The 71,694-nt window shown below is 40.0% G+C and overlaps 4 protein-coding genes across 6 annotated transcripts in view; 3 read left to right on the top strand and 1 right to left on the bottom strand.

The window, feature by feature from the left end:
* Positions 1 to 5,314: 5,314 nt before the first annotated feature.
* tyw5 (tRNA-yW synthesizing protein 5) lies at positions 5,315 to 8,876 on the bottom strand. Its single transcript, XM_049593474.1, has 8 exons — positions 8,703 to 8,876; positions 7,697 to 7,851; positions 7,485 to 7,554; positions 7,348 to 7,392; positions 7,084 to 7,221; positions 6,550 to 6,637; positions 6,334 to 6,450; positions 5,315 to 5,683 (listed from the first exon to the last, which is right to left on the bottom strand). Exons 1-8 carry the CDS (start codon positions 8,787 to 8,789, stop codon positions 5,361 to 5,363), a joined length of 1,023 nt encoding a protein of 340 aa, XP_049449431.1. The 5' UTR covers positions 8,790 to 8,876; the 3' UTR covers positions 5,315 to 5,360.
* A 183-nt stretch (positions 8,877 to 9,059) lies between these two features.
* maip1 (matrix AAA peptidase interacting protein 1) lies at positions 9,060 to 13,667 on the top strand. The gene is made up of 5 exons (XM_049593465.1): positions 9,060 to 9,418; positions 10,544 to 10,615; positions 12,154 to 12,280; positions 12,657 to 12,807; positions 12,918 to 13,667. Exons 1-5 carry the CDS (start codon positions 9,110 to 9,112, stop codon positions 12,994 to 12,996), a joined length of 738 nt encoding a protein of 245 aa, XP_049449422.1. The 5' UTR covers positions 9,060 to 9,109; the 3' UTR covers positions 12,997 to 13,667.
* A 2,509-nt stretch (positions 13,668 to 16,176) lies between these two features.
* Positions 16,177 to 36,557, top strand: pgap1 (post-GPI attachment to proteins inositol deacylase 1). The gene is made up of 26 exons (XM_049593431.1): positions 16,177 to 16,438; positions 18,975 to 19,128; positions 23,663 to 23,838; positions 24,652 to 24,823; positions 25,325 to 25,485; positions 25,776 to 25,828; positions 25,934 to 26,000; positions 27,098 to 27,203; positions 27,477 to 27,535; positions 27,650 to 27,733; positions 28,029 to 28,078; positions 28,251 to 28,302; positions 28,379 to 28,456; positions 29,429 to 29,504; positions 29,589 to 29,662; positions 29,751 to 29,802; positions 29,876 to 29,942; positions 30,041 to 30,146; positions 30,699 to 30,737; positions 30,882 to 31,066; positions 31,217 to 31,435; positions 32,084 to 32,219; positions 33,419 to 33,469; positions 33,649 to 33,860; positions 34,658 to 34,762; positions 34,874 to 36,557. The coding sequence occupies exons 1-26, from the start codon at positions 16,307 to 16,309 to the stop codon at positions 35,010 to 35,012; spliced, it is 2,805 nt and encodes a 934-aa protein (XP_049449388.1). The 5' UTR covers positions 16,177 to 16,306; the 3' UTR covers positions 35,013 to 36,557.
* Positions 36,558 to 48,306: 11,749 nt separating this feature from the next.
* The window catches only part of hecw2a (HECT, C2 and WW domain containing E3 ubiquitin protein ligase 2a), a 61,546-nt gene continuing 38,158 nt past the window's right edge, over positions 48,307 to 71,694 (top strand). For all 3 annotated transcript variants that reach the window (XM_049593423.1, XM_049593424.1, XM_049593425.1), the window contains exons 1-5: positions 48,307 to 48,846; positions 62,332 to 63,083; positions 67,259 to 67,366; positions 69,378 to 69,472; positions 69,956 to 70,022. In XM_049593423.1, coding sequence (XP_049449380.1) covers positions 62,705 to 63,083; positions 67,259 to 67,366; positions 69,378 to 69,472; positions 69,956 to 70,022 — 649 coding nt within the window. In that variant the 5' untranslated portion in view covers positions 48,307 to 48,846; positions 62,332 to 62,704. The remainder of the gene's footprint in view (positions 48,847 to 62,331; positions 63,084 to 67,258; positions 67,367 to 69,377; positions 69,473 to 69,955; positions 70,023 to 71,694) is intronic.

Raw genomic sequence — 71,694 nt, forward strand, 5'->3', positions numbered from 1 at the left:
ACTTTTTAGTGCAAGAAGGCAACATTTACATGGAGCTTTTTATTTCTACTTTCAGGAGATGCTGTTGGACAGCAGGCACATTTCACTGCACTTGGTTCCAGTGTAATTTGTGCTGATAACGTATCTGGTGTCACTGTGACAGGGAACATGGATCTATCAGTAACTGTGAAACCATCACGAGTATGTGTAAGGAATATTTTACCAACTTCTGTTACATATTTCTCTTGTTTATATAGATTCTGTCTGGACGTTACAGTAACACTGCTTTCTTCCTCTCAGGCATGGTAGATGGGACATCGCTTTCCTCTCAGGTACAGTACATACACACAGTAAAATGCACATTTTTAGGTTAAGCACATATAGCGAGCAGCAACCCACCGTCTGACACCGGCACACCGTGAGGACAGAAACAGAGAGTTATTTTTGCAAACACAATATCTGAAGAACACCTTGAGGGAAGCTCTTCAACTTTGGCACAAATGTCCATTTTGACTTAACAATAAACTCATTAGATTTTGAAGCTAAAGGTCAAGGTCACTGTGACCTTGTGTCTGTCTCATTCTTGTGAACAAATACCTTAATAGCACCTTCAGTGATTTTTCATAAATTTTTCACAAACACCCAGTTTGACTCAAGAATGAACTGAGAAGAATTTGGGGGCTGAAGGTCAAAGGTCACTGTGACCTCACAAACTCAAGCATCATATGCTAATTATGACAACATTTTCCACAAATGTCTAATAGGATAAAATGATGGATTGATGACATTTTATATCCAAAAGGTCAAAGATCAACTTCGCTGTGACATCATAACATTCTGCAAAAACAACTCAGGAACAGAAGGGGAGACATTTGGTCAGATACTGAATTGATGACACTAATCTTGAGTGTCTACCTTGAAACTGTGCTGATTGTATAGATCGTCTGTGCTGTTGGGTTGAAGATGTGTGTGAGGCATCCATTTTTTCACAGACATGGATTTAACTGTAAGTGCAACTTTACTGGTTAGTGGAGGCCTACAGCCATGAGGTGGTAATTCTAGTTATGTTTAGTTTTCACCTGCAGCCACATTCTTTTCTCCTCTCTCAAGATGTTGCTCTTTAAAGGTGCCACCCCCACATGAAAAAGTTTATTTAGTTGAAATCATTCAACAAATATACTTGTTGTATAAACTATATACAGTATGTCACATAAGTGAGTACACCCCTCCCATTTTTGCAAATATTTCATTTTACCTTTTCATGGGACAACACTATAGAAATGACACTTTGATATAACTTAAAGTAGTCAGCGTACAGCTTGTATAGTAGCATAGATTTACCTTCCTCTGAAAATTACTCAAAACACAGCCATCAACATGTAAACAGCTGGCAACATAAGTGAGCACACCCCACAGTGAACATGTCCAAATTGTGCCTCAAGTGTCAATATTTTGTGTGCCAGTCATTATTATCTAGCACTGCCTTAACCCTTTTGGGCATGGAATTCACCAGAGCTCACAGGTTGCTTCAGGAATCCTCTCCCACTCCTCCATGATGACATCATGGAGCAGATGGATGTGAAGACACCTTGCGCTCCTCCACCTTCAGCTTGAGGATGCCCCACAGGTGCAGAGGTGACTTTACAGCTGGATACATACTTGGCCAGTCCATCACCTTCACCTTCAGCTTCCTCAGCAAGGCGGTTGTCATCTACTAGGTGTGTTTTGGGTCATTATCATGTTGGAAAACTTGATAATGCACACAAAATATTGACACTTGAGGCACAATTTGGACATGTTCACTGTGGGGTGTACTCACTTATGTTGCCAGCTGTTTACATGTTGATGGCTGTGTTTTGAGTAATTTTCAGAGGAAGGTAAATCTATACTACTATACAAGTTGTACACTGACTACTTTAAGTTATATCAAAGTGTCATTTCTATAGTGTTGTCCCATGAAAAGATATAATGAAATATTTGCAAAAATGGGAGGGGTGTACTCACTTATGTGAGATACCGTAAATATACCATAGATATTAAACAAGTAAACATGTACACATTTGCAGCCTTAGATATTTTAATAACCTACCGGTTTTCTGTTCTTACTGTTTGAATGTATTCGGCCCGAAATCCAATTACTGTAGGTTGTGTGAAAATATTTTTACTGACATTTTAACTTAACTCTAACTTACACAATCAGTTGATTAGCAACTTGTTGCTAGCCCTTCTCTCAGTTTCTGTTCATGGGAGCTGTGTTTCTATAAGATGCTTGAAATCTTGATGTTTCTAAAAGTAAGCACCACTCTCTCTGTACTACTGCTGTTTAACATGGTGTATCGCTCTGATCCATGTTCAGCCTCCCAGGCTGCTTAAGAATAGTGTGGACATAGAATTATCTTGACTTCTTGAATCTGTGTCTAATTAGTCTGGTTGTGTGAACTTGAATTGACCTTTATGGAACTGCTCGAGCCCCAGCTGATTTGTTAGGTTTATTCAAGTCAGGTTTTGGACTTATATCCCCACTTCTCTTGGCATGTTTTATGGAACAGGCCTCTGCACAATATGCCTCTAACAAACATGGTCACAAGTAGTTACTGTATATGTTACAGTCTTTGGCAGGCAGCTCTTTACATTACATACACAAATGTTAATTTGACCGTTGAAGACTTGGCCGTATGGGTCACTCCTTGACTGTTTTGTTTTCTTCTGGGTTCAGTTCATTTTTATATGTGTTTATGTTAATCGTTCTTATTGGAAACAATTTTTGATTCCATGTATTTTGGTTCATATTCATTCATACAAATGCAATATCCCTTTTTCTTTGTCAACAGGACTGTTAAAGAAGTCGGACGCAGGACATTCCAATACAAAGTTCCATTCCACTAAAATAATGTGTCTTTTTTCTAAGATCTATTAACTCTTATAATAAATAAAGATGTCCTGAAGCAGCACAGAGACCTATTAGCTCATTGTGCTGCTTCAGGACATCTTTATTTTCTTATCGATTAGTTAAATTGTAGACACAGTTTGTGTGTACTTAAAATCTTAACAAACTGCTTCAACTGGTCTTAATGCTGCTGTAATTGGTCATTGTATCCGGTTCTTAATGTTAACAGGTTGGTCTTACAGTAGTGCAGCCAGATCCCAGATAAGCTTTAATTTATGTCTTTCAGCTGTTTCGGCTGCAGTGAGTCAGTGGGGATCTGCTGGGTTAAAAAGTGTTTTTTTTAATTTCATAATTTGGCGCCACTTGCAGCCCCTCCACTTTGTTCCTCAGCTCACATGACTTCTTATCTCTTTGTGATTTTGTTTTAACTGTCGAGAAGAAAGCCTCTCTTTAGCCAGTTAAAGCTCTTGAGCTCCAACAGGCACTATAGAGTCCCTTTGGCAACTACAAATGTATTTAAGAAGTCCTTCATCTCCAGTGCCAGCAGTATCCTTAACTCAACAAAGTGACTGATGAGTTTTAATCACCTGATTTAATGTGTTAAGTGTTTTTTAATGACTTTGTATGTTTGCTTTACTGACTATTTGTCTGCTTTTTACAGTGTTGTCTTTTGCGTCTAGTGAGCCAAAGACAAATGTCCACTCCTGGTGGACAGTGCAAATATATTCTAAAGTCTAAAATACTAACTTCCATTCAATAAATGGCAGTGCTTGCATGACTACATTGGCAGTGTGTTATGTCCTTTATTCCTACACACCTGCAGGGTTGTAACAACATCCAAAATCCTATCAGAGACATCGGCCAAATCTGGTTCAAGGATGAGTTGCTGAAGAGCCTTAAGTTAAAACGTCTTTGGAGAAGTCTATGGTGTTTCTTATTTTTACAGTCTGTGAGTGTTTTACTACTTTTCAGCAGAGCTGCTATTGATCCAGCTCACATCTGCTAAGTAAGCTGAGCTGGACAACACGTGTTCTTCCATCCACCAAATTTCTGTACTCACCATGCTGTTCGGGGAAGTTTATCTTACATACAAGGTGATAAAGGGAACTACAAGCTGGACAGGTTACTAGTGACAGGGCAGAGAAACATTCACACTCAGGCAGACACTAAGAAAACAGTTGATCTCCACATGCACACCTACAAAATGCGCAGAAACATAAAAGCGGTGTCCAAGACTTTGTCCCATAGTTGCAAAAAGTAAAATTGGTACTCAGCAATGAGTGGAAGCAATAAGCTTCTCATTGGAATGTCACTGAAAATTAAGCTGACTGTAAAGATTCACTCAAAATACATGAGTGATATGGTTTATCTGTGTGCTTTGTTTTTTAACTGCCCTATTTTACAGCTCAAAATACTGTTACGGGTACCTACCAAGCCACTAGATGTCACAATTGTACAAGTTTTGTTTTTTGTTCGCCTTGTTAAAGGGTTCCAAGGTCATGAAAAACCTGACAGAGTCATAGAATTTCACAATTAATTTTCTTACAATAATTAACATTTGGAATAAAGTATGGTATGCAGTTCTGTTTGTGTTGTATGTTGTGTGTGGTCTTGGAAATTGTATTTTGAAAAAGTCAGGGAAAAGTTCTGAAATTCTGTACATGGAAATATGTGGGAACCCTGATGTTAATAAAATTTGTCATGTATTTAATATACAGTGTTCCTATGCTCATGGAAACCTTGGGAATGACATGGAATTTGTAAAGATCATTGCAAATTTTGTAAAAGTCATAGAATTTTGCTGTGTGTAAAAAAATTGATACAATAGTCTTTCATGGGTAACCTTCCACATTATGTAACATAACAGCAACATGGTAACTCGAAAAGTTTTTAAATACTGTCCATGAAAATATGCAGAACCCTGAATAACCCTGAATTTGTGATTCTGACAGGCATATAACATATGTATATAACATATAACATAGACATAGACATATATCGTATTTAAACTTATTCAACGTCAAAGAAATTTACCTTAAAGTGGAAATAGAGCTAAAATTGTATTTAAAGTGGATGTAGACATGCCATGTGATTGAACATATGATAATGAAGTAAATGTTGATTGTGCAATGTAATGGCTGTAAAGACACCATCTGCATTTAGATTGGTTCCCTATAAGCAAATGAAAAAGTTGCAAGGCACTGAGGGTAGCAAAAGTGATCCTGTTGTCTTTGCAACAGCGGCACCAACAATAATACCACTTGGAAACGCATGACAGGTGAAAAGTTGAAAAGTTGTCTGCTTCCACTGTAAGGTTCCTCTGGAAATATGTCCTATATTTTTGTTTTCTTCTTGTAAATTCAAAGTTCAACTTAACTTCCACATGCTGTGTTATAATCACATTCAATTTCCAAGATGAAAGCCAATGATCAAAACAAAGCATGAACATAAGTGCAACATGGGTGTTTTATTGGTTACACATTTCTCCTGACACTCATCCAGGTTTGGTGAACTGACTGCTGGGTAATGTGCTGCCCTGTGTGCTGTCCTGTGTAGCTGTGCCCAACAGATTGTCACAGTATGTCCGCTTTTGAATGCGCTGTATCATACGGCGTCCATAAAAGTCCCGATAATCTGCTGGGAGCTCATCCAGAGTGTGCAGTGCTCTCTCCAGTGCCTGAAGGGCGCGAGTCGCAGCCACAGGGTCCTTATTACCGTACGGGTCCTTTCTGTCATAGCTATCCACAGGTAGATGGCGCCAGAACACATTTACACCCACACCAAACTGCAGAGCCAGGGTATTGTGGAACCACAGAGCTGGGGAGAACAGGAGACTTGATGATGTAAAATATGTCATATATGAGGAACTGTTTTCAATATCACAAGTTTTTGTCACATTTGATGAAACTGTCACTATATTGAGACATTATTACATGAGATATACACCTCCCCATGGTGCTTCTGGTGGCATTTGCTAGAATCAACTGCTGCTGAACACAAACAACCAATCAGAGGTGAGGAGATTTCTCACCTCAGATGTTTTCAGAAACATATTTTAGCGTACTGTTTAGCAGTGAAAGTTTGAGCCTGGCTGCCATGTTGGAAACACTCGAGCCAAAAGGAAGCACTGCCCACCAGCTGGGGCAAATGTTCTCATGTTACAGCTAAACAGTACACTAAAATATGTTTCCGGAAACATTTGAGGTGACAAATAAGCAGTGATTGACATGACTGATAGCTGCATTAAAGACTGTTTGGCTCTGACTGGTTGTTTTTGTGATTCTTGCAAATGTCATTAGGCCCGATCACACTGAGACACATCGCTAGAAGCACATCACAAGCAAGACCATAGAGGCGTGAGCTCCTGTCTTGCACTGCTGATGATTTTTATATAACAAAAAGTTATTTTCATTACAAATTTTTGTTACTGGTTTAGCTTTAGCTTTAACGTGGACGGTTTGACCTACCAGGGATAAAAAGTACATCTCCAGGCTCCAACACACACTCGTATCGCTTTGCCTTCACAAACTCAGGAAACCGTTTCAGGTCTGGGGAGTCGATGTCCAGAACCTCTGATTTATCACCTAATGGGTTACATTATACCAACTTTTCAAAAATAATTAGGTAGATGCAGTTATATTTTGAGCATTGAAACAAAGTGGCATCTTTCCACAGCTGCTTGCCTGACAGGTAAAGGTGCAATGCATCCTGGGGGCTGTAGAGAACCACTCTCTTCATCCCTGTCACCTGAGCCAGCAGGTTATCCATCACCTGAAGGAATGAAAGAGGGAGAAAAATTTTGTAAGAGAGAAAAGTTTAAGCATTAATTCAGTAACACTTAACCTAAGGTCCACAGACCAAATCTAGCACATAATAGGGTGCTGGATGGCCCACAGACCATTCTCTATTTCAAAGTGAATATGAACTACTAACACTGGGAAGTTTTTGTTGTACTTTAAATGTAAATAAGGTGCCAGGGTGCATTAAAAAGGAAAATAACAACAATAAACCTTGTTGATCAATAAAAAGTGCCCCTGGACCTTGGGCAAAACAAGTTAAAAATTATACTCATGCACTGCCCACACCTGTGCTCACTGGCCCTGATGCTGCACGTCCCACATTATGAGACCAGTGTCTGACTCAATGATACAGACAGGCAAAAAAATAAAAATAAAAATGGAAATTATTGGTAGAGAAACTACATGCAGGATACTCACATCGTAGTGTGTCCACAGCTGCAGACCACAGGAGCTGATGCGGAACACACTGGAGAAAAACTGCTCAGGTTCAAAGAACTGCGGGATGTGAAAATCCTCTGCCAAGTCTGGGAACTGTTTGCTCAGATCAGCAGGTTCCTGTGAGAGAGACATTTATATTCCTGGTCAAGAGCTTTTGCAGAGTCAGACTGAAGACATTTTGCACATAAATAACAAAAACTGATTCATCTTCACAGATTCCACAACACTGAGTCCTCTTAATACCTTTCGTACGTCTTCTCCTAGTGATCGAAGATAGTAGCTCTCATCCTATAATAACACCAAAAACTTTGTGTCATTTAAGGATATATCATACTGTGAAAAAAACACTTTATACCATATCTGTATTTTATGACCCTTGCCTCACACAGGAAGAAATCAGAGTGCTTTTTCTCAGATGCTCTTTTCACAAACTCCTTGAATGGCAGAGTCCTGTGAATAAAGAGGCATAGCTGGGAACTCTGCAGAGAAGGACGACTGATTAGTGTGTTTGTGTGTGTGTGTGTGTGTGTGTGTGTGTGTGTGTGTGTGTATGAGAGAGAGAGAGAGAGAGAGAGAGAGAGAGAGAGCTCACTTGTAAACAAAGTTTTTGCGAAGGAAGTCCATCTGTGGCACAGTAGATACATGAATCTTCACTTCCTTGTCTCTCCCTTTCTGTCCAAGATATTCAACTGTCCACTTTTCTAGGCATGGTCCAAGACACATCCCTCTGAGCACGGCTGGTCTGCGCTGGAAAAGAATCGGTATAATTTAGCTGCCAATGCACATCTGCACAGCCTGTCTGATGGCAAATTAATGGACCCAGGATCTAATATTATTCACATTATTACACCTAACTTATAGTAGCACTCCACCAGTCACACACATGAAGATCAGTTTACTCGTCCTTGGTGCTAAGGCTGTCATAACAGTTGTATAATGTTTTTTGTGGCTCTGGAGGAGCTCTTTTAAGTTAAAGAAAATAACCCAGATAATGTCATCAGACACTGTGTTACAAACTGAGGTCACAGAGTTTAACAGAGGTCCCTGTTTACCAGGTTGGAGTGCTCTCATACATAGACAGTACTAAAATATATATTGGGAATTGTAGGAGTTTTTGGAACTCAGTATACCTGAAGTCAGGATACTTTGACCTTGAATGTCACTTCACACGCATGCAACAACAAAAACTGACAAACTAGAAGCTAGTGGACTCTTCATATCAACAACTTTGACTTCACTTGGTAATGTCGTTTATAGTGATCTAAAACAGAGAAAATCAGTGCTTTGGCATAGGAAATGTCTACACTCACTAACTGATTCTCACCATTGTAGGCGAATAATCTTCTATCATCATCTGTTATTAATTAATGCTGCAGGGCCTCTCTGTAAACACCACCAGTAACGTAAGAGCTGACCTGAGACATTGCCTTTTATATATGTCTAAGAAGTACCCAATGAATTGTCTTTCAAGTGTCAAATGACAGTTTTTCTTGTAACACTGAGACTGACAGCAGTAGAAAAAGTCAAAGAAGCAGCAGCAGTCTAGAAACACGGTTGGATACTGTCATCATGACACTAGTCTCCAGGGTTTATCTCACCTCTGGATAAATCTGTCGCAGAAACACGTCCTTATCAACTTCTGTGAATATCGGCACGGGTAACGTTACTTTTTCCTGGAGCTCCATTTCACATGATTTGCTTCAGATATCCACCAGCTAGTGACAGTAAACAGCTCTTGAACCGTCTTGAACGTATGCGGCGTCACATTATTAGTGTTCCCCATTGAAACAAAAAAGACTAAGTGAAAGTGGACTGTAACCCCCCCCCCCCCCCAAAAAAATTGCTTCTTAGTTACAAAACGATGTGCTTGTTTGATAAATGCCAAAAATAGCGTCTTATTATCAGTATTTTGTGACATTAATATCTGTATATTTAAAATTGGCGATATGTTTCTAGCCGGAAGATATAAGTCCACGAACAAGAACGCTTCCGAGGAAAAACAAAGATGTCGCTTCCCATGTTAAGAGGTTGTTATAAGTTTCCATCAACATATAGCTTTACTCGTCTATTTTTAAATGAAAGTCTCGTTCTGAATCGGTCGGGTAAAACGCGGCTTCCGTCTTCATCGCCTGCCGCTTCGGCAGCAGCAGTCCGCCCGTACAGCTCCCACCGGGGCGGACAGAACCAGAAGGTGGTGGTTGTCGACATCCCAAATCCTTTTATCTGGTTTCGCACCCGAATATACTACTTCCTGATCAGGGCCTACTTTGATAAAGAGTTCAGCATTGAAGAGTTCACGGAGGGAGCCAAGCAGGTCTGTAAATCCCTGATAACACCGGGTGACAAAGTGGCAGTTATTCTTCGACAGCTACAACTTCTCTGACAGATGTCAATTTACAAATATAAAATACATTTAATTTATAGGTCCCATATTATGTTCATTTTCAGGTTCATGAATGCATTTTGGGTTTCTACAAGAACATGGTTTAGTGTTCTAAAACACCTTATTTTTCTCATACTGTCTGCCTGAATATAACTACGTTCATCCTCTTTCTAAATGCTCCCTCTCAGCGCCTGTCTCTTTAAGTCCCCCTCCTGAAAGGCCCAGTCTTGTCTGATTGGTCAGTGTTTCAGGGTCTTTCACAGCTATGTTTTTGATAGGTCTTATTACACAGAGATGGTGCTGTAGAGCTGCTACGACGTGTCTTCTTTATGCTGCCTTTACATTTTAACATATACAACATATGCTTTGGCAGCACTTAATTAACAATAACAATGACATAGCATGGAAATAACAATCATTTACAATCTCTGATACATTGTGGCTGATCTTGTCCTCTGCTTGGAGGGTAAGGAGCTCCCAGGACCTAATTGTTTTCCCAATTTGCGGACATTTTTAGCCACTATTCTTCTTCTTTGGGTAAGCTGCTAACTGCCAGCCATGATTCCGTCCTGCTGACTGTCCCGTTTATACAGACATCATTTAGGCGCTGTTCTATTTCTGCCTTAGAGGCAGCTCTGTCCCCCCCCATTCCGCCATTGTACCATTTATACAGAATGGCAAGGCAGCATAACGGCATGGTATTTCCACAAGCCGGGAAATGACTGTAACAGCACTGTGGCAGCCCTTTCTATCTTTATAGACCATTTTGCTGGAATTGCATTGCTATGCAGCAGCTCGGGTTGTGACATCACAAATTCACAGGTGTCCTGACGGCTCATTTAAAGGCGCAGTTTTTAAATACGGACTGTGTGCGACTTTGTGGATTGAGCATTTTGATTCTTTCACAGTATTTATATCGCACCTATACCTGCTTTATATTAAAAAAAGACATGAAAATCTGACTTTATCAAATATGGGACCTTTAACCTTAACCCCAGTTAATACAGTGTTAGTTCTGTTCTATTGTTACTGAGACTGCTGTGTTAACTTTTGCAGGCCTTCTCCCATGTTTCCAGACTGTTGTCACAGTGCCAGTTTGAAGCTTTAGAAGGGCTTGTGGCTAAAGACGTGAGTATGGGAACCCAGCAAGTCCAAACTTGTATTATCCATTCTGTACCTGTCCATACTACTACTACTATTTATTTGTTTGTTTTGCTGTTAGTATTCAATGAATCCACTTCCATCATGAGACATCTGTTTAAATGTCATAAATACGATACAAAGTGGTTGTCCAAGAATTTAACATTAATTTGATTGTTTTCTTAAATCTCTTTGGTCTCTTTTAGCAGCTCTGAGTCCTGCCTCCATTTCTGCATTAGATTGTCAGTCAATAGTATGCATCATCTATGGATCCTATACACCGGATCGTTATCAGCATCCATACATTGTTAAGCAGATGTGGTACTGACCAAGACATCAATTTATTTTTTCAATGTCATTGCACAAATTTGTATCCATTGTCAGTTATGTTTGTTAACTGCAATCCCTGGCCCCAATAAGTGCCGTACAAACACAGGCATGGCACCAAAGCAATGATATAAAGCAACCAGCTTTATATCATAACAATGTGGGTAGAATGTATAAATGAACTGTGGTAAACTTCCCTCCATCTTACCAGTGCCCAGATCCCACTGGCAGAACTGAGCTTGCTGTCGGGCTGATGCTCGAATGACAGATTGTATTTCCTCACTTTCATTGCCTGCCACCACAGAAACAAAGAGTATAGAAGTGGACTGGGAGAAAGAGACGCCCCTCTCTCTCTTTCTCTAAACCTGAGATCAAACTGTAAAACTAGGCAGTGCTGATCACATATAAACCTTTTATAAATCTTCAACCCCTAACCCCCTTCTAACCCTAACCCCCTAACATAACATATTTCAATGTGCTGTTTAACTGTAATTCGCAATCATTTGTTACCAGTGGGCCACCATAGGCTATTGTTTCCTGTGTCAAAACAGACAAGCTGTCATTACGTCATGCACCTGCGGGTTTGTTTGTTGGTCCAGTGTGGCGCAGTGCACTCTGGTACTTGTAGGTTTTCTACCTCATTAGCAAAAGCAAATGCTCTATCCCTTTATCTCTGTTTTCTCTGGTCACGTAGCACCAATTTCATAAGTATTTGCATCTTTCATCTGCAAAGACAGACAAGTTTTATGAAAGACTAATACCAATATACAGGATATTGGATTATAGTAGACAAGGCCAGTGGTTCAAAAAAAAAAGTATATTTCTTTCTTTTTTTAGACTATACTTTACTCTACATTTTCTGTTGTGGAAAAAGAGCAAATTGTCATGAAGGAATTGCTTTAATATACATGGTCACAAGCCAAATAGTTTGGGAACCAGTCGTATAGGAGAATACAAAGGTGTGAATAACTAGTCATAACAATTATCTTAATGGACTTCCACGTTGTCCCACAAGCCTGTTTGTGAAGCAAACTAATAATAAAAGATGAACTGATAATACAAATCATAATTTAATAATTTGTAGAATGTAATCAATTAATAATATTACTGCCAAACATATCCCAATCTATTCAAGACTTGTTTTCTTGTATCAAAGGATATGCTATCCAACAGGCTATCTCATTTTCATGTTGTTGCAGTTGATTGGAAAGCTTGAGGAAAAGTGTAATCTGCTGCCATCGAGCCACAAGAAAGCTCTCTCTGCACATCCTGATGAGATCATGTACACAACACCTGGAGACGTGGGAATCTACTATGATGACAATGGTCAGTATGTTGTTTTAAATCAACAACAATCCCACCAACAACTAATTTCTACCCAGCCAAAGCCTGATATGTCTTCTTCCTCTGTGCCATAGAGATCAGTTGTTGTCCAAAAACTATTAAAAACATATCAGTGTGTCACACTGTTGCACTGGGTGATATGTTCCTTCATTACTATGAACACACACACACTGTCATTTATTTTGATTTAGTCCTACATACACCAGCCTGCTGTTGTAAATACTCACCTTTACCAGGGAAAATTGAAGAAATCTGAGGCAGAGCAACTGAGGGAGAATCCTCTTCCAGGACAGCCAAACATGCAATAGAAGTGCGATTATTTGTGCTGTGTTAATCAGTGTCTGTACCATTTTCCCAGGGAGAAAATTTGTCAGTATTCTGATGCGTTTCTGGTATCTGACAAGTGCACGTCTTCCCAACGACACCATGGAGGGAACCCGTGTCTTCCAGGTGGCCATTGGTGGGGAGGGGGAAGCTGAAACTAAGAGACTGCTAAGTGCAAACTATGAGTGAGTATATCTTTTCTGTCAGGAGTGCAGTGACTTGTGCATATAATGTACTGAAAATCCTGTGTGATGTAGAGTATTTGTTCTGACCTTTCTTTTTGGTTTTCTGACAGATTCCAAAGGGAGTTTACTAAGGGAGTGGCTCCAGACTGGACCATTACGAGGATAGAGCACTCCAGAATTTTGGACTAAGGTGCTTTTGAGGCAGCGGTGCCAGTGGAAACTAGTCAAAGACACAAAATTCACCTCAGTATTTGTTTTCTAAAATTAAATTTAAAGAAAACAAAAACAGCAAAACTCCTCACTGGGAAGTCAGATGAAACCACTAGGACAAACTTGGATTCCACTGTTCAATGTAGAAAAGATACATGAGCCAACCTATCTATTATCCTAGATACTGCCCAGAACTGTCTGCAGCATAACAGTGTTTCTTATGGTTCTCTTCATTATCTCTTATCCCCCACCCCCACAACAAAAGAAACTGTGATCAAAACTTGGCTAGATTTATGAACTAGTGATTTGAAAGATTTTGTACATTAATTAATCTTGCCAGAGGAATCCCCTCTTATTTTCAAATCAATTGTGGCTTTATTTCAACTTTTGTGTAACATCATATGAATTGGTCTTGCTGCAGCTGTTTTGGAAACTATTGTTTCTCTATGTAGGACTGTGTGGTACAAAGACAATGAAATGTGCCAGATTTGCTTTCACACAGGAGATAATTGTCTTTTAATTTTAACACAACCTGTTGCACCTGACTCTGAAGCACATGCTATATATGTACCATATGTGTGTACATGTAGGAGCTTGATGCAGCTGCAGCAGACCCTGATTGTTTTATTAAAGATCTGAGAGATGAAGAATGTGTCATTGATTTCCTATAGTTTCTTCACTTAACAGGGTTTGTGTTCACTTATTGTTTTCCTGTATATACTTTGACACAATGATTGCACAAACCATGGGACTTGTCTGCACAATTATGTATATTTTGGTGTTAAAAGGGTTAAAATTATAATGTACATCAGTTAGCCAAAACATTAGAATAAAAGGCGGGTTAAGTGAATAACATTGATTGTCTTGTTATAATGCAATGTTGTGCTGGGAAACCTTGGGTCCTGGGGTCCGTTTCACAAAGCAGGTTCAACAAACTCTGAGTCTAATCCTGAACTCTGAGTTGATCTACTCTGAGATAGGAAACTCTGAGTTTCCGGTTCCAGAACAGCTGATTTGAATCAGTTTAATCAACTCGGAGTAGTTTCACCTGGAGTTAAGCGCGTGCACCACAACTATAAAAAGCCAGCATCAATGGAGCCCCGATTCGACGAGTCACCATGGCAACGGGGAAGAGGAGCGCTGCGTTTTTCACCCCACTAGAATTAAAAATCTTAATGCGCTCATACGGCGAGTTTGCACACGTTTTCAAAAAGAAGTGCAACACCGCTGCAGCTGCAAAAGAGAGGGAGACGGTGTGGGAGAACATTGCTGCTCGGGTCAATGCGTAAGTTTACATGTAGTCCTTTGCAACCACACTAATATTACAGGGGAAAACTGCTTGAATGGTAGCCTATTAATTTATTTCATTTAGGTGCAATCCCGCAGGGGAGAGGCGCACTTGGCAGCAGTTTAGGATGAAATATAAAAACATTGTTCAAACAGGTAAGACCTCGGCATAATCTCATGGGGGTGCCTCATTTTGATCATGTTTTACATTGTAAAGTAAATATTAAGTGGCTGTTTGACTGTGCAGTTGTTTTATCCCCAACATAATACTGTTTTCACACACATAAATGTGTTCTCATCTATATCATGTTCTGTTAAATAATTAAGCCTATTTAAACTAACACAGACTTCTACTCAGCCAACAGAAAGAAGGCAGATGCCCGTAAAACGAGCACACTTTTCTGACCGCCCTGCATACAGTTGCCTTACTCAAGTGCTCAGCATCTCCGACATTGTACAAAAAACTTCCATTTGCAAAGAAACGCAGCGCAACACACAATATCTGCTGGGATGTGAGAGCATGACTACGATTGGTAATGTTGGAAATGCTGGAACATCTATGCGCGGTCTGATAACCATCTCTCGACGAATATTTAATTCTCTGCGCAGTAATGCTGCTCCTTCATCCACGGGATCGTTATCAGAAGGACCTGCCATGTTAGTGAAAAAAGTCGCCACATACTGTGCCTGATGGACTTCTAATATACTGACTCTGATTTTCTTAATGATTTTTTAAATGACAGACGGCAGAACTACGCTACGGCAAAACTCACCTGCTGACTGAACGAATGAGGAAATCAGATGGAGTGTGTGGCTCTGAAAGAGGGCGGAGACAGAGAGAAACTCGAGGTTCATTGACAAAAACCTGGTCCCGACCAGGTTAGGTTCATAGAGTCTGTTACTACGGTAACTGACCGAGAGCTTAAGTTACCTCTCTCTCTGAAACAGGCTAGAGTTACCCCTCTTTCTATGGTTTGAGTTACCTCCCTTTTTGAAACGGAAAACTCAGAGTTTCCCTCATTTCAGGGTTAACAGACTCTGAGTTTTCACTAAACCTGCTTTGTGAAACGGACCCCTGGTATTCATATGGATGCCACTGGACACACTCCATTCACCCAAACACTGTTGCACTCCCAGTACTCCCCCTCATGGCAATGGCATGGCAGTGTTGCATGGTGCATTAATGCACCATGCAACACTGCAAAACCTGCTCAGGTTGTGTGATGTCCTCGATGTCCTGTGATGTCTTGCACTGGACTGCAGATTGTTTGAGTCCTGTGGGTTGTGAAGAGGGGTATCAGCAAGTCCCACAGATGCTTGATCAGATTGGAATCTGGGGAATTTTAAGGCCACTTTGATGCCTTGAGTTCTTTGTCATGTTCAACATGCCATTCCTGAGCAGTTTTTGCAGTGTTGCATGGTACATTGTCCTGTAGGGACCTGTAGGTTGCCATGAGGTTGGAGGACTTGGTCTAAAATGGTGTTTGGATGGGTGGAGCATGTCACATGACATCCACATGAATGTCAGGACCAAAGGTTTCAAGATTAGCAATGTTTTTCACCTCACCCACCAGTGGTTTTATGTTTGTTGGCTGATCAGTGTATTTCTAATAACATGCAAACGGCTACTTATAAATATTATATTAAGGCCATTTAGAAATGCAGTTCTAGAAGAAAAGTAAAAAAATAATAAAAGCATGAAAAAACAAATCAAACTTGATTGAAGCAGCTAAATTTAGCAATTCCTGACATATGGTTGTGTCACTCGCTGTCTGCTCTCCTATTGGTCTTCATTGGTCTTTCCTCAAGTTCCCTCCTCCCATTGGCCGAAAAACCTGACAATCACTGCTGTTTGTACAGTATATGGTTCCTGTTGTGACGTTCAGCCGGTGAGTGTGGCAACCTGTGTGGTAGCTTACATGGTTGGGTGTTTACAGACTGACAATGAAAACATGGAGATGAGACACCTGTAATATATGAAACCCGGAGTCGTAATAGAACCATGAAACTCGTCACTGTGGCCTTTTACGCTTTGGCTCTGGGACTTCTGGCGGTTGGCCTGCGAGAGTTGCTGACTGGCTTCGAGGAGAACAGATGCAGTATGACCTATATGTTTGAATACCCAGAGTACCGGGTGAGTAGCTAGGCTAATTATTTCACTCAACACCTCATACAATACGTTACGTTACCCCCGTTAGCCTAACATTATAGCGTAGCGCATTTGTCGCGTTGTTTCTCGCAGAGGCTACAGTATCTTTCTAAACGGTTTTGGTCATTCAACATCGCTAACAGAAATGCGTTTCCACCTGAATAGAAAACATGTATTACTCGTGTCGAGCGTCTGTGAAGCTATTTCCTGAATCCAGTTAACGTTACGGAGCCAGTTACACCAGGTGCAGGGTTGTGTTGCCTGATAACAGGGCTCATGTATTTTAATGTGACATAACCAGTTTGGGAATGTTCCTGGACATTACCTTTTTATTTTTTCATGTAATGCTACTTGTATATTGGTCTTTTTTATTTTGCCCATTTCATAGTTTATATTATTTTACTCTATTGCAAATATTTGTAATATCTTTTAATACTTTATACTTTAACAAACAAGAGACTCTAAATGGCTACATAGTGATGCACATGAATAGCAAAAAGACACAAAGTAACAAACACAGCATGATCTCAGAGACATACACAAAATAACCACGTACTAAATTACCACAAGGAGACACAAGAACACAAAAAGATGCATTATTACTATAAAGAGACGTTGAATAAGAAATACATTTAAAAATGTAGGAGAGGTGGTGGGGCCCTTCGCATACCTGTGCCCAGTGGCCCATTGTCTCATAGTCTGTCCATGGATGTGTGGCGTGAGAGCATGTGAAATGCGTCAGTTGCATGAATCTCAGTCAGTTGAGCTTTGGCAGCCCTGCTGTTTAACAGGGACATTTCCGCTAACAACTCTGGCCAGGGACAGGCCACCAAAAACAGGGACTGTCCCTGGCAAAGGGGGGTGTCTGGTCACCCTAATGAATTTCCTCAATGGTTCCCATAAACACACCTGTCTGGTTGGAAGGGTGTGTGTTTGTTAAGGAGTCGGATTAGATGATCCCAAGTTAGCCATGTTAAAACCATAAATCAACTGCTGATCCTTGAATCCTCTCAGCAGATCAGCTTTGCGAGATGTGGGGATGTGTGTTCCACATAAACTACAAGTCAGGTAAAGACTGATGAAGATGCTGTTAGTTAATGTTAGTAATGCAATGTAGGTCACCTTCCCCTGCTTTATGCTCACTAATGTGTTCATCTGTCCAGAAGTGGAGCGCAGCTGGGGGCAATGCACTGTATGGGCAAAGACCCTAATTCAGACAGGAGTGTGTGCTTTTTGTTACGTTATAAGGGAGGAAGACAAAAAATAGCTCCTTATGTTTTAAATAAAAGCTTTGTTTTTATTTTTGCAAATGAAAAAGAAAATCATTATTCAGTAGATACTTCTTGCAAGTAGGTTTAAAGGGATAGTACAAATTTTTTTTTTTTTTTTTAAGCTGGGTTGTAGGAGGGACCTATCCCTAGTCAGTGTACCACAAACAGTAGATGACAGCGATCTACTGCTGTGGATGGGGGTCAGCAACACAGCATATTTTAGCCACCCCCAAAAAAAATCAGTATATATATCTTTAGGTAGCTAAATTAGATTTTGTTGCTGACCCCTGTTCGCAGCAGTAAATTGCTTTGCCTCTGTGTAGGACTTAAGTCTGCTCCTCCAAACTAGCGGCATGCTGACTAACATCTAATGTGCAATACACTGACTAAGTACCACGTACAACTTCACTTCAGAAACTCTGAACTATCCCTTTAAGTTTGATAAGCTCTGACATCATGATCATGATCAAATCATGATCTGAAATCAGTTATTTTGGTCATTGTAATGTTGTGATTCAGCTATGTCTGTACTAACTACTAATCATAATTTTCGAATAATTGTATTGCCCTGTGTATTTTCTTCATTAATTGTTTGGTATAGAAAAAAAAAGTCCATCATCATACCATCAAGCACCCCAAGTAGATGTATTCAAACTGCTTGTTTTGTTCAGTATTTATTTACTGTAATAAGAAACTGATAAAAGCAGTAAATCCCCACATTTTAAGAGACTGGAAGCAGCACATTTTTGGCAATTTTGCTTTTAAAAATACTTTAAATGACTTATCAATTATAAAAAAAAATATGTATATTATGTATTGTATATTCATTTACTTTCAGTTGACTGCTTGATTAATAGACTCAATGTTTGAGCTCTAATCAGTACTACACATTCCCAGATGTAGCCTTACACTTGAACAGTACATGTGTCATTATCTAAAATGAAGGTCATGTCTTGAGCACATTAAGGGTTAACTAGGCCTATATCAAATACATCTCATTACTTCTCACATAAAACCTGAGTTAACTGCAGGTATTTAGAATAAATACCAGGTGAGGTGGATAGTAGGGTAGGTTCACCGTAGAGTAGATTTACTCAGTGCTGGAGCTGCTTCACTGTGCTTCTTAGTGAGACAGGTGTGTGGTGTGTTTACAAGTGAGACCTAAAGGTTAATGAACTCTCTAAGATTGATGTGACTGTGGGACTTCACCCCCTAATCCGTGTCTGTGTGGGTGCATGTTGGGTTCACAGCGTGTGGCTCTGCCTCGTCGTGTCGCCAGATTGTACCCAGCGTACGGGCTCTACCTATATGGAGAGGGTCTGTACGCCCAGGAGACCAGAGCACTCAAACTCACCGGTGCCCCTGTGCTCTTCCTGCCTGGAAATGCAGGCAGTTACAAACAAGGTAAGTGCACAAAATGAATGGAGGGTTGAACAAAGGGAGAAAACAAGGCAAGTGCAAGTTGTGTGTTACAGCTCTGGACAGCAAAGACAGATGTTGAAGAGGAAAGAGGTGACATTGTGGACAGTGGACATGCTGAGGTTGTTTAAGGACACGAGCGTGGCTTCATGCTTTTTGTTGATTAGTGTCTTCCTGACTGGCAAGTAGGCTCGATTGTCCTTCACAGTTTGACACACTAGCTTTCAGGTTGTTTTTTTGTAAGACAATGGATGTTAGAGCTTTATTATATAGCCTAAGAGAAATCAAGTTTCCACATTTCGTTTTGTGTATGTGGGGCTGAAATTCACATGTAAACATTAGAAAATTGTATTAATCTTGAAAAACTGTCTTTTGAAAACATTTTTCAGTAGTGTTTGGTTTTTGTTGTTGTAGTAAGGAGGATGTGTTCTCCCAGAGTTACACACGATGTTGCATTGGATGGCATGTTCCTTTATTACCATGAACACACCCACTGTAGTTTATTTTGAGTAAATCCCACATGCACCGTCTTGCTGCTTTAAATACTCGCTTAAGCCACAAATTTGTGTTAATCCACGACTAAGAATAGCCCTTAAGAAGCACACAGTTGACTCCAGTGTATGTAATGTTTGCTAAAACATACAGTGCCTAGTATGGCTGGGCAATATATTGATATTGTTTCAATGTTATGATATTAGACTAGATATTGTCCTAGATTTTTCAATTTCGTAATATCATAAGTGCTGTCTTTTCCTGTCTGAATCCTGATTGGATTTTCTGAGCTTACCAGACTCTTCTAGCTGCACTGCTATTTGCCTTTACCCATTTAGTCATCATAGCTACATTGCTGGTGATTATTCATCAAAAATCTCATAAATATTTTGTGAAAGCACCAATATTCAACCCTACAATATCGTCCCAGTATCAATATTGAAGTATTTGGTCAAAAATACTGTAATGTTTGATTTTCTCTGTATTGCTTGGCCCTAGCCAGCTGTTTCAGAAAATGACATAGCAACTATAATGAAAGGAAACTGTATTGGTGACGCCATTTTAAAGATGCATGTCCTCAATAGGGACATATGTGCTTGGGTCTGAGCTCCACAGGTTAGGAAAACTAATGGACTAATGCAGTGCGGTTTTGGTCTTTTCATGAGTTTTGTTCACAATAAGAAATGTAGATACTTGCACACTGTATTGTATATTATATTTTCATTTATATTGGAGTTGGAGATGAATTTGTTGTGGGAACTCAAGCATGGTACCTCTGGTGACATAAGACTCTGTCTTGCACCCAGTGTAAAGCAGCGCACTGCACAGTGCAACTGTAATTTATAGTTTTTTCATGGCTAGCACCCACATAGTATAAGCAGCAAATGTACTTGCACCCATCTGTGCGCCCATGAGTGTGTAAATCTTGAAATGAGGTGTGGTCAGGTGCATTGTTGGCATATTGCTATTTTCAGGCAGTAGAAAGTGATTTTGCCATTGACTGGCAACAAAAAACAAAAACCTGGTCTAAATTCAGAAAGATGCAGTGTTTTCCTGCTATTTAAATGCTGCATTATTCAAATAGTAAGACATGCCTAGCCAGATTAACAACACGTGTACACTCTTGTAGCATCCCTGTGTAACACATACAGGGATGCGCACCACTGATGGGTTGTGGATGGGTGAAATAATTCATCAATAATGAGGAAAATATAAGATTAGGGCTGCAGAGCTGCTGTCCCACTCACCATTAACAGAGACGCTGTGCACATCTTTGCTCAAGGAGCAGTGTAACCTTACTTGTTATTTTAGAAGCTAAAAGTTAAGTTCTGTTTCCTCTGTCAAGTTCAACAGTTTTGCTGCTTAAATGTTCCATGATGTCTGCTGTGATGACATTACTGCTGTTACTGCATTACTCTCAGCAGGAAGCTACTCGCCTCTCCAATTTGCCCAATCTGCCATCTACAACCCTGATTAAAAAACAAGCGTGTAAAAAACAGAATGCAATGATCTGCAAATCCTTAAGACATATATTCAATTGAATACAATACAAAGACACGATAATTAATGTTCAATCTACTAAACTTTGTTTTTTTATAAATATACACGCATTTTGAGTTTGATGCCTGCAACACATTCCAAAAAAGTTGGGACAAGGGCATGTTTACTTCTGTGTGACATCACCTTTTCTTTTAACAACACTAAGGAAGCGTTTGTGAACTGAGGACACTAATTTTTGAAATGCTGAAAGAGAAGTTTCATTCTTAAGATTCACAAGTGGATCCACCAAAATCTTAACCCTTTTCCACCAACATGGAACAGGTTCTGTTGTGGTTACCGCACCCATTTTTGATCCATTCTGGGCATTTTGACCAAAAAAATAAATTGGTTTGGAACTGAAGCTGTCGGTGAAGATTCTCAGTCATACAGGTCATGGTAATCATAAGTGCTAATATCGTAGGCAACTGGACTTGCTTGCGTTTCTTGAAGACGTTTCTTCTTGGATGAGAGGAGAAGTGTCTTCGAGAAACGCAAGTCCAGTTGCCTACGATATTAGCACTTACACACTGAAGCTGTGTGGCAAACAAAGCCAAAGGCTTCTCCAAGTATTAAATAAATTACAGTGAGCATGTTCATTACACTGTGTCATTCCACTCTATTGCACATACTTATTATGGATTGAAATATTATGATTATATATCAGTGTGGTTTTATTGAGTTATTACCAATGTCCAGTCTAAATTTTAATGTGAATAACTGCATTTGAAATGTGTAATGGAAAAAATGTTAAATACTTATTTACCCCACAGGATGTTGAAAAGGATTTGCCATCCATTGCATTCTGTTTTTATTTATGTTTTATACTGCATCCCAATGTTTTTGAATTGGATTTGCAAGTGCACTTGGCTTTTAAAGAGAGTGGGAACTACATTTACATGCCCACTAATATTTCACAATTATTGAGAATATGACAATTTTCAAACAGCACATTCCATGTGAGCATTCCTAATGTAGTATTTTCTGATTAGGCATGTGAGATATGCTAGTGTTGTTCAGGTTTTAGGAGCATTCTTTGGACATGTATACAGCACATTCAAAATATGCTTCCCAACTGGGGTTTTTACAGCAGTTTGCAACACACAACATCTTGCCTGTTTATAGTCGGCTCTATAGATTGCCATGGATACATTGCACACATACCAACTTGCCAGCAGTTTGCAGGCTGTGGTAGATATGCATGCACAGAAGAAAAGCCCACATTTCTGGTCCGAAGGAGAAACACACCAACTTTTAAACATCATGAAAGACTTGGATATAAAGAGGCTTTTGGATATGAAAGAGGGATACTGTGTTTGCATGGAAGAATAAGTGTGCCACTAGTGGAAAACTTTGAAAAAAAAAAATAATTTCGATACAAAGAAGCTAAATGGCAGGAGTAGCTCCAGCCATTCCACTTTTCCACATGCTGACGTGTTAAACAAGGGCAAGTTAATGGAAGTATACTTAGCTGCATGTAAACAAGAATATCAGTGGAATATTCATTTTCACTAGCCATGTAAATGGCTTGGTAAGAATATTATCCTTTTCAGAATAAGGGCAAAAACTGGAATACTTTGTGCATGTAAATGTAGTCTCTGAATAGCTAAATTCATGTTACACCCAAAACACCTATACTTAACTGATTCAATACAACCCTTTGCCCCTTCCACCCTACTTTGCGCACACATTATGCGCTGTTTAACTAACAGTGTGGAGTTAGACACACCCTAAAAGCGCTTGCACCATGCACTTTTAACCGCACGCTATAGGTCATCTAAACAGGGCCGGTAATCTGTACTTCAACTGATAACTTAGTTATGCTCTCAATGATACAAATCCTTTCTGAAATTATGCTGGTCCCCTGTTCTTGCTATCAGTTGTGTGTAGGAGGAGAACACCCACGCTTTTATTCATGTGAAAACAAACACATTTTGCTGTTACTGTAGTGTGTGTGATGATGGTGCATGCTCTCTGTTCGTAACATTTCTTGTCTTGCATTGAGACTTATCAAGCCAATGTATGAACAACAGCTTCCTAACGTCACAAGTTACAACAGCTTGATGGTATACCAGCATATGTAGGTGTAAATGAGATCAGGGTGTTACTGGTATGTTTCAGGGGCCTGCCTTACAGAAAAATGGTACAGTCTTTGTAAATTTAATGAGCTTTCTTAACAGTAACTAGAGAGTTGTATTTTTAGGTCACGAATAGCCTCCCCAGGGATCCAAAGAAGCTGAAGATGTGATGACTCTGATCAATAATTCAAAATATAAAAAAAATATTTGCACATAAGAGCTGTGCATAAATAATTATTGCAGCCTGTCAGTTGGCAGAGCATCTGAGCATATGGTTGTGATGAGCTAGGACTAGCATTGACCCCACATCTGTATGATTTTACTAAATTTTTCACACTTAATGCTGTCTGTATAAACACTGAGCCCAATCGCACTACTTGTCTCTGTCAAATGTCTTTTTGTCTTCTCTGAAGCTCGCTCTCTGGGCTCTGTAGCCTTGAGGAAGGCTGAGAACATGGATGGGGGGCTCCACTTCAATGTGTTCACTGTGGACTTCAATGAGGAGCTGGTGGCCCTTTATGGTGGCAGTTTGCTCAGACAAACTCACTTCCTGCATGAGAGCATTAAGGCCATCCTGAGGCTCTACAAGGTCAGTCCTCAAATATCAGCCACTCGTCAGACAGAGTTACTGACGGATATTGCCCGTGGAGTAATATTTCAGTGTTGGGGATACATATCACATTTCATCACCCTCCACATTTAAATTTTGATGCATATATATAATCCCTCTGGACTGCACATCTCACAGTTGTAAGGAAGTTGGCAAGGCAACAGTAGAATAAACTAAAATACCTGAATTGCCAAAATTACAAGAAGCCAGTGCAATCAAAATGCACGATTAACAGTAGATATACTAGTGTCCATTAAATGTTTATGTCTATCAACCTGCAGGGGATAATTACCTGAACCATTTGCGATAGTAAACACAGCTACAGGGGAGCAGGGTTATATTAGGATGAATGACAGTTAGCAGCTTTCCCCAGTGGTCAAAGCAGTCTGGCAAGCAGCTCCTGGATGTGATGTTTAAAAAAAAAAAATCAACTGGCAATGCTCCGATGAAGTCAGATAAATTGTGCTCAAACTGCAGATCTAGCAGTCTAGTAATGCAAAATTGCAAAGTCATTTAATTAGGGATCAAAAGGAGCAGTCTTCAAAAACGATGACTAATCCCAAACACAAAGTGCAACATCAAAGACAAACAGAGGTCATAAGTTGGAACTGACAGCGTGAGGCACAAGAATGTTTGTTTTTTGCCTACCCCTACATATGGCACTATTGGATGCAATTACTAAGCCTTTCATTTTTCTAATGCTATGCTACTTTCTTGTAATTATTTGACCCTTAACCACATACACGGATTAGGTTTTTAACCAACTGCTTTCTCCTTTTCTCTGTCTGCCAGCACCTGAAGACGCCCCCGCAGAGCATGGTGCTTGTTGGTCATTCCATGGGAGGAGTGGTGGCCCGGGCGCTGTTCACTTTGCCCCGCTTTAACACCAATCTGGTCAGCCTCATCATCACCCAGGCCTCACCCCACCTAGCTCCAGTGCTTGCCTTGGACCCGTACCTGCTGGGTAAGGAGAACTCTCATGCTGGTACTTTGATACCTTGACCTCTAAGATGTGTCTGTAAGTGCTGATTTCAAGCCAACAGGACAACAGCTGATTCAAATACCTTCAACCAAACTCTAAGCAATCAGCTATTGTTCACCTCGTGTGAACATCCTTGCATATTTTTGACACTTGAACTGACCTGGAACTTTCTGCCTACAATAAAAAAACAGTAATGCCATCACAAATTTTCTGACAGTAACCCCTTAGGAAACCTAAATTCAAGACTCAAATGCAGGCTGTCTTATTCCTAAATGTGACTTGCTTGTATGTGAAAATACAGAAAGAACTTTTTAAGATCACAAGATAAGAAACTTTTGTCATGTACGAAGTTACGATGGCACTTCTTAATATTTAAAACAATATAAAAGTAAGTGCAAAATAAGAGCAGCACTGTACATCATAGCAATAAAGTAAAATATGAATTCAGATTATTTAACTTGTCCTTGTCTCTGCTCTTTCTAGATTTCTACTCTGCAGTGAGACAGAAGTGGGTGAACCACGCGAAAAAGCTCAGGAATGTCACAGTTCTGTCTGTTGGGGGTGGTTACCGCGACTACCAGGTCCGCTCCGGCCTGACATCCCTACCTTGTCCGCCTGGAGACCCCAATAAGTTGTCACTGGTGGTAAGTGTTGTTTGTGAATTGGTTAAGTTGCAATTGACCTTGTCATTGTAGCTCCCGCAGCAAGTTTTCCAGAAACCCTGGAATTTTTTCTAGAACTGAGGAGCTTTACCGATTTTTGCACTGAATGTACAAGATCAGAAATTAGTTCCTACTCCAGAGGTAGCCGTTTTTGCCTTGTTGGCAAACCATGCTAAAAGTTACTGGAAGTTTTGCAAAGGGGCTCTGTAGGTTGTGTTTGATCCTGCGCCGCTCTTGACACTTTGTTTCAATGTCATCTTGTTTTTGTCAAGGCAACCGCAGTACCCAGGACATGGGTGTCCACTGACCATCTGTCCATCGTTTGGTAAAAGACGTGGCATTATGTTTGGTAGACTATGCATTCCTTTAAAACCACATTTAAATAGAATGCAGATCATTAATATACAGTGTATATGTCTTTGTGTTCCAGGTGCAAAGAGCTTGTTCTTGCTACTGTCAGGGCATTCTTCGACCTCATCGACCCTGAAACCAGACAGGTCAGAATAACAGACATCAATATACATATAACACACATGCTATGTGAAAAATATGCTGTCATAGATGAAAGACGTAATAGACGAAATAGTGTGCCCTCTGAAAAAAAAAAAAACAAAGCCCATGAAGGCTTAGAGGATATTTCCACAAATTTGCCTCAAACATCCACTTGGACTCCAGAATGAACTCCTTAGAATTTGGTGGTCAAAGGTCACTGTGACCTCACAAAACATATTCTCAGCCATAACTCAAGAATTCATGCGCTAATCATGACAAAATTTAACACAAATGTCTAATGGGACAAAATGATGAAGTGATAACATTTTATATCCAAAAGGTCAAAGATTAGCATCACTGTGACATAATAATTTTCTGCAAAAACACTTAAACTCTAGTTTTGATAGATTCTGATTTAACAACCCTCTAGAATTATTGGAAATGTTTGGATCACACCAAGGCTGGGTTAAAATAATGGATTCATCCAGTCCAAATCGATCTTCATGTTTAAGTGATATTTCAATCTGCTTTGTCTGCAGTCTCTCATCCACTGTCGCTAACATATGTTTTAAAGGAGCACAGAGAGCATTCCAGCTAATAGCAGTTTTAGCTTAGTTTGCCACGCATCTTAAAACTTACCAACGGTAATGTTACCTGCAGGCAGTGAATCTCCTCTGCAACAGAGGGAGGAGCAGAGAGGACAGGAGGACTGATACTGACTGATCTATGTGTTCTTTATTCTTTCACTCAGTATGTCAGGAATAATACTGTTGCTGCTCTAGAAACAACATTTAGTTATAAAATATTCTATTTTAATCCTTCTTCTTCTTTAAAAAATATTCCTTGTAAAATTTACAGTATTACTTCTGTGAGAATCTCTTTCACATTCTAGCAAACATTCGTATTGTAGCTAAAATATCCTCAAACAAATATATAAATATAATATATACAAAAAGTATAACACTAATAATATGAGTGTAGCCTAATCTTCATCTGCAGCTGTGCAGAAATACCAGGTTTAAATAGAATGAATTAAAAAAAGTCAACATTAGCCCTAATGCCATGTCATCCGTTTGCAAACTAACCATTGTGCTCTTATTAGTTCACAGTAAACCCAGAGAAGAAAATGGCCGTACTTAACCATCATTTCATCAGACATCCTGTCAGGATGGTGGGAGAGACTCAAGACACCTCAATCTCCATCTCAGGTTAGAGAGAAACACTTAACCACGGAGAGGCTTTAATAAATGGAGACATTATTCATTTGTCTCCTATTCTGAGCACATTCCTGTCCATGTACATTTAGAGACTTATCCTTTTGTATTTTTGTCAAATAGTTTTAATTTTTTAATTTTTAATAGTTTTTTTTTGGAGTTTTCATTAACTCTATGAAGTGAAGTGAAAGCCTCAAGTTTTGATAAAGTGACACTATTGAAGAATCACTCATATCTGTGTCCTATTTCTTCCATTTTTCTTTCCAGATTTTCCTGAAGCATGGAGTGAAGTTAATACACTGCGTCTAGCTTACAGCACACCAAAGGTACCTGACTTTGTATCAATATAATAAATGGGTTATTTATATTAATCTGAGAAAACAAAGTCCTGATACAGAGAGAAAAAACTTTTTGTCTTCAGTGTTGCTCTCTGTCTACAGGAAGGACAGGTTAAATACTTTATGTTTGCCCTGTCGAGTCGCAGGAAAGCCTACAGCCATTTCTACTGCAGGAGCAACAACCTGGTGAGTTTTCAGCAATATATTAATGTTATCATCCCCTTGGGTTTGAGCTACAACCTTTGCAATGCTCCATGTTGTTAGCCAGGTGTCAGACTTATAAACCACCACCCACATCTTTGATTTGTTCAGTGATTCATATAGATGAAGTAAAATGAAGCAGCAGTTCAGTGTGATTATCAGGCTACCATTTTGCTGTTTAAGATTTCAGTGAAAAGCCACGTATTTAGTAAAGCAGAAAGCAGAGTAATCAAAGTTCAAAGTTCAATTCAGATTCTGTTTTGTTGATTTTGTTCAACAGGAGATGACTAGCTGGGTGTATGGCTGCGTGCACAAGAACAGTTCTTCATGGTAAGAATATGATAATGATGCTCGTCTTTCTCCATCACCTATATCCTCAATCAACATCTGAATTTTTTTACTGTCCTGATTTTTCTTCAGTGTGTTATCACTATATGTGGTGGTGGTTATATTACAGTAGATATGTTTATTTATATTCATAATTGCTCTTTAAAATTTTCAGTGTGCATGCAGTGGATCTGTCCATGGGAACTGAGCTTCTGCCACCCTACAAGGTAATTCTCTGAAGAGACACCATCTAGTCTCATCTGAGCTGCTGTTGGTTGCTCACTGCTGTCTGTTATTCCTCAGGTTCTAATTCTCAGTCTCAGTGACTTGTCATCAGTTACTCATCTGGTTGTTTCTGCCTCCAACCTCAATGGCAAACAGGTACTTAAAAATTATAACTCAAGATTCTCTGATGATAAAATGCTTCTCTCTCTGTTCTGTCTCTGTCTGTCTTGCTGAAATGCCCCCCTAATATAATGGTAGGGGAAAAACTGATAACAGATATTGTATGTCTCACAACCACTAACACTGTGCTAGCTACTTCCAGTTACAGGCTAACAAGCTAATAAACAACATAAACTAATAAAAGATGCTCACAACACTCAGCATGATGATGCATCTGCTAGTTGCTGATTTTGGTGCACAACAGACTTCTCATTTTATTGAGGCTCAAACATGTATGGCTACATGTCTCCAATGTTTTCTTTAACGCTAATGTTAGCCATATTGATGTACACTACTTTTTAAGCAGTCATCTTAGTGTGAGCAGCTCTGGAGAAAACGTAGAAAGGAAAAGTGAAACTTGGTGCAAGCAGCAGTGTTGGGCAGAGTGGAGGCCAGATCCAGAATTTCCTCATAAGGGAGAAAGAATTGATCTGCTTCCAGCCCCTTTTCAGGTTTTTTTTTTTTCATGAAAAGACACATTGCATAAAACATTTAACATAGCAGAGTATTTCTTCACATTTTAAAACGTGTCGGGAGGGGGACTTCAAGGGTGTTGACATGCTAGCATCTTTTAATTAGCATTACAGCTGAGGATGATGGGAATTTTGTTAGTTTTCAACGTATTTGGTCATTAAGTAATATAATTGCCTGTTTTGACCCAATGATGCGCTAGAGGAAAAGTCAGAGGATAACCAAAGTCAGTAGGATACATCATCTGGAAACCATGAATGTCCGAACAAAACAAAAGCAACCAGTGGAATCAGAATTAGAATCAGGGTTGAAACAAATTTAAAAAGAGATTTTGTGGAATATAAAAGCCTGAGACAAAGCAGCAAAAGTAGTCAGGAGAATAAAGTAAAGTAATGTTTATTTATACAAAAATCATTATAAAGTGTATCTGGTCTGCAGTTCACGGTGGAGTGCGAGTGGCAGAGACAAGAATCTCAGACTGTGTCTCTCCCAGCACCACATGTTCTGTCCTTCGGTGAGTAGTCTTACTGTGAATGCTGATTCTTTAAAACTTCAGAGAGAAAAACACAGTCCTGTTCAGTAACTGTTGGTTTTCCAGGTTTGACTGTCAGCGATGTTTCAGTCAACTCCTCTGGACTTCTTCACACCATCAGGCTGCAACACTTTCACCAGGTAGCTTTCATTATTTCATGAAGTACTTGCTGGATTCAGTATCTCTGTTCTTGCTGTGTTACTACATCTTGAACACCTCTGTCTTTAGGTCTATCAGGCTTTCAGAATCACTGTTGCAAGCCAGTGCAAAGTACATAAAGGTATGTTTGTCTTGATCAGTAGGTAGGCACACATGTTGAAATGTAATAATAATCCTTGTATGTCTGTCTGCAGATAGGCTGCCCAATGTGTACAGACTAAATGTACCGTGGTTTCGAGAGGATTCTTTAACCACAGTCAGGTCAGTCATGTCTAACTGTGTCCAAGCTGATCCTTCTGGTTCTGACAGATCTATGTGTCATACTCACTGGTTCTGTCATGACTTTATGTGTCTACCAGTGTGCCATCAGTGACTGAGATCTCAGGGATGCTTCACACAAGTCGCCCAGACAACACCTCAGATGTCCTCCTTCAGCTCCACACTGCCCCCAACTGCCAATATAAGGTACTACTCAAGTGCTGGAAAGAACTACAGCCTTCACCGTCCTGCACATTCTGATGACAGTTCATTCATTCATTCATTCATTCATTCATCTTCTAATCGCTTCATCCTCTTGAGGGTCGCGGGGGGGCTGGAGCCTATCCCAGCTACATTGGGCGAGAGGCAGGGTACACCCTGGACAGGTCGCCAGACTATCACAGGGCTGACACATAGAGACAAACAACCATTCACGCTCACATTCACACCTACGGACAATTTAGAGTTATCAATTAACCTAGTCCCCAATCTGCATGTCTTTGGACTGTGGGAGGAAGCCGGAGTGCCCGGAGAGAACCCACGCTGACACGGGGAGAACATGCAAACTCCACACAGAAGGGCTCCCACGCCCGGGATCGAATCGGCAACCCTCTTGCTGTGAGGCGAGAGTGCTAACCACCACACCACTGTGCCGCCCTGATGACAGTTCATTTTATCAAATGTGGTTTTTTTTATCATTATCAGTTTAAAACATGACATGAAATAAATGATGTGTTAAACGTATGATTTTATCCTCAGGTGTCATTAAGGACTTCATTACACAAGGTGCTGGGACAGGTACAACTCTCTTGTCTTGTTTTTTTGTCTTTTTCTTGACCGTTTGTTTGTTTTGTTTGAATGAGAACAGTCCTACGTTTATTGTTTTTCATGAGCAAAGAGGAGAAAGCTTATAGGTCTGATCTTCTCTTTCTTATCTGACAGATTTTGAGGTTCTGTGGCGCCATGGTGCCAGTGTACACAGCTGTAACCCTCCTCCTGGCCTGTGGGGGGCAGCTGTCCTCCATCCTGGCATCTGGGCGAACCACAGACATGAGCCAGGTTGTGGGCAGAGGCCTGCAGCCTCATAAAGTCAATCTGCCTGTTTATATTCTGCACATCTTACTTAGGTAAGTAGTCTCATGTACTTACTAGATGTTTTAATTACATCTCACACTATAGGAATGTTGTTTTTGAATATTTTATTAAAAATATGTGGATATTCTGAAACCCCACATATTTTTTTTCTTGTTCATGTTCCTTTTCCTCCCTCTCCTCAGCTGTAGCTGCTTTCAAGAGGTCTGGTCAATTCTTTACCTCCCCCCTATGGATACCCTCCCCCCAACTATCCCTGATGAGGGTGTGGTACCTGCTGAAGAATGGCCCCACCTCCTGTCCCCTCTACACTACATCTTTGGGGCAGCTGTGGCTTACTGGGGCAGCACACTGCTCCGTCTCCTAATGAGAGTGATCTCACTAATATTAGCTCCTCTACACAGGTATGATTGGTCATCTAAACATCAGAGTATGTGATTTTTAAACTGTAACTGAATGGTCTTTGGGCATGCAGAATATAATAATACTACTACTACTAATAGTAATAATAATAATAATAATGATGATGATGATGATGATGATGATGATGATAATAATAATAATAATAATAATAATAATAATAATAATAATAATAATAATAATAATGATAATAATAATAATGATAATAATAATAATGATAATAATGATGATGAAATTTATTTATAGAGCACTTTTCTCATAAGGGATGCTGCTTAACGTACTTTGAAATAAAGATGCAGCACAAAAGCAAAAAGAACAACAACATTAGACAATAAAAAGACAGTTGATGATAAACGAAATGTAAAAGTGAAGGTAAAATAATTTTGGGAATGTAAATTACCTGGAGGCGTAAATGTGAGTGTATGTTGTCTGCCCTGTGATCGACCTGTCCATGGTGTAACCCGCCTCTTGCCCACTGTCAGGCCCCAGCCCCCCCCCCCCAATGTTGGCTTATCCCAAACCATTAAGTGATTTAAAAACATGTTAAAGAGCCTTAAAATGTATTCTAAAAGATACTTGGAGCTTAAATGTCTCATACAACATTTTTTAACTGTAATAACGTTTATTTGCAGACCATCAGTCTCCAGAGACTGTGGTACCCTGCGACTGCGGACTCAGCTTCTCATCACTGTGTGTCTGACTGTTATGGGTGGGATGTCCTGCGGGGCGTTGTCAATCTCTGCTGCCTTTCTGCTCCACTTTTACAGGGTGAGTCGCATCATTAGCATCAATAATTAAACCAGTTTAAAGTGGAAACAGGCAACTTTTTAGCTTTCCTTTCCCAGTGTTTCCAAGTGGTGTAAGTGTTGGCACTGCTGTCGCAAAGACAATCAGGTCGTTTTCGGTTTTCCTTAGAGCCTAGCAACTACCAACAACACAGGATACGCTACATTGTGTTTTCCACAGCTATATTGGTTGTCCCAGTTTCCGCTACTGGGGAGAGAGATGTAGCCAAGTGTTGTGAGTTGTGCCTATCCTTCTGAAGGTATTAAAATAATAACATGGGGCTCAGTAGTCTGACCCAAGATGAAAAACTCTTTGCTTCTCAGCAGCTCACAGCATCGGCCTTTAGTGTGACATAAAACATAAGCGTCGACCTATGGCGTCGACAGAGCTTTATAAACAATAACAATGGCATTAACATGGCAATAACGATTATTTACTGTCCCTGTTATATGAGGGCTGATATTGTCCTCTCCTCTGAGGGTGAGGAGCTCCTGGTCCTCATTGTTTTCCTAATTTGCAGACATATTCAGCCTCTGTTCTTCTTCTTTGAGTTAGCTGCTAACTGCTACGAACTACTTATTAAGTCTCCCATGGCCATGCTTAGCACGTCGTCCAAAAGTTATGGCCATGTCGCCCATGATCCCAACCTACTGGCTGTCCCGATTATACAGACATCGTTTCAGTGCTGTTACAACCTCTGATGCTGGGTTAAAGGTGAGACAACTCTACCACCCCACTCCAGGATTATATCTTTTACACAGCACTGGGAGATGGAATAACGGTGTGAAATTCCCACCCTTGAAGAGGCAGTGTAAAAGGGGGTATTGATACCCTTGGTAACTGGAGACAGCAACTGATAGCTACCGGGGGTGGGGGGAACAAATCCTGTTTGGTTGCCCAGTGGTTGACGCACTTCCTTTGTGCTGTAAATGAAGCTGTGATTTTCTCTGGAGATTGTTCCGGGTGGCAGACGAAATTGCATAGTGAGAGTGAGGCATACAGAAGACCAATTTAAAAGTCGATGGTGTCATTATTCTATAGCCATTATATTGTTCAATCCACATTTACTTCATGAATGCAAGTTAAAACAAAACTTTTGTCTATTTCCACTTTAAATACAATTTTGACTCTGTTTATCCCTCACTCTACGTATATCTCTTTGTTTGCCTTTGCATGTTCAGGTACTGAGGCTACAGATGACAGAAAGATCTTTGAGTCACATGTTGAATCTGGTAAGACTTTGAGGTTTAGGTATGTCGCTCCATTCACACCACCGGCACCAGTTTGATGTTACTGTGGTTTGCTAGTGATGTAAATGCAGAGCCAGGGTTCATAATCTATTACAGTATTATTTGATTCTTGTCAAATTACACTTTGAAATAATTTAAGTTTTCCACTTTCATCTTTTCAGGCACCCCGGCAGCACAAAGAAGCTGAGAACGGCACAGTCGAAGCTGAATCCTTGAGCAAGTCTAAAGAATGCAATGGCGCCACCCTGTTGTCTGAGTGTGTTCTGCAGGAGGTGAGAGATGACTTACAGCTCCACCTCTGCCTATCAGCGCTCTTCACTCTACCCCTCATGCTCATCGCACCCTCTCTCATCCACTGGATCCGCAACCTGAGGTACAGTAGGAAAATGGAAGGAGTATCTGAGAGAGCTTTGAGAGACAAAGCACCTGCACTGCTGAGCTGTTTTTGAGCGTCACATCTAAGGCTGGGTTTATTAGAAAGTAAACTAATTACCAGAGGTGGGGGGCTTGAGTCACGTGAATTGACTTGGGTCAGACATGAGTTTGACTAACATTGATAAGAGAGTCAACTTAACTTTGAAATGGTATTCATGACTTATATATATTATACTTATACTTTTTCCTCCCTCTTCAGCGGTGCACTGATGTAATACCTTTGTGGAAAACTGAAAATGAAACTTAAGTTCTAGGTTTTCATAGTTCTTCCTAAAAAGAGTGTGATGAGTAACCTTTCACTGAAAAGAGAGACATTGATCACATAATTTATTTATGTTTAATGTAAATTTGTATTTGAAAATGATTTGACGTCCTTGAAAAGGAAAAAAAATGCTTGAAAAAGACTTTGAATTTCCTTAAAGTTTTTATGAATATTGCTGTTGAATCTTTAACAGCTCTTGGGGTGCTGGTGTGGGTCAAAATTTGACCTCTGATTTATTTGTGTAACAGCTGAAAACTGAACTTTGCCAGCATTTTAACTTTATGTCATGGTCATTTCCACACAATAGCTGGATGAGGTGGCTGAAATCATTATACTAGTAGGATTATTTTTCCAGTATATTTGAATCACGATGTGGCAAATGTACGCCCAAATCCGTAAAGTAATAACTGAAGTTTGACACAATGTTGAGGAGGTGTACATGGTGAATGGGTGTATGTTGTGATCCTCTGCAGGTATTCCACCCAGTTGGACCCAGACCCTTGTTGGCCACTCATTGTGCCTCTTATTACTGTGTACATGCTGCTTATTAACTGCAACACTTTAAAACTCAGCAACAGGTAAGAGCACATCGTTACCAACACACACATTCCCACACATTAGATTTGTTATCCTGTTGGAGCCAAAGGGATTTCTGCTGCTATATCTAACTTGTTCTTCGTCTCTTTTAGTAAATTTCTGCCTCTGGTATCCTGCCTTCCTCTCCCCTTGTCCATCGCCATGGTGACCTTCTCTCCACTCCACCTCTACAGAGTCACCTATTTCCTGTTGGCAGCACTCGTCCCTCTGGCCTTGTGCTGTCTGCTCTGACGGTATCTGTATGGTTTTTGTCCACATCTCTACCATAACAAGCCTTTCCCTAAGCCTGACTTGCTGAAGCTGCTTGAGACTGATTTGGTCCAGGAAGACGTGCTCTATCTGGCTGCCGTGGAGCAGAGCCATAGACATACATAGCTTGGGGGAACTGTCTGCTCAATGTTAGCGCTAAAAGCTCCATGGCAATTACACTATGTTTTAAAATGAGAGGCTGTAATGGCCTTGGAACATTTAGTGCGAATATGGCTCCAAAGGATTGACCTGAAACCAAGTTTGCCTTACTCTGTATATCTATAGCTCTGCCTTCAAGGAGCAACAACTCCACAACCAGTGAAGCTACTGATACTTGAGACTCTCAACAGGGTGTTACTGTTAAAATGTGTAATTTCTGGTGTCTACAGTGGCATTGTTCACTGCAGTCACTACGCTGTAAACTACTTCACTGCCTACTGCTTAGCAATGACTTATAGCTGTGTGTTATCTTAACCTATTGACTGTCGTAGCACCACCACAGGTTTTTCCATAAGAAAAATCCAAAGTAATCATGTTTACATTGTCCCATATACACCTTTTGATACAGATAGCAGCAAAATGAAGGTTTGCACTGGAAAAGGCTTCAGTGCCTGTGCAGGTTCTAATCAGTCTGTCATTTTTCTGAAGAAGAACATTATGATTGACTCCATCTTCTGTAAAATACAGTGGTGTAGCCCAACAGCTTTTATAGATGTGGCCAGTCTGTGAGCTATATTTGTTCTGGGTTGGCACATAAATTCTGTGTCTCGTTTTGTCTTCTTTCTGCGTGACAGTTCACCTTCATGTCATTCACTCTTTAATTCCCTCACTTAGGCAACACTGACTGTTAAATAAGGAGCAGGCTAGCAGCTTATCCTAAAATAAGCACCTAATAGTCTTCTGGACAGAAATAAAAGTGATTTATTTTCCTACTTGAAAGAAGTGTGTCAAGAACTCAAAGAGAAGCTACTTGGACTTTCAAAATAATCTAAAGTCAATATGTGGGCGTTGTGCATGTGCAAAAACCTTTTCTCTCCACTTAATGAAACTAGTCCAACCCAGCACTCCATGTTCAGTCATTCTCTTTATAAATTCAGGATAATGTTTATTATCACAGCATTGCTTCCATTGGTACAGTTACACACTTCCTCTTTAACAAAAACACTATTCTCACTCACCCCCTACTTTGCTTTTGCTGTGTAAAATGAAATGTCAATGAAACAAAAAACTTCCTGCACAGATGTTTCAATTAAAAGCTAGTAGGCTTTTTATGTGAAATATCAGTGCAGGAAGTCTTTAGTTTCACTGACTGTAGCTTAACTAGATAAAGAAAACCGCAAAGCAAAGGCAAATTTATTTGCGAATGATTTTAAAAAAGCAGTGTGGTAGCACTGATGGAATAAATGCAATTGAAATGTACATTATGCTGATCTGACCGTGTGAGTGCAGCTACAAACTGTCTCCAGTGGTGCTGTGTGGCGGTGCAGCAATGGTTCAGTACCAAAATAAAAGTGACCCATAACAGTACTGTATAGGGTTGTTCTCCTATAAATCAGTGATCTCCCTGCCAGCTGTTGACGTGCCAAATAAAAAAGGGCACCTCTGAACGGGGCAGAGCCACAGAAACATTCAAAGCCACGGTGCCTCTCAAAAACAAGTTAGCTACAGAGGGTGGCCCACACAACAACAAGCAGCTGGCATCAGCTGTAGCTCATAACCTATGATCTAAATAGCTTTGATTGGTTGAGTCATATGTGAACAGGACACCTTCCTCTGTTGTGGAAATCATCTTTATGCTTCATCATCGCTTCAATGGTTTGTTAGCTCAGCCAGAGGTTCCTAATGACTGTAATTATAATGTGGTCATTGTTGGTGGGTTTTTTGATACAATGCAGCAGAAGCTGTACGTTGTTCTTGGTGAAATTTCAAATTGGCAAAGCTTAAAAAGCAGATTATTTACTTTCTCCAAGCCGCGGATTGATGTCCTGTGGTGGATTATGGGATGTCTGTTCAGTATTGCAGCTGATACACATATACTGTATGACTGGAGCTTTGAACAGCAACTTCAGGCTTTTAACAGGAAGTGTTTAAACCATGTATTGTGTTTGGAATTGTCTTTGCTTTGCTGCTGTATCGTGGATAATAAGAAAGGTGTCTTGTATTTCATGCTTCGTGTTTATTAAGACAGGCATAACTATCCTAATGGTAGGTATACAGGTGAATACTTCTGACCAAGGAAACACCATCTTTTGTCTTACTTTATTTTTTCGTTTTGTTGTAAAGACCCTATTATCTGAAACCTTTTTTAACAGGAATTTAGAAGAGGAGGCTGGAGTAGTTCTATATTTTTCTTACTGTCAACAAAAGCCATTAATGTGTTATTTTGTCTTAGTACACAGTGTTTCCTACTGATGATGTAAATCTTAAAAAACTGCTCACAAACATAGTGGTTACATTTTTTGTTTAAAGGTTCAGTAATTTCCTAAAACAGCTGGGCATTGTAGTTTTTACTAAACACAACTCAAAGAGATGGAAATAGTTTACTTGCATGGGACTATTTTCAGCTGTGGATTAATCACATTTGGTGATCTAGTGCGGTGGTTTTCAGCCTAAGGTCACGGACCCCATATGATTAGATTTTGCTATGGGGACCTCCATCTGAAAATATTTTGGTTTGTTAGATATGATTAACACCAAATTTTTATAGTTGTCTTCAACAGTTGAGGAGAGAATGGTGGAGGAAGCAAAACCTCTGACCAAAATAGTCACTCTTATGACTCTTATGATGTCGTATCCATGTGCTTCTCGGTTAGTCCCAGTTTCCCAGTTTGGAAGTGGTTTTTCCGATTGTGGTGTGTTCATGAGCTTTAAATCGTAATGTAGAAACAACATGGGCGCTACATACAGGATGCGATGCATTTCATTGCTTAGAGCATTTAAACAACACATTGATTATAGTTTGAACCTTTACATTACAAAGTGAATTTGGCTCAGATTTACTGCTGCACCAGTACATCCCGTAAAACCACTAATATATTGCCTTAACTGACTAATGCTAATAAATAACTTTTCCAACTAACCTAGGTCACTCTACATAAACAGCAACTAATTACACATGAGCAATAAATTGACATGCAATATGTAAATTCATAAAAAGTTCATTACCATCAACTGAACATTTACTTTCATCCCCTATTTTCTTGCATATAACAACTCTAAATTTTTTTGCCAACTTTCAGAGTTGTTGTTCCAACTTGAGAGGGTGTTTGCATGAATTTTCCTAGTCGTGCACTAATTTTTCACATTATTCTGACAACACGTGAATACAGGGTGATCCACATCGAGCTGACTTTCATAGTGAATTAAATAGTGAATATAAATTATTCCCCATTTTTCTGTGGACCCTCTGAAACTTTCTCAGTGACCCCTTGGGGTTTGGAACTCCTGCTCTGTATTTACAACAGAAGTATTGTGTGTGGGATTGAGTCACAATTAGCAATAGTGTGTGTGAGGAAACATGTCACTCAGTGCAGCAGTGTGACTCACTGATGTGTTTTTGATAGTTTCTGGACAACAATGGAGCTCTGTGGCACAGACAAAGAAGATATATTAAGCTTTAGATACACACAAAATACTTATTAATAGGATCAATTTGTTGTTGGCTTTGGTTGTCCAATGGTATTTGTTGACCGAAAGAGAAGTATAGAATATCACCAGACTTCAGGATTTCTGTTTGCACAGTTGCTTCACACCATCATTATGATTGTTGTTAAACTGTTTCCTGTATGCTGCTGGTGCGTGTTATGAATGTGGTGTATTGTTTTGCCGTATAGGCCAAACATTTTGTTGTTGTTGTTGTTGTTGTTTTTTTTACTTTAGTTTTGGTAGCCAGTCACTTTTTAAAGCCGGTTAACTGTTGCACTCACTCTGGCAGCCTTTAGCTGTTAGAGTTTCATAATTGAGTTTTATGATTAAATGAGATTCAGAAAAAAATCAACTTAAAAATGTATGAAACATAACTCATGACTTGTAATTTAGTGTGTGAGTAACATGATGTGATCAGTATTGATCTACCACAGCTGTGCTGTAGTTTGATTTAACCTTTTTTGTACTTGATGCCTCTCTTTGTCGAAAATTGTGTCTTATTGCTTCGTCTTACATCCTCCTGCTGTTGCTCACACCCCCTCATGTCAGTGAAGCAGCTGCCGTGCCTTTCTGCTTTCTCGTGTATGCAGCAGTGCGTCTGTTTCACAACTGCCTATCAGTTGAAAACCATTCAGTCCTCAGCAGCAGTGTCGTGGCTAAACGATGAGGGCCGACAGTGAATGTAAGTGTACTTCACTGGCTCTGCGTGAATGTGTTAACTCACTTAAACATTTCCTCAACAAGGTAGTAATGATTTTAGATTTGCGTGACTTTATAAAGACAAGATACTAAAGATCAGTTCATTAGGGACCAATCGCGCTTGCCCTTCAAGCAAGCATACAATCTTACGTCAGCATGCTCTGCAGAGACACCGCTGTTGTTCCCAATGTGAATGTACCTGCACCAAATGTCTGTACGTCTGTTTCAATTTATACAGTAACCACTGGTGTAAGTGATCAGCTTTTCTGTGCACTTGTCTGTCTGGTGCAGTTTTAGTGCTTTGAGATGCACATCGTCTGCCTTGTCGTGAATTGGTGGCATACACTACTTTGTAGAACAGGTTAGTAGAGATGAGAGCTGTGTTTTATATAAATATAAATGTGATTTATATCGGTGTTCACTGTGATCATGTCGTAGTTTCAGATTTACTCAAGAGTGTTATCTTTCTAAACTGAAAAATCATCACTTGGAAAAAAAGATGTGACATTTCCTCAGACATAATAATGGTTTGGAATATCAGGCATTTAAAATGAGGTAACATTTGGGGTTTTTGTCTCTCCTCTGAAAAGGAATATCTCACATTCCAGCTCCTTGAATACATCTAGCATTAGGTTGAAAAACGTTTGAAGTGGGACTAAAATAATATGGGGTATCCAATTTCACATTTTATAAACACTCAGTCTTAAATACTGCCATTTTAAAACTGGTAAAGCAAACTGTGGTCCTGTTGCTTTCTTGTTGTGCAGCAGTGAAAAATGTGTCCATATGTCATCTATTTATTTGTGCTACATTTGGCAACATAGTTTGAATTCAGACAAGGGTTTCTCCAGGTTATTGTTAGTTATTTTCTCCCTATTAAAATGCTTTTGGATTTGTAAAAATGGAGTAAAGAGTAGACTATTGTCCAGTAACTTTTCTGTCTTGATTGTGCAGTGGGTGATACTTCAGGCTATTTTGGTATCTTATTATTTTGTTATCTTGTCAAATGCACATTCACTCCTGCAGCGTCCTACAGACAGACGTCAACACAGACAGAGATTTCTCCCTTCTTTTTGAGAGCTTACTTTTCTTGTTTCTGAGCATTCTAGCATTTGAATCAAAGCACGCTTACTAAAAATCATCTGCTGCACTCACTGGGATTGATGGCTGTAAACATCCATCTGGCAAATGCTGTGCAGGTGCCTGAATTTAAGCTGAAAACACAGAATGGGCTCTCAGTTCAATTTACTGAAAATAAGTCAGTCAAAACAAATTCCTTTTCAGAATCAAGTTTTCAACAGAAAATTTTTTTGCGCATTGGGGAAGTTTATTCCACTGTAGGTCCTGTGTGTCATAAACATGCTCTGATGTTTCAAGCAATAGCTCTTGCATTAATTAAACTGGAATACAACACCACAGTATGACATGACTTATGACAACCAACATTGAACTCTATGAGACCATGAAATTCAGTGTCAAAGCTGGCCATTATTGAAAAGTTATCAGAACCTGAGTGTTAGTAGTGTTTTTTATTATTTTAGAGATGGCTGTGAAAATGATCTTACATTGGTTGTTTGTATTCACTATCATTTTACTGACCAAGTAATGATAAACGTCTTAAACATGGCCATTTCCACTGTTTATCTGTTAATATAGAAGTAAAAATCATATTAAATGTTACTACTGTTTATAAGTGCTTTAAAGTCTGGTAACCCTATCAGTTTCCTTTCTTCTGCTTCTGCCTAGAGTGACTTTAAAACCTGTAACCTCCTAACCGCTAGCTGGTCCTTGTTGTGCAGAACTAGTTAGTCCTCTGACATTTGCTAATATCCTGTAACAGGCGGTCAGGTGAAAGAAGTGTAAATGTACCATATCTGAGGGAAAGTTTCTTTAGTTTATTGTTTTCTGGTGAGGCTCTGGTGTGGAAGAGTATTTTCTCCTCAGGTTTAAGCATTATTGTGTCAAAACTGATTGCTTTGATGTTTTTATATTTCTCACATTTTTATCTGATGTCATTGTAAATGGGCAAACTGCAATTTTTGACACTATTGTTGTTGCAATAAAACCAAGAAAAATAAATATAGTTGTTTTTTTTAATTACTTTAGAAATGTTATGGGTATAAAGAAGTATGCTTTAAAAGCCTGCAACACCCACACAGATGTTTGCTCTTACTCTGGCTTGTTAGAACCAGACATGTTGACTCGAGTCACAAATTTGATTTCTGAAGATTTGACTTTACTCGACTTGGATTTGAGCCTTTTAACTTGAAAACACCAGATACCTTCTCCCAAGCCCAAAGATTAAAACGTATGTCATTTAAAAAGTGTGGCAAGAATCAATTCATTTCCTGAGTCAAACAACATTAACACTATTCATTAGCAGCAAGGTGACACTTAATTCCCCAGATTCACTTTGTTTGAATTAAGTGAACAGCATCCAGATAAATTGCAGGAGAGAACCATGAAGAACTAACGTTATGTTTCTGACCATCAATTGGAAAAAAATATAACAGATAATTTGTTACCGTACAAAAACTACACAGTAGCCAACAAACTTTTTTATAACAAAAAAGCACAAATTTTAGAAGCATTCATGATTTTCATGAATTTAATATATCTTTTCTCTTGTGTTAAAATGGCATTACATTTGGTAAAGAGTGCAGTATGAATTGTTCAGGACTCAAACTCAAGATTTAGGACTTAGGACCAAATTCATTAGGATTTTTGCACAATGATGCCAAAGTTAGACTGCCTAGCCCAGCTTTAAGTCACACAGAGGAAAATGGATATCCTATCAGTCACTACAGAGGAACATGGCTTTTTCCCCATTTAAGGTTTTTTTGGGGGGGAGTTTTTCCTTATCCGCTGTGAGGGTCTAAAGGACAGAGGGATGTCGTATGCTGTAAAGCCATCAGGCAAATTGTTATTTGTGATATTGGGCTTTATAAATAAAACTGATTGACTTGACTTGGGACTTGTGAGTCTTGACTTGGGACTTGTGTATGACTTGAGCCGACACCTTCTCTTGACTTGCAAGGCAATGACTTGGTCCCACATCTGAGACCTCTGTTCAAGTTGAAGATAGGTGGGGCTGCACTGGGAATCACACAAGGTCATTTAACTACATGTACCAATGCCAATAAGGTGTAAGTAGTCCTACCTTTAAAGGTGCAACAAGAAAGTGAGGAAGATGTGTTGCACACTGTAGGCACCCACACACTTGGTCTTATTAAGTGTAGTAAGTGGAAACACCTGTGGATATGTACCACTGTTTTATATTAGATTCAATTTTATTGCACAGAGTACGTGCCCTGAGACAATGAAATAAAGGAAACACAGAGTTGAGAGCACCTGGCCAATGTGACTAACAAAGGCCTTTAGTTTTCTTACATTCTCTTGGGAAATGGACAATAATGGACAAAAATGGCAAATACTTTTGAGCTGTAATTTGAACTGGAACTGTTAATTATGATTTGGGAGAGAAAGAAAGAAAGAAGTCACACCCCAGTCCCTTACTGAAGGCAAGTGTGTGGAGGGAATTCTGTCAACAAGCCCTCTTAGCCTGGAAGTTATCCTATGTCCACAATTTTTCACCACATAAAACCTTCCTTTGGAACAACTGTAATATACTAAGAAGGAATAAATCTTTGTTTTTATTTAAATGGTACCAAAGAGATATTCTTTTTGTGTTTAATCTGTTTGATGAGAATGGCAATATGTTTACATATGAACGCTTTATGACTGTATATAATTTTCCTGTTCCTTTCAAAGAATTTAATGCTGTAATCCAGGCTATTCCAAAGGAGTTGTCTCATGCTGCGAAAAATCATCTAATTTTCAATGGACACAGAACTGCTCAACCTTTGTTGATGTTGAATGGACTGGAACTGAAGGACAAAAAGTGTAATAATAAGCATATTCGTCGAATATTTCAAATAAAGAACAATTCTGTACCTAGAGGGAAGTTCTTTTGGAGTTTTCAGATTGTGGACATTGGATGGCGAAGGACCTGGCTTTTACCCCACAAATACTGCATTTCTAACAAAATTAAAGAAACTCACTTTAAAATTTTACATAAAATTTACCCTGTTAATTGTTTTATTGCCAAATTTACCGAAATAGATGATTTATGTTCTTTTTGTAACCAATGTGTTGAAACTATTTCACATTTATTTTTTGATTGTGGAATCGCAAAAGCTTTCTGGTCAGCTCTTAATCTCCATTTTGTTTTTAACTCTGCCAATATCAAATACTCCTTTACATTAAGAGATATCACATGCTACTACACTAACAAAAATAACAAAGACTTTGAATTTTTACTAAATTTTGTAATCCTTCATGCTAAATTTTACATTCACAAACAAAAATTTGCCAAATCTTGCCTCAATTTCAAAACCTTCCTCTTAGAATTTGATAACACTATGAAATCCTTACGTTTAATTGAAAACAGTAAAAATATCAAACTTATCGCTCATTATGAAACGTTTTTCCCATCCTCTGACTAAACTCTGCTGCTTCTTTTTATTGTCTTGTTATACTGTCTTCTTGTTTGTACCAACACTTTCTAGAGTCTTGAATATATTTTTGTACTGTCTCATTTGTGGTGTACCTGCCTGTTAACACTTTATTGTTCAATAAAGAGAAAAAAAAAGAAAAAAAAAGTGTGTGGAGGGAAATACAGTCATGCAGTCTTTAAACCACAGGGAATGTAATAGGCTAAGGCTTCCACTCTACAGGCAGTTTGTTTTGTATATATGAATTTATTTATGAGGTATGTTTTGTTATTTCATTTAGACTTTAAAGGTGCATTAAATATTAATATGGAATCAAATAATTGAAAGAGATTGCTACTACTGTACTATGCTACTGCTCCCATCACTGACAACAGGCAGCTGCTTACAGAAGAGGAGCTCAAGCTGACTGTACCGGTCTGTCCTGCGCTGAGAAGCAAAGAACTGAAACTGCAAAATAATGAAGAAAGCCTTACATTTAGTAGGCTATAGGCGTCTTTTGTCACACCAAACCTGGCCTAAAAGGTAAGTGAATACTTGGCGTATATGTTCAACAGTTGACCGGACAGAAATAATGCAGTCATCTTCTAAAACCTTACATACTGCAACTTAGCTGTTTGATTAGCTAGTTGGCTTCGTTGCTACTTTTGTTGTGCTAGTTTCCTGTCCCCTGGTGGTCAAACTTTCTCACTGCAGCTGTAACAGGTCGCTAAATGCCAGTTAGATGGGTTGTAGTAGTTAGAAAATCAACTACTGAACTCATAGGTTTTTTTAATTGGTTTGCCGAACTGTCTCCTCCACTTTTGATGTAGCACTCCACTGCTCTTCGTCCTCACCATCTGTAGTCAGGACGTCGGACATCAGTTAAAATGGGACACATGTGCTTTATAAGAAATAGTCATTTTTATTGGTCTGAGATAAAGGATGGGCAGTGCAAAGATTAAAAAAAAAAAAAAATCACTGGTCTCAGAGGTTGCCAGGAAAGCCATGGGGCATGGATGTTGCTTTTTATAGTAGTTTGACTTATAATTACAATACACTTTAAATGAGAAAGGTTTTTGAGTGAGTACTTAATGCATTCAGGTAAATTGGGACATATTTCTGAAGGTAAACCAGCATGCATTTAGGCTACCAGGTGCCACAACTGATGCTACTTTGTGCCACCCTGTAATATTACACTTTTTGGGGGGTATTTTTGTCACTTAAAAAACATCAAAGATGATGTGTGAGGATAACTAAGCTACTATATATATATAACTAAGCTTAGCTAACTAGGTCCAGAATTGCCTATGATTTTTTTTTTTACACACAAACGTCTTTTATCAACAGTTGGCACCAAGGAAAAGAAAAAGCATGTCAAAAAAAGTTTTAAATGAAGAGTTAGGTTACTCAGTGTTTTAATAAATTAATGACTGAACTGATAAATGGATTCAACTGTATAAAAAACAATTTTAAATCTCCCATTTTACCTGAAAACAACATCCAGGGGCATTGTAGTGGGGAGAAAAGGGGGACCAAATACCTAGGGCCTAAATGAAAAGACAGGTGATAAATACTTATATCGAAGTATTTAGTTTAGGGCAGTAGTCACCATATACATTGAGGGGGACACATTCCCATCATCTAAATAAATACATTGTTTGGGAGGCTAAGCTTTGTGATAAAAAAACAAATGAACGAAAAAATAATAGTGAAGGAACATCACTATACTATAGTGGAATGCCATTGCTCCTTCTTTCTGTTTTCTCTGATCATTTAGCACCAATTTCAAAAGTATTTGCATCTTTCTACCGCATAGACAGCCTAATCTTGTTGAAAGACGATCCTTCCAGTGACACAGTTCTTTAAGCACCTATCACTTACTTTTATTGTTTATATGTGATGAGAACCATTCATAATGACTGCCATAATAATTAGTGACAGATTTGTGTGTATGGTTGTTGGCTCAATTATTTAAATTACCATAAAACTTCAATTAGTAGCCCGGGCTAATATTTGCTTAAATCACTGAAATCAGCATGCCTGTATTTGGGACAGATGTCTATATGAGAGAGGGGTTGGATTCCTTCTATGCGAAACTGCTGCTTAGCAAGGATGAAAAAAAATATCGAATTGTTTATTTGAACCAGTATGAATATTACTTGTATAAAAATTAGCCATCAAATAAAAAATCAATTATCTAGCTAGACAGACAAGGCATCAGAGAGCGAGCATTATGACACTCTTTTTACAGCACTCTGGGATTAGGGCACCCAACATGGAATTCTGGAATTTCTCCATTATGGGATCAATAAAGGTGTATCTTATCTTAACATACTGACCCAGCACCACTTTATTCTGTTAAAACAATATTCAAACTTAGATTAGTTTATATGACAAACCCTTTTCATTATTTTCATCAGTGTACTTTTAAGAACTAAAGGAATATGAATAACTTACCGGGTAATCAAGGAATGGACATGTGTTCCGACTTTATGGCTGCTTCAGAGGATCCCATTTTCTTTATGCCAATAATTCTGAATGAATAATGGCCTTTTCTGGTGGTCATGGTTTCAGTAAAATGACCTGAAAGATTAAAGTGAGGAGAATCTCACTGAGCTAAAAATGTGTAGCATCTCCATATTGACAAAAGTTTAGACATTTATATCTGTATGTGTGATCTAAGCAGCTAACTAACACTAGCTCCAGTAGGTAGCCAACAACCTGTTTTATACATCCAAAGAACTAATGTAAAAATGAACTGCTTGGCTGCCAGACCAGGCATCTAACTGACACAGGTGTATATTTGTCAAAATGTGTAGCCACACTGCGCTAGTAAGAGGGACTGGGTGTTAAATTGAGACTAGGCTTTTAACTGAAGTTTTACAGTATTTATGGGGGAAAAAAATAATCAAAAGATGCATGAGAGTGATGTGGATCAAGAGAGAAAGAGGGCCCCCAGAGACTGCTTGTGCATAGGGCCCAACATTTGGTCCTATTCCCCTGATACCATCGGAGTAAGGTTGGTATTTTTGATGTGTTTGGAGGCCCAACGTTTCTAGTGTTTTACTTGGTAACATATTTCTTTCAGTAGGCTAAATATAGCAAAGATCCATGTCAAGATCTAAAAGTAACACTTGAGGTAGTCATCGAAAAAGGTGGTAATCTATCAAAAAGAGTCCCACATTAACTGACTTCACCCCTACTGTAAACTTGCTGTGTCAATGGATTTTGGATTACTGCTGCACCTCTGCTGACCGGCCACAGGGAGGCGCCGTGTCCCAGCCAACACCTGATTACAGTCTGCGACAATGGAAAGTATGAAGTTGCAATACGGCTGAATGAATGTATACTTTCTTTATGTTTGCTGTAGTGTGTTAATGTAGGTGCCTCCTTTCACTTCCTCGGACCATTATTCTTCTCCTTTGTGATGGAAAGTGTTGAATCGGAATCCCATAGGTCCTAATTTGGTTTAGGCTCATTGGCACAGGACTATCAGGCATTAATTGAAAATTACTGATTAATGTCATGTATGTGTTGTCTCCACTCTCCAGGCTTGTATGCTTATTCACCTGCGTATGTTCAGTGTGGAAAAGACATGGGAATAAAAGCAATACCACAACATAAATATACTCAGGTAAACTCAGGTACTCAGGTCCTGCAATCAAATGTTACTTCAAGTGTCAGTACTCACTATGCAGGAGTGACAAGTCTCAATATAATATCCTGTTATTAAAACTGATGCATCAGTGCAGAAGCAACATTTTAATGCTGCAGTTAATTGACATGGAGTTTTTAAACATGCTCTCCTTAATCCACTGCTCATTTGTATTCACTGCTCCTTATTATGATCATTATTATTATTATTATTATTATTATTATTTGCATGCCTAAAGTTTTTAAATTTTGAAATTTTTAATCTGACTCTTTCTCCTTGACTACTGTAACACTGGAATTTCTCAACTGTGGGATCAATAAATGTGTATCTTATTTTATCTGTTTACTGTTGAGTGTTAAATCTCTAACAGTGCATCATATTGATCACGGTTTTTATTATTGTAGTACAGAAAACACTGTTTTGCCACTGAAATAAAGTGGTAGTCGATTACTGTGGATAATATAAGCCTACTTCAAAATTGCACTTAAGAGCAATACTTGAGTAAATGCTCTCATTGGATGTATCTGTGCAGTGTAATTGTTCTACAGGTTGACTAATTCACAGTGTGTGTGTGTGTGTGTGTGTGTGTGTGCTCCCTCTCTCTCTGTCTCTCCTCCCACTCTGGCATTTTCCCACATTAATATGCAGAGTGTGTATATATTTTATCAGCAGCAAAAAACATGTCAGGCTCGACAATGCTCTGAATAAATCCCTCCACGCCCCCCAGCAAGGAGAGCCACTCCACTGCAAATAACCAAACATTACGCCATCCTCCGGTAGGCTACGTTTTTTTCTCCTCCTTTTGGACTGACAGCGGTTACACGCTCTGCCCAGTCAGATTTTGTGCATCTGCTGGGACTGGTGGGAGGACGTCGACTCTGACTGCAGCGCATTGCAATGCAGAGAGGGAGAATGCGATGCCTGTGCGAGCTGCACGCCTGATGCCCACAGCAGCAGCAGCAGCAGCAGCAGCAGCAGCAGCCTCCTGTGCGGACAGGGAGCAGGGAGGTGCTGGTGGAGTTTATGCGCACACACCTCTGGCCGCTGCTACCGAAGAGGGCCGAGGTGTCTCTGCAGCGCCGCAGCAGCTTTTCAGAGGGATACCGTCTCGATACGTGACTTCGAGCCCAAAGCTGCCCTGGCTCGGGATCTGAGAGGGAGGGGGGCCCTACCGCGGCACCCCGCCCGTCCCGCCTCATTTGGACTGCAGGGATAACGACCTAAACCGTGATATCCCCGCGCAGAAAGCACCGAGCAGGTGTTGGTGGCAGCGCTGTCATCATCCGTACACCGTTCTCTTCCATCCCGCACCTCTGCGCCAAAGGTAGGCTCTGCGACCCAGTGCGCCGTCAGGAATGGAGGGACGTGTAGGTGTTCATGGCTTCCAGCAGTGATGGTGATAATGATGATGGTGATGATGATGATGATGATGATGATGCTTTAAGAAGCCGAATCTGTCATTAAACAACCGCAGCGTCGTCTTCTGCGTATCGTGTTCTTTGTTGTTGTGGTTTTGCACTGAAGGAGATAATTGATCGATTTTGGTTTCATGCATGCGTCTTGTGAAAGGGGTGCATTAGAAGGAAAATGACGTAGGGAATTCCCACAGTAATCCAATAGCGAGCGATGACACCTGCACATTCCGCCAGTGCGGTCCCTGTATGGCCTGCTCAGTCATGTGCGCAAAGCGGCCGTGCGCGGCCTCGGAGGCGCACAGATTGACTTGAAATGATTAAAGTTGGAGACAAACTGTTATGTAACGTGATTTTGCTGACGTGATCTTGCTGTAAGCGGGAGTTACCTTCACGTCTCTGTAGCTCCGAGATGTTGAGATGCCCGTAGTCCAGAAAGTGGCCTGTGTTTACATTTATTATCACTAAGCTCAGACATGTAAGACCTCTGGCATTTATCTGCGATGAAATAATGACATGGTCATAATTGAGACTGGGTGCTGTAAGCTTTCATATGGGCCTGCAGTGTCTTTGCTAAATTCCCCTTTGACACCTTAGAGTGCAGAAACAGCTTATTTCCAAGTGTGATCAGTTTCTAAGGTAGGGTTTGGCTGAAATCTGGAAAACTGCACAGCTTTCTCAAAAAAGCTGATCCATTAAGCCAATCTGTAATCTGAGACAAACTGGAACAAGCAGAAATACAGTTTTGTTAGAGTTTTGTCCCTGCAGATCATCACAAAACTCCCGTATTTCCTCACTTGACAGAATTTGACAAGGGGACAACCTGTGAACATTTGGCTCTGACAACTGCCCAGATTGTGCACAGAACCTATAATGTCATTTGTGTTTGATAACTGATGGGTAAATATGTGAAGTTTTTTGAGTTGTGGATGGGTGAGAGAAAAGTTAGGGAATCCAAAATGCCCTCCTGTGTACTGCAGAGTCCATAATTACCTGCTACACCCCTAAATGAAAGGTAGTGGCGAAGGCGATGTAGAAATCCTCTTTGACCCCACCATTTAATATTTATAAGAAATGCTGTCTACACACTAAACATGCAGACAAAGAGCTGGCTGCACACCTGAACAGACCTTCCATTTCACACAAGTATATATCTGTCAATCTGCCTTCAACGCAGGTTTGTACCTTCTAATGATAACAGTGACTATCCTTTGCCCTGTGTCACCAATATGTCATGCCTCAGTACCCACACTAAAGTGATCAAAGTGGCAGATTAAAGCACTGTGAATAAGGGTCACTGTTAGAATCCATCATAAGCCCTCCTTACACGAAGACCAGCTGTCCTTTAGATGACCTGAGGTCGACTTTAGAGGAAGTGATGTTTGATGTGTCTGACTGCTGAGGGAAACGAAATGGGGCTGTCCTTTTACAGCGTATACTATTTGTCGAAGCCCATACAGACTAATGCTACCACGCAGGTGTTTTCACTAGGGATGGCAATCGAGAACTGAGAGAGAGCCGGTTCTGAATTGTCTAGTCTATCGCAATCATATTCCTCCGAGCTTATCAATTCCTCTTATTGATGCTGGCATGTTTTTTCTGACAGTTGTGCATTTTAAAACAATAAGGTCAAACTCATGCGTCTACACTGCTGGAAACTTTAAGTAAGAGAGCTGGCGTTGGATTGCAATGGTATGACATTTTCAGGGTACAATAACTGTCTCAGAAAATATCGTAGTTTCATGGTATTATAGAATTATTGATTATATTGGACAGAGTGACTCTTAAAGGAATAAAAACAGAGGGAATATTTTGGTTTGATAAACGTTTTAGTCCTGTAATTTAAACTTGAAACTATTATTTTAATGGAAGTATGTGTAAAAAGTCTCCCTATTGAGAATAACTTCAATAAAGGTGACATTCTCCATCATAGATAAACAAATGTACAGGGTATAATGTCATTTTTTATATCACAGTATACCTTGAAACTGGCATACTGCTGCAATCCTATGGCAGAGAGAAAACAGTCTCAAGCATGGCTTTGTTTCATGAAGAAAGATGGCAGTGCATGTCAAGTAAGGGTTGAAAAATCAGTAAAATACCAAAACATCTGTTTGCTCAACATAGGCTAAGAGTACTTGGGCAAGAAACTGAACCCCACATTGCTCCTGATGGCTGTTCCATCAGTGTGTGACTGCATGTGATTGGTTACTAAGTAGCAGGTCGTACCACGCGTGGTAGCCTTGGTCACCAGTGTGTGAATGGGTGATTGTGACTTGTACTGTAAAAGCGTTTTGAATGGTCGGAAGACTAGAAAAACACTATACAGGTGCAGTCCACTCATCATTTACCATTTAAAAATGTTGCCATTTGCTATATATCATTGAAAAGGAAAACCCCATCTCCATCATCATTCTGTTTGTGTGTGTAAAATAGTCAGTAGCAATCAATAACAAAATAATAAGCTTATTCTATATTCAAGTAAATGAATATTTTCTTATTTTCTTTGGTATTTGTGTCATATACAGGTATGAAATCATGATTGTGGGCTAATATATATGTTGATGTCATCCAGTGTCAAGTCTCTTTTTGATCATGTGATAAGACGAGATGATACATGGTAGCTAGTTCAGATACAAAACTTGGCATGGGGTCCCATCATAAAAGCTTGCACTGGTGCCTGTTGTAACTACCTTACATCACTATGTTACCGAGGGTATATATCCTGTTATAAAAACAGTAGCACCATGCACGCAGGGTTAGACGTTTTTTTCTTTGACTCACTAAACCTAAATAAAAAAATGCTGCTGTATTCTCTCATGTCATCAGCACAGTTTGCAGACTCAGAGATTATAGAACAGTTGTGTTAACACTGAAAACCTGTGCAGGCCTACTCTTTTTGCAAACAGAAAATCGATCAGGAATCAGTAAGGGCATCAACAAAGAATTGGACATATACGCAGAGTAGATAATGGCATTGTATTAATAAAATCTTTTCAATATCCATCCCAAGTTTTTACTTATTTTACCTGATCAGACTTCCCCTTGAGGATCTATGGGTGTGTGCAAACTGCTCTTCACTGACATCTTCCTTAATAGTTTTGTTACACCTGTCGGAGTAGGGGCAACTTACTTTGTTATAATTCTTGTTACTACAAGGAGTTTGGCGACGTTACTTAATTTGCAGCAATGATCCACCCAACTTTATATCTGACTGGAGTTTTCATCAGAGGTTTTAAAAACACCTTTGTGGGTATACAGGGCCTTTAGATAGTCGTCTTTCACATCAGACATTTTGATTTGTTGTAGCAGGAATGGCACAGGTTACTAATAAAATAGCTCTGTTCTATTAAAGTCTCAGTAAGTCATGACTGTGTGACAGTGGGCCAACATGCACAATACTAGGACCCTGAAACTGAAGTAGCTAAATGAAAGCCATCATTTGTCTGATTTACACTTGTGATTTTCCCACTGTGACATGTCAAAATGTCTTCTGGGAAAAAAAGGCCTGTTGTTATGCTGTCGTGAAGGTTTGTGTCGATCACAGTGTCAGATTTTTTGTTTGGTTCCTGCGGCTGCAATCCAACATCAACTGAGTGAAGTTGACACACTCAAGTATTTGCAGTGTCCAGTCAGGGATGCTACTGTATATACAACATTATGTAACGATCGCAAGAGATCTTCAAACTTAATCTGTTCCCACATTCCATCGTAGTGGTCCAGTGTGTAGGATTTAGGGAGATCTAATGGCAATTTTGTATAATTACTTGAAGCCAAGAATCCTTGTGTTTTCATTAGCCTAGATTGAGCCCTTCATATTTGCATAGTTTTTTTCCCACTGATGTGTTATGTACGTTGTCACAGACACACTGGAAAACTGGTTAGTAAACAGTAGAAAGCAGCATGGAGGCCAGTGGAAATGCTACAGTGGTTACTTCTCATCAATTACTTATTCAGTCTCTCTTTCAAACTCATTTGGAGTGATGTGTGAAGGACACTTGGATGGAGGCACTGCACCATAAATGGGGCAGAATTTAGAGTGTCCACCCCATTGTCATGTTTCCATTACTGCTGACTGCAACCAACTGGAGCCGGAGCCGATAAATACCTGTGAGTCATTTGTCCCAGGAATGAATGCTGATCGTAACCTTTCCCATTAAAGACAGAAGCTGAATGTTAGTGGGTGTTAGAGGGTTTCATCCCGTTGGAAATAAACTTAAGATGATATTAGAGTGACCACACCCAAAATGAGCTGGGTATTGGACCATAAAACTTTATTGATACCAATGAAAATGCACCTGTAGCAGCAATTGTTGAAAAATGTCGATTATCAAAAGCTGGCATTTAATATCAGTTTCATTGTCTTGTTTGCTTACCCTTCAATAAAAGTATTTCAGATAACATTTTACAGTTTTAAGGTTCGGTAAGTTCCCACCTGGCTGCTTGCATTTAACAATATGTAATTTTTGTTGAAAATATACTCGTCTTTTCAACTGAAAAAGACTTTACTGAAACTTATTGGCACTACTGTATCGAACAATACCCAGCCCTTTATGTACCCTTCCCAGCTGGCTACCAACGTTGTTAGATGTTGATATTTGGTTGAGTTTAGTTTGTGACGTCAGGTGACCAAAATTCAATGTAAGCAAGATGTCTTGCCACTGATGACAGATGATGTTGATATTTTGTCGGTTTTAACTTGTGTTGTAAAATAACCACAATCTAACATCTTCCAAATATATCATGCCAATGTCATTTTGACGTAGAATACCAGCATTTAGATGTTAAGTATATGGAGAACAAAACCCAGCGTCTACAGAATGCCACAGTGTTACTGTCCATGCAACGTAAAGTTCTAAAGTTTTTAGACATTTGAAATATTGTAAACCAGATTTTAATTCCAACTCAAAATTAACATCTGTTCATCAGAGTCCAACGTCTTTCTGACATCATTTTGACGTCTGGTGCCAGGGCGCTAATTCACCAGCATGCGTTCTGTTTGTAGAGAGAGTTGTGGAGTGTGAGTTAAGGTGAAATGTAATGGTTTAGTGCAGTGATGTGGTGAGAAAGAGACTGATGATTGAATTAAAAACGTACACTGACTTCACAAGCTGTAAAGCATTGAATGAGTAAGGAGTTAAAATGGGAGAGGGACACAGAGGTTGTGTCGCCCTGCAGTGATGTCAATGTCTGCATCATGGACGGGTCTTTATTAATCCATCGTTAACCCTTTAGCACACAGTTTTCCCCTTTTATTTCCCCTCAAGTAGTTTTAAGGTTGTTAAAGCCATATTTTCCCACACTGTCTTACAGTATTGTATGTCTTCATGTTCTGGCACAGCTTCAAGTTTTTTATGGCTGCATCATTCCATCAAATGAAAATATGCTTTTTGGGGTGCATTTTTGCAGCATTGCTGTTGTGCGCCATGCGCTCTAACAATTCAGCTATAAAGGTGCTCCAAATGGAATTACTCTACATATATTGCGCATCATTTGATATACATTACCTCAAAATTCAACCTGTGATATCTGGTATTTTTGGAGTCTCTGCTTGAATATGAAATATGGTCATGTCAGTTTGTACTATGTGCACTTGCTGCACAACTAGAATTTTGTTTTGGGTTGAAGAAGAGAGATTTGTCTGTTGAGCAGCTGAAGTGCCTCCAGCACATCCATCTGTATGCTTTTGTACATGTCTGTATGCAGTTTTTATGTCTCTCATAAATCCATACACAACCCACTTTCCCATTTATAGAAAGGTCAGCATTCTAAACTTGAAGAGGGTGATATCAATCAGTCTTCAGGCGTAAATGCCATTTCCGACTCGCCGTGGCCTGTCATGAAGGGATACCTCCCGAGGAGTGACTCATCCCAGACATGTTCTCCCAGGGGGATGTGTTTAGAGAACTACCCTGAGCAGGACAGGGCTGCACTTTTTCTGGGAGGTGGAAGCACTCTGGCACCAACCTTGTAGCCTGTGTTCTCTCAGAATGACTCACAAAGCCACGTCCTCCAGTGAGGCCTTGCTGCGGTGAGTTGTAGTCAGGTGGACCGCTCAGTCTTCATCCACCTTTAGGGTGAAGTTAGAGCTCTGTGAGGAGGTAGTTTGTGAAGAGAATGTATTTTCACCTTCTGAGTCAGAAACACTGTTTGTATAAGCGTGGATAAGAATGTGTGTGTGTGGTTTTGTTGAGGGGTGGTGCATTTGTTTTAGTGTGTGATGCCTCTTTGTGCTGGTTTTGTGTTTTGTTCTTAACATTATGTGTCAGTGAGGCACAATAAGACCTCAGTGCCACTGTGTGCGTCTGTGCCAGCTCCCCAAGGTGCCCGTTCTGTCAGGCTGTAAAGTGCAGCAGTCACCTCCACAGGGGCACAGAAGGGTCCCTCTGCTGACACCAGTACACACACACATACACACGCACACACACACACACACACACACACACACACACACCCAGAGAGGAACAGAGGGAAAGCGGGAGAGGAGGAGGAATCCCTTTACTGACATCACAGTACCTACAGCTCACAACACATATTCAGTTTGCAAAAACACAGATTTAAACTGATAATTATAATTTATTATTGATACATCTCTTGATTATTTACATTATTCATTGTTTCCATGTAATGCCAGAAATGAGTGAAATATGCCCACCACAAGTCTCTAGTTATGTACATGTGAACAAATAGCTTGGTTTGTTAAACTGACAGAATCCCAAAATCATCCAAATACATTCAAACCAAAAATTAAATCAGTAGTTTCTAACATTTTTGTGTTGTAAACCCTTAAAACAAAGTGAAATCTTCAGTGTACCTTTTTCATTAAAGATGTAAATGATGTAAACAGTATGTGTGTATTCATGGTAGGAACATGTCACCCAGGGCAATACTGTGGCTCATAGATGTGCTATTAACAGTTTAACCAACTCAGTTGTCAGAAGAAAATGTTGGAATTGTACGTTTCTTCAAACCATGGATACATTTGTAATTTTATATGTATCATTTCAACATTTTTAAAGTAACATACTTATGATAACATGTATATATGAGCTGAGTTTTCCTTTAGGAGGTGAAGGGGAGGGTGGATGGTGTGACACCTTGGTGAGACAGCTGCCAAGCTGCAGATCACTGTTTGAGAACAACAAATAACAAAACAGGTTGTTTTTTATTGAGACATCACAGCATTTCCAGCCATGACTGCGCTACCGAAAGCAGGTACTCTAAAGGGACATTTTGGATTTTTTGAAGTGGGGTTGTATGAGGTACTTATCTGTAGTCAGTGTATTACCTGCAGTAGATGTCAGTCGGCACGTCCCCCAGTTTAGAGAAGCAGCCCTGGAGAAGCTAAGAAAGGTAGTGCTGTGGATGGGTCAGCAACAAAACGTATTTCAGCTACTTAAAAAAGTCCCACCTAAAAATACCAATATCACTTTAAGTGTAGGCCTACGCTATATTGAGAGGGGCATGCTGTCTGACATCAACTGATTGTAACTTACTGTCTATGATACATGTAAGTACCCCATACAACCCCACTTCAAAAAATCTGAACTATCCCTTGAAGCCAAAACATGACCTAACCATAACCAGTCAGTTTTTGTGCCCAAACCTAACTACACTTTATCCACAGTGTTGTTGAAATGTAAAGTTTCAATGTATGTGCTGCAAGATAGCGCACAAATGTTACATATCAGAGGGTTGCAGAAATGAACAATGCCAACCTTTATTCTGGCTTTTTGGTTGAGTTTTCCTTTAAATGATTATCCAAAGTTATTAACTGTGCAGTTCTGTTATTTAATTGTCTGTCGATAAACTCTAGATTAATCGTGTGTGTGTGTGTGTGTGTGTGTGTGTGTGTGTGTGTGTGTGTGTGTGAGTGCGTACAAGTGTGCGTGTCATTGTGGAGATTCAGCATGTCTTCTTCTGGCAGTAGGTGTGTAAGGGGAGGTGTGCAGCCGTATTGCTACGACGGTGCCTGTCAGTCATGACTGTCACATGGGACACTAAACAAGACAGACTTTTTCAGCCTCTACATTCATAAAACAGAGAGCTGTCACAGTGAATGACATTATTATAATTCCCAAATACCTAGAAATCATCTAATGTCATCCTGTTGTAGAAACAGTTTCTTGACAAGATATAAGAAAACAATAATCCAGCACATTCTACCATGCTCCATCAGATCCTCTGCTGCAGATGTGTTTCATTTTAGTATTCACTGCACAGCGATGCAGAGTACAAAGTATTTGGTGCCTATTAACAGAACAGTACTCAAATAACTGTCTTTGCAAGACAGGTGTCAAATTTAACATCGTCCCAGAGAATGGTTAGAATTAGAAACGCAATTTGATTTTGGGATACTCATATAACACCTTGTTTATCTACGTCTATTTCCTGAGAATCAATCACTAATCCCGTATCGAGTCAAAGCTGTGCAGAGCAGTCAAACTGGGGTTTTAAAGGGAAATGACAGTCTTTTAGAAGAAAAAGCACTGGGCTGAGTCCAGATTGTTCAGTGCTCCCTCCTGAGGTCATGTTTTGGTCTGTGCTGCTCTTAGCTGGTAGACAGACTCCTCATCCCCTCTGCTTTGAGTGGGACGGGTGCAGCCACGGCATCTCCCACTCCACGTCATGGTTAGACAATGCCTGGCAAACGTGAGGGGGGGCACTTGCACCACAGGAACACTTACATAACAACTCAGCAGTTACATATACACTTTTTTTTAGTTTCTTCTTCAACAGAGTAAGCTTCTGCTTGTTTATGGAAATAAATGGCTCCTCCCTTCTGGTGCTTCATGACTGTGTGTGAGGCCTTGAGCACACGTGAGCGGGATTTACGTATTCCTACATCTGTGATGAAGGTTTTATTCTGTCATAAATCCCTGTATGCAATGTTCGTGTGTGTGTGTGTGTGTGTGTGTGTGTGTGTGTGTGTGTGTGTGTGTGTGTGCGCGTGCCTGTGTGCAATGGAGCCGCACTCTGGTAATCTTGTTGAGTCAGGGACGTCCAGGCTTTCCCCCATGTCAAATGCAGCAGATCTTGTTTCAATATAAGGCCTGGGTTATCCGGAAACAGAGCCAATCCACATGCATCAGCACAGAGGCCACTTCATCATTTCTGTTCAGTCAGTTCAAAATGCAAAGTGAATTGATTCAGAAGCTCAGGAGCAATATACACAGTATATTAGACAATTTGTCATACAAGTCACTGCATCTGAATGGCTTTTGAAATTATTTCCAATCTTTGCATGATAAAGAATTTGCAACATCAAACTTACACACAGTCTATCTGTTAGCTCTCTACATGGAAAGTGCAAATGGATGATACAACTGACACAAGCAGAGGAGACTCTTTGAGTCATAACTCAGTCAAATCTCAAAACACAGATTCAGTGTTACTTATTCTTTATAGTGATAACATTATCCATTCATTTATCTTGAATTAAGATTATTAAGTCTTCTTAGAAATCTGAGAAGAAAGATGCTCCCAGTGTCCAAAGTGAACCTTCAGACTCACCAGCAAAGGGGACTGGTTGATAAAAAACAAATCCACCAGCCAAGCATATTTTTACCAGACGAAATAATAAATTGCCCCCTTGTGTCACATATACATTTGTTTCAGTACATTTCTTTAAGATGATAATAATTTAATAATTTTTGATAATACTTTTGTTGAATCCAAATTTAAAGAGGCCAGAATAAACTGTGCAGCTGAATTATTTCAATATCAACAGTTAATCAAGGCAAGCCAGAATATTAAGAAGTACCGTAAATATATCTTAAATCTCTTCATCAAACTCCTCGCTCTCTACCGCAATCACCCACTTCTTTGCACGGTCCATTAAGTCTGGACTCCTGCTCCTGGTTTTTATATTAATGGTTGGCTTACTCCGCTTTTTAGCAGTAGACAGATGGCGAGTAATAGTTTAGCAGAGTAGCTGATGTCTAATACGGTGCGGTACCATGAAACTAGAAGCTCTTGAGATGATCATTTTCGTGGTATGACACACACGACAGAGTGTGTGTGTGTTTTAAACTCTGGCACAGTCAACAGAGGACAAAAGCAGCTACCCAGCCTGTTTGCACTCTGAACTCTTCAAATACTGCTGCTTAGAGCAACACATTCTCACTCTGACCCCATCACATATTGACGTTTGGTCATGGACTGTCCATGTCCAGATACGACATGCTAAGTACTCTGGGTGCATTGGTTGTTAACGTTCTGGGACGCCATGTCAACTTCTGCCTGTTACACGTCTGCATTGTCTGTTTTCAAAATATACTTCTGTTTTCACAGGAAATGTACAGTTTGCATACTGTCTCTTTCAAAATAAATGCACTGTGTAGGTACAACACTGGGAATTGCCTTTCTTTTACTTCAAAAACAAATAAACATGGTTACATTTTGCCAACACACACAGGGTTGGGTGTAGGAAAAAGAACAGGGTTTGGCTTTACAGTCTTATGGAAAGCAAGCACCAGCCTCCTGGGTGAAAGTTGAGGCTTGTTAGACCCATCCACCCCTCTCTCCAAGCCTACTTGGGCTTTCGCTGCCTTAACTTTTATTCTTGTCCCACCACGTTTCCCTCAGACACCACCTCCGGCACACCCTCAGTTTGTTTTTTGTTTTTTTTTTCAGTGGTAGATTGTCATCACTGGTGCTTTGCTGTAATTTGCTGGGTACAATAAAGCGATCCATTGTCCCACATGTTTTTTCTCCATTTAAATGTTATCAGTCCTCATGCTGGCTGCCAGTCAGGGCTCTTAAAGTGTCGCATACTTATAATTCCCACATAAGAATGCCGACAAACAGGTCCCCTTTCAAGGTTTTTTTAAATTAAATTAAATTAAATTTTTTTAGCTAGAGTTTGCCATTTTATTAGGAAATGGGTGCACACCACATACAAATACAGTCAATTGAAAATTCATTTATAACTTTTTGTATAGGCCCAGTTGAATATTACAGTAATAATGTGTGGTTATCACAAAATCCCATGGCACACTTAGATTGACATCATGGCACACCATTTGAGAACCACAGATTTAGAGACACCTTTCATTGCGGTATGATAGACACTAGGCACGTCAGTTTTAGAGGCAGTGGGCAACAACCAAAATTGTCAAATAACGCTGGTTTGTCAGTGGATGTTGGTGTAAGACACAATTTGTGATGCCACAGACAAGCTACATATACGGCAGGCAGGTGGGGAGATGAATGGGTCAGGAAAACTCTGGACTGCGGGAGCTGACTTTTCAGTTCCCGTGTAAATTTTAAGTCAAACCATGATGTTTTTTTGTGAACCTGACCACATGCTTTTGTTGTCTAAACCTAAGGGAGTAAACCAAAAATTTAAGTGTCTTACCTACGTTGTAAGTTTACTTTGAAAAAGACGGTATGCTTGTAACAAGCAAAAATTTGACATTTCCTGTGGAAATGGGAATGTATTTTGAAAAGACACAATGCATGTAACAAGTGGAAATTGACATGCTGTCCGTTAATGTCCAAAACAGAGGCAGGAGGGTACCTAGCACATCATATTTTGACGTGTAGGTCCACTGACAAAGCCTCAGTATTTGACGAGTTGGGATGAGAAAATGTTGGCATGCCCTTAAATGACACCACCTTTTAGTCTGTTTTTTTATTGCATGACTATACTTATAGGAACATTTACCTGCCAGTCATGTAAATGGCCTTCCAAGATTTTTACCCAAACAGAAAATCTACCTGCATTTGGCCCTTGGCGGGTGTTACGCTCCTTGTAACTCCAGAACTTGCCTGAAAATCATTTTATTTTTAAGTTTTCTTCAGTATCAAAGTATCAAGTGACAGTTATTTGTACATCTATTGGTACACTGCAAAAAGGAACTACTAAGCATGTTTTTAATGGTGCCAACTTGCCAAAATATAAACAAATGTAGGCTTTAAAAGTCCCTAGACCCAGCAACAGTTGTCAAACAGCAAACAGTCTGATTATTTTTCTTGTACGTTTTGGACAGAGCCAGGCTAGCTCTTTTCCCCTCTTTCCACTCTTTATGACAAGTTAAGCTAAGCTAACTGGGTGCTTGTTTTAGCTTCATATTTTCCATACTGATATTGATCTTGTCATCTGACTTTTGGCAAGAAAGTGAATAATATTCTAATAATAATATTTCCCACAATGTTGAACTGTTCCTTTAATATCAAAATATAAGAGGGAGTGTACGCTTTCATTGACAGTTCAGTCATTTCAACTGGAGTGACATTTAGCTTGGGTTTTTAGTTTTGCTCACATGAAGGATAATAACTTATCGATCCAAATGTTTTTATTAAATACAGTGATGCATACAGTGCAGACTACACACAGGCCTGCAGACGAAGCAGTGGTTTCAAAGCATCACTGAACAGCTCAGCTTTTGAGACGTATACGCACTTAAAATGCCAACGATATCAGGGCTTAGCTCAGACTTTAGCCCACATGGTTTTCCAGTGACTGCACCAGGCACATATTAGCTGAATATTACCAAACCTATTCTCCGCCAGGAAAAAAAAAAAAAAAAAAAAAAAAAAAACTCTGCTTCTCAGCCCATCTAAAACCAGCTGCCTCTAGGTAGATTCTGAAGTCACACGCCATCCTCCCTTAAAAAACAAAATGGCTCTGGTTGAGACTCTGATAGCGCTCCCCAGACAGTTCCCAAACTGGCATTTGCTGATTGAAGAGCTTCCTGGGAGGGAGATACAGCTGCCAGTCTCCTTTCTCTGTTCTTATTACTAAGGCAGCTTCTATAGACAGAAACCATAGAAACCCACTTGCAGAGATGTGTGTGTGTGTGTGTCTGTGTGTGTGTGCGTGCGTGCGTGCGTGCGTGCGTGTGTGTGCATGAGCAGGGGAATCTGTGTGTGTGTGTGTGTGTGTGTGTGTATTGGATGATTTAAAGATTTCTTTTTCCAGTGGTCACGTAGAGATAATGGATTTCAAATGAGATCATTTCAGTCTACTCTTCCCCACTGTGGGAAGGTCTGTTTGTACCACCAACATATTCACTTTAATTAAGTATTTCATTTATCATTCAGTAAAGTAAATCGTGTATTGTGTTTCATCCTTACCAGTCTGACACTAGTATGCAATAAATTCATTAAACATATATATCTAAATGAGCAATAAAAATAAAAGGAATTGTGCACAGTTGAAGCCCTCCTCACATCCATTTCTTCTTTCATTAGATGGGTTGTCATAGAAGAAACAATGGTGTGAAATGTTTTGTTATTTGTGTTGGTGACAAATTCTTTGACTGCAAACAACTCCCCTGGTGACTAATGCTTGTTTAGTCATTTGTTGATTGCAAATTACTGCATTTTATTGTGTGAGAGCACTTTTGTAGCTTACTGTTTTCTCCTTCTCTCTCCTCTTTCCCCATCTTTAGGGTCCCATTTTCATTGGACAGCATGAAATGTGAGTGGCGAAGATTGTGACTGTTGTTGGATATCTTCTACTTCAACAGTTCTGATATGATGCAAGGATCAGAAGGGCCGATAAGAGGAGCCTCTATGGAGAAGGAATCAACACATTATTTCTAAAGTTTCCTCATGTTTCCAGGCATGATGGCCTCTTCAAACCAGCTCTCACAGTTTAGGATTTAGGGTTTAAGATTAGTCTGTGGGGATGAATCAGTAAAATGTGTCTTAACTTTGCCAACCAGCCCAGTCGATAAGAAGGTCCTACCCATCTCTGCCTCTTTTTGGGCTGTTTCCGACAGTTTTTACTTCTTGTTGCTGTCTCCTTACCAATCGCCAAACATGCGTCCTTCCCTCGCCACAGCAGTCCTACCGCCCAGGACCCGCTCCCACAATCCACCCAACCTCTCAGTGGGGGGCCGCGAACACCTGTCGGCTCCACGAAGGCGTAGCCCCCACCTCCGGCACACCCTTAGCCCCGAGAACTTGCGAACTCTGGCAGAGAGGGGCGGGGCTGCCGCTGATACAGTCTCCGTTATCAGCAGTCCTATTGGGCTTCCCCGGGCTAACAGTGACACAGATCTGGTGACCTCCCAAAGCCGGTCTTCGCTAACAGCGTCCACTCTGGAGTACACGCTAAATCGCGGCCAGAACCTTGTCATATCCTGGGACATCAAGGAGGAAGTGGATGCCACTGACTGGATCGGGCTGTACCACATTGGTGAGATGATGATTTTTACATTTGTAGCTGCTTGTAGAGCTCTCTTGGGTCAGATCCAGAGGCAGAAGGCAGAAGGACAAATCTCCAGTCACTCAAAGCAAGTCTGAGCCAAGACTCAAGTCCTTGAGGACTGGTTCAAATAGCAAGTAAATTGCAAATCAAGATGAAATCCTTTAGGTTTGAATGCTGACCTGAAAAATGACACAGCATTTGAACAGCTTTCTCTCAAAACTGTGTTGATGGTGTTTACTGCATAAGTGAAATCAATGCAAAGTTCACATAACAAATATACAAGGTTTGCAGCTATGCAAGGCTTTCTTGTTGCTGTCCTATTCTTTTTTTAATGATCTGGGATTTGAATAGATCAGAACTTAAATGTTTCTGCTTTCAGGTCTGTAGTCAAGACTTTACATACAGTACCAGAGCAGTTGTTATCAACAGCAATCCATAAGAATTCTACCCTACCTTGGCTTGGAAATAGTATCTAAAGCATTATATTGATATTGTCTGTGGAGTGGCTGACTGGGGTAGTGGTTCCCATTTGTCAAAAATGGGGCTGGAGGGTGTGATTTTTCAGGGTATCATACTGCTCAGCCTCACTGGTAAAGTTTATTCTAGGGTGCTGGAAAAGAGGTGCCAATTGATTATCGAACCTCAAATTCATAAGGAGAAATGCTGATTCGGTCCTGGCCATGAAACAGTGAACCAGCTCTTTACCCTTGCAGGGCTGCTGGAGGGCTGGTGGGAGTTTGTCCATCTAATCTACATGTGTTTTTGGAGAAGACTGACACTTGTGTCTGCCAGGGAGTCCTGTGGGGGATACTGCGGGGATATGGGGTACGGGGTTGTTGCTACAAGCTATTCAATCCTTGTATAACCAAAGTGAGAGCTGTGTCTGTATTCTCAGGACAAAGTCAAACACATTTTGATTGACTGTTGGCCTCCTGGCGCCCCCTGTTTTAGTTTTTCCGGACACGTCAAACTAGTATGAGACCCTGGGGTAGACCCAGAACACACTGGAGGGATTATATACCTTATCTGGCCTGAGAATGCCTCTTTGCTGGAGAGAGGGGTGTCTGCAATACCTTGCTCAGCCTGCTGCCCCCATGACCTGACCCCAGAAATGGGCGATGATGAAAATGGATAGATGGATAGATGGATGAATATTTGATTCTCAGAGTCATTACAGCTACTGTGTTTGCATTGCAATTGATCCATCTCCATGACAATCAGCAAACTTCAACTAGTTGGGATCATCTTGTCAAAGTACAGTTTTTAATACTAAGAATTCACTTTTATTCTTTAAAATTAGCTGTTTTTTAAAATTATTTTCAGGTTTTATTAAAAATTTTGCGTCAATGACCTCTTTCACGACAGACAGATTGCCTTGTGATGGTATCAAAAGCACAGGAATTACTAATAATTTTAGACAAGAGTCACAACCAAAAAATTCACCATGTTCTTTTCTGATTGTCAAATACCGTCATTGAATCAGGGCCTTAAGTCAACTTTTAGAGCAGTCAAGTCCAAATAAGTTTCAAGTGCGAACTTTTACGTCTGACTTGAGTCCAAGTTTCAAGTCTACAAATCTGATTGCAAGTGACTTGAAATTTTAAGAGGGGTGATTGCTTGATTTTCTCAGTCTGCCTCTACACAGTTTTTTGTGCTTTCCCCCAAAATATTTTTGTTGAGCTATTTGGGAAACTTGCAGGCATCCAGGACTTGAGCTGACTTGACCCTACCTGTCCTCAAAGCTTTTCAGCTGATCCAGGTTTCTTACTTATTGGGAGCTGAGAATAGCCAGGTAGAGTCTTGTGTAGGAGCTTCCAACTCCGAGTCAATACTGCAACAGGAGCTGTTGAGACTTTACACAGGACTGGAGGCTGAGTCAACATGTAACAGCTCTGCCTCGGTGTACAATAACATACACACCATCACAAAGCTTGCACGTCTCCGAGGCGAATGGGGTGGTCTCCAATAATGTATGCTAATCCTGCTTAGAGACAGGAATTTGACAGGGGGGAATACATTGACCTGTCTGCTGAGGAAGGCTATCAGGCTCAAACTGTCAGACAGATCCGGCCATCGAGGTGAAAAGTAATACAGGAGCAATAGTGATAATCAGCAATTTTGTTATTAAGAATCTATGACTTATACCCTGTTTATTCACATTCCACTAGCTTCTGTAACTCAGTGTCCAATTCAACATTTCTTTCATCGTCTTTTTGGAAAAATTAAGTGTGTTTCTGTATGTGTGTTCTCCACATACAGACTTTGCTGATAAAGGGTGAAACCTTTGCAATTTTAAAGGACAGTTCACCCCAAAAACAAAAATTCATGTTTTTCCTTTTACCTGTAGTGCTATTAATCAGTCTAGATTGTTTTGGTGTGAGTTGCTGAGTGTTGGAGATATTGGCTGTAGAAATATCTGCCTTCTCTCCAATATAATGGAACTAGATGGCACTCGACCAAAAGTCTCTGTTTTAGTGACCTAAAACTTTGTTTATGTGTAGACAAGAGGCCAAAACAGAGATAAAATATCTGTTTGGTAAGATATCTGTATACATGTAGACAGGGCCTAAGAGTCAGGATATCTTTGCCAGTGTTGCTTTGATATTGACCATACATTTTAACCTGTCTCTTGAAAATCTATACCTGCTGTTAGTCACTGGAGTAAGCCTTTAAATTAACCCAGTGATTAGATTGTTTTATATATCTGACCTTCCTTATCGCGACATATTGTGGATTTGTAGTTATATGTGCTACTACAAATGTGATTTTGAATGAGGCTCTCTTCTGGAACAGAAAGCAAACCTTTTGGTTTGACTTGAGCTCACTATAGTGCCATTTTATTTTATCTTATAATGATTAAAACCTGCTAAATATCTAAAGCTTCCACTGGTTTCCACACACTGAAAACAGCTCCCAGAGACATCCTGCTGCCCTGAAGAATATAGTAAGGGATTTAAAAAATGTATTGCCATTTTTGCTAGTATGATTTTTTAACTACAGAAGCAGTGTTGTTCCAGTCTGACAAACTGATCACTGTAATTGTTGCCTGGCACATAAATTTGCCTTTACCTAGTTCTGATGGGTGCATAACTGTTATGCTACATTATACAGTAAGGCAAAAAAAGTTGTGTCTTTTCACAAGATAATTATTAGTATAATACAGTGACGTTCAGAGGAAAATTACAGCCTGTGAGCTGTTCAGTATGATGTATTGTGTTAGTAATGGATAATGGATTTCTGAAAGCAATGGGTGTCTTTGACTTGGGAGAGGTCAGACAAACTTGCAGTACAACACACAGCAAGAGACTGTTGAGACCATGTGCTTATTTTATTAAAGAATGGATCATAATCATTTTAACTTGTTTACCAAACCATTAGTTACATCTCTGAGGACCTCCTGGACTTCATCCATCTTGATTAGTTGGTTAGATATTCTAAATGCTTTCCTTGTAGGTGAGAATGCTGTATCGGAGAAAGATAGTGTAAACTACTGGTGCCTGGCAGGGCGTCAGGTCACTTCATATTGATCATAAGGCCGCCAGGACTTCATTACCTGCTGCAGGGTCTTATACCCCAGAGGGGCTACCGCTTTCCTCGACTAAGCAGACATTCAATGATAAGCAACTTGCCCTAGTCTCCTCCACTCCCCTTCAAACACACACACACACACACACACACACACACACACACACACACACACACACAGGCATGCTCATGCACACACATATACAGCACAGACTCCTGTCTCACTCTCTCCACCAGTCAGCTGAGTTTGGTGCTTCATTAATCTGTGTACGAAAGTGCTACGTACAGCGGAATTCCCCCTCCCTGTTTTTAACTCAGAGGAAGTTTGGTGTTTGTCCTTCTGCTTAGAGGTTGTAGGGAGGCTATTTTGGGAATGGATTTCACTGATTAAAGGCAAACTTGTGTTTTGGACAACAGAGTCCACAGACTAAACATACTGAAAGATGGAGCAGATGCAGCTTCGCTGCAGTTTTTCTTAGCGAGAAGCAGGATCTAGAGCCTGAACACTGTCATCTGTTGTTTGTTATGTTTAACAGTTGGCTTGAAATCAGGGGTAATGTAAACACAGCAAGAGCACAATTTGTCGAAGCCCAAAGTTTACATACCCTCACATAACTAACAGTTCTCCTCTTCTTCAGATGAAACCAGTCCGTCCAACGTGTGGGACTGTAAGAACCGAGGAGTGAATGGCACACAGAAGGGTCAGATTGTTTGGAGACTGGAGCCCGGGCCCTACTTTATGGAGCGTAAGTTACCATAGGCAGTCGTACCTGAGAATAGTTTCATTCCATTTTTCACTTTGAAAATGTTCTGTAAAATATTTAATAATCAAAAGTGTTAATGTTCTCCTACAACAATAGCTTAAAATGACTTAAAGTTTTACTTACCCTGATCATAGGATTTAATGAAATGTAATGATTCTTAAATCAATGCAGTGTATTTAGATATGTTACATATTATATATGTGTATATATATATATATATATATATATATATATATATATATATATATATATATATATATATATATACAGTACAGGCCAAAAGTTTGGACACACCTTCTCATTCAATGCGTTTTCTTTATTTTCATGACTATTTACATTGTAGATTCTCACTGAAGGCATCAAAACTATGAATGAACACATGTGGAGTTATGTACTTAACAAAAAAAGGTGAAATAACCAAAAACATGTTTTATATTCTAGTTTCTTCAAAATAGCCACCCTTTGCTCTGATTACTGCTTTGCACACTCTTGGCATTCTCTCCATGAGCTTCAAGAGGTAGTCACCTGAAATGGTTTTCCAACAGTCTTGAAGGAGTTCCCAGAGGTGTTTAGCACTTGTTGGCCCCTTTGCCTTCACTCTGCGGTCCATCTCACCCCAAACCATCTCCATTGGGTTCAGCTCCGGTGACTGTGGAGGCCAGGTCATCTGCCGCAGCACTCCATCACTCTCCTTCTTGGTCAAATAGCCCTTACACAGCCTGGAGGTGTGTTTGGGGTCATTGTCCTGTTGAAAAATAAATGATCGTCCAACTAAACGCAAACCGGATGGGATGGCATGTCGCTGCAGGATGCTGTGGTAGCCATGCTGGTTCAGTGTGCCTTCAATGTTGAATAAATCCCCAACAGTGTCACCAGCAAAACACCCCCACACCATCACACCTCCTCCTCCATGCTTCACAGTGGGAACCAGGCATGTGGAATCCATCCGTTCACCTTTTCTGCGTCTCACAAAGACACGGCGGTTGGAACCAAAGATCTCAAATTTGGACTCATCAGACCAAAGCACAGATTTCCACTGGTCTAATGTCCATTCCTTGTGTTTCTTGGCCCAAACAAATCTCTTCTGCTTGTTGCCTCTCCTTAGCAGTGCTTTCCTAGCAGCTATTTGACCATGAAGGCCTGATTCGCGCAGTCTCCTCTTAACAGTTGTTCTAGAGATGGGTCTGCTGCTAGAACTCTGTGTGGCATTCATCTGGTCTCTGATCTGAGCTGCTGTTAACTTGCGATTTCTGAGGCTGGTGACTCGGATGAACTTATCCTCAGAAGCAGAGGTGACTTTTGGTCTTCCTTTCCTGGGTCGGTCCTCATGTGTGCCAGTTTCGTTGTAGCGCTTGATGGTTTTTGCGACTCCACTTGGGGACACATTTAAAGTTTTTGCAATTTTCCAGACTGACTGACCTTCATTTCTTAAAGTAATGATGGCCACTTGTTTTTCTTTAGTTAGCTGATTGGTTCTTGCCATAATATGAATTTTAAGAGTTGTCCAATAGGGCTGTCAGCTGTGTATTAACCTGACTTCTGCACAACACAACTGATGGTCCCAACCCCATTGATAAAGCAAGAAATTCCACTAATTAACCCTGATAAGGCACACCTGTGAAGTGGAAACCATTTCAGGTGACTACCTCTTGAAGCTCATGGAGAGAATGCCAAGAGTGTGCAAAGCAGTAATCAGAGCAAAGGGTGGCTATTTTGAAGAAACTAGAATATAAAACATGTTTTCAGTTATTTCACCTTTTTTGTTAAGTACATAACTCCACATGTGTTCATTCATAGTTTTGATGCCTTCAGTGAGAATCTACAATGTAAATAGTCATGAAAATAAAGAAAACGCATTGAATGAGAAGGTGTGTCCAAACTTTTGGCCTGTACTGTATATATACACATATTTATATAGTTATTTTAAGAATAGTAGGCAGATTATGTTTGCACTGCTTCCACATCCCATAACTCTTTGCTGTTTCCTCTGCAGCTGAGACTAAGATCTGTTTCAAGTACTACCATGGAGTGAGTGGCGCCCTGAGAGCCATGACCCCGTGCATCACTGTGAAGAACCCTGCAGTCCTGGTCTGTGTGTGTGTGTGTGTGTGTGTGTGTGTGTGTGTGTGTGTGTGTGTGTGCGTGTGCATGTGTGCATGTGTGAGAATCAGTCTCAGGCTTAGTTCTGTCGTTATGGTTAAAACTTGGCATTGGGGGTAAGATTACATCAAGTAATTATAAAGTTACAAATATTTTAAAATCTGATTACTTAAAAGTGATCAGTGGTCAAGTACACATGATTTGTACCTAATGGAGCCACGTGGTGGTTCAAGCAAACATGTAAGTCATCGTTTGACCATGTGTGAACTGATGAGCAGTGCATCCTTGCTGCTACACCACTGCATGCTTTCAGGAATTGAATTCCCCCTTGCTACCAAGTTGTCTCCTGTATTAGCATTTAGATTTATGTGCATTTATTAGGACAAGCACAGGTGTGTGTTTGCTGGAATACGACTTGGTGTGTATTCTCTCTGTGATGTACATAGTGTGATGTTGTCTGTTCTCTCTCAGGTGGAGGGCCTGGCAGAGCAGGTTGGCATCGAACATCCACGCAAACTGATCAGCTTCACTTTAACGGGTGAGTTGAGAAGTTTACATGATGGAAGACATTTTGACTGATGTTAGAAAGTGCAGATTTTAGTTACACACTGCTATGCAGATTGCTTTTGTTGTGTAATCAATCTCAGTAACAAATCAAAGAAAATTTGGAGCTGCAGTGAATGACTGCAAGTCAATTGGACAAAACCTTTAAAGACACAGACAGAATTTAGGTCTTAAGCTGAATGATGCAATCTCGTCCTCAAGTTTGTCTCACAAAAGCTAGAGTAAACTTTGAAAACTGTGTGCAGGAAACAGAGAAAGGCAGGGAATGTTTTCAATTTTCTATAGAAGCCAGGACTGGGATTTTTAAAAGAAGTTACAGAAAAATATCAGCATGTAGCAGTACAGCTCGTTACAATAAAAGATTCCTTCAGAAGTGGCTTTTAGCTGTTTTGCCCCGCTGCAACTGTAGCATTAGCATTATTCCACATGACAACATTAATAAACCAGGAGGATACTGGAAGTGCTCTGATAAAGTTATATATCAAATGGGTCTCACTCCCAACTCGTCAAATATGAACGCTTGGTCAGTGGCCCCGGGCATCAGATACTGATGCAGTGAGGCACCCTTTAGTGGTTACACTTGTGACGTGACCTTAGTAACAAACGTTTTAATTTATTATAAGCCAAACCATGATGTTTTTTATCTAACCACCTGCTTTTGTTGTCTAAACATATGGAGGTAAACCTAAAAACAAAATCCTACATTCTAAGTTTATTGTAAAGGAACAATGCATGTAATGGGTGCAAATTGACACGACATCCCTAAGCGTCCAAAACTATTGCTGGAGGCATATATGATTTTTTTATTTTTTTATTTTCAGTAAAACAAACTTACACAATAGACATAAAGCACCCAGTACTATTTACAGAAAATAACAGAAAGAAAGACAGGGGATTGATATCTAGAACTTCAGTCCAAAGCTGTCAGACAAAAGCTATGCTGGCAAAACAGGGGTCCGTTTCACAAAGCAGGTTTAGTGAAAACTCAGAGTCTGTTAACCCTGAAATGAGGGAAACTCTGAGTTTTCCGTTTCAAAAAGGGAGGTAACTCAAACCATAGAAAGAGGGGTAACTCTAGCCTGTTTCAGAGAGAGAGGTAACTTAAGCTCTCGGTCAGTTACCGTAGTAACAGACTCTATGAACCTAACCTGGTCGGGACCAGGTTTTTCTCAATGAACCTCGAGTTTCTCTCTGTCTCCGCCCTCTTTCAGAGCCACACACTCCATTTGATTTCCTCATTCGTTCAGTCAGCAGGTGAGTTTTGCCGTAGCGTAGTTCTGCCGTCTGTCATTTAAAAAATCATTAAGAAAATCAGAGTCAGTATATTAGAAGTCCATCAGGCACAGTATGTGGTGACTTTTTTCACTAACATGACATGTCCTTTTGATAACGATCCCGTGGATGAAGGAGCAGCATTACTGCGCAGAGAATTAAATATTCGTCGAGAGATGGTTATCAGATCGCGCAATGTTCTAGCATTTCCAGACAATTATCTTTTTGAGCGGTACCGTTTCATGTCACAGTCCATCATCTACATACACAACCTAATCCGTCCTTACATTTGCAACATTACCAATCGTAGTCATGCTCTCACATCCCAGCAGATATTGTGTGTTGCGCTCATAGACTGTATAAAAATGCGCTGC

This window comes from Epinephelus fuscoguttatus, linkage group LG13 (assembly GCF_011397635.1).
Source record: "Epinephelus fuscoguttatus linkage group LG13, E.fuscoguttatus.final_Chr_v1".
Taxonomy (NCBI): Eukaryota; Metazoa; Chordata; class Actinopteri; order Perciformes; family Serranidae; genus Epinephelus; species Epinephelus fuscoguttatus.

Excerpts from the sequence above, each read along its gene's own strand:
- maip1 (XM_049593465.1), top strand. The coding sequence starts at position 9,110 with ATGTCGCTTCCCATGTTAAGAGGTTGTTATAAGTTTCCATCAACATAT. Across the intron at positions 9,419-10,543 it reads TCACGGAGGGAGCCAAGCAG|GCCTTCTCCCATGTTTCCAG; the intron begins GTCTGTAAATCC and ends TAACTTTTGCAG. Across the intron at positions 10,616-12,153 it reads AAGGGCTTGTGGCTAAAGAC|TTGATTGGAAAGCTTGAGGA; the intron begins GTGAGTATGGGA and ends ATGTTGTTGCAG.
- tyw5 (XM_049593474.1), bottom strand. The coding sequence starts at position 8,789 with ATGGAGCTCCAGGAAAAAGTAACGTTACCCGTGCCGATATTCACAGAA. Across the intron at positions 7,393-7,484 it reads CTGATTTCTTCCTGTGTGAG|GATGAGAGCTACTATCTTCG; the intron begins GCAAGGGTCATA and ends GTGTTATTATAG. Across the intron at positions 6,638-7,083 it reads AGCTGTGGACACACTACGAT|GTGATGGATAACCTGCTGGC; the intron begins GTGAGTATCCTG and ends TCATTCCTTCAG.
- pgap1 (XM_049593431.1), top strand. The coding sequence starts at position 16,307 with ATGAAACTCGTCACTGTGGCCTTTTACGCTTTGGCTCTGGGACTTCTG. Across the intron at positions 29,663-29,750 it reads GGCTGCAACACTTTCACCAG|GTCTATCAGGCTTTCAGAAT; the intron begins GTAGCTTTCATT and ends CTCTGTCTTTAG. Across the intron at positions 31,436-32,083 it reads ATATTAGCTCCTCTACACAG|ACCATCAGTCTCCAGAGACT; the intron begins GTATGATTGGTC and ends GTTTATTTGCAG.